We start from the raw sequence: 65,416 nt of genomic DNA, 5'->3' as shown, positions 1-65,416 counted from the left end.
TGTAATGACAAGGGCCAAAGTGTGATACCAAGCAGGCGACCGAGAAAAATTCAAACTTATCAAAAGAAGTTTCCAATATAAATGGAGAAAAGCACAAGCGCATATTTCAATGAATTCGTATTTTCGAAAAATCTGATGATTTAAGAAGTATGTTTGTATAGGCTGAACCATGCCACTATTCGAATGAATTAAAACTTGGCATTCAGGTTACGACAGAACTCAGCAGTTAAAAGTTTACGAGCAGTGCCTGCCATCTTTAATCCCGAAGATGGTACAAAAGACACACAAGTGAATAGAATAATAAGATACGACTGTATAGTCAGGTTATATTGACCTACCTTGTCGGGAAGATATACCTCTGAGTTACCACATCCTGCCGGTTTTGTAACACTGTTTAGCAACGAGGATATATCGATAAGACTGGCCAGCGTAGAAAGGTCAATGTCATGGTGAGAATTGGAATATTTATCGTAGTAGCAATGTAAATATTGGGACTCTGTTGAATAATTAAGATTGGTTGAGTCGAAAAAGCATTGTATATTTCTGTAGCTGTCACCGAGTACATAAAGAATTGGTTTGAACACACGATTATCACACGTCGTTTTGTTAACTTGTGACAAAGTGTGTCGTAGATCATATTTGAAATCACGAAAGCAATATCGTGGGTTGGTATGTTGTGGTGGAACAAAGCGGAAACCACAATGTTTGATATTGATTCTGTGATTGATAACTTCAGTCAATGAAACTGTCTGGTACTCAGAGGGCATGTATGTCGAAATTCTACAAAATACTTCAATGTTCCAAAGAATCCAATTTCTTATCCCATTACACTCTGCACAGTGTCTATTTTTGTAGATGATATTTGTTTTATTGTCAATTGCGGGTAAAATGTCTATGACATCAGTACTGGAAACATTGTTTACACATTTATCATTTTCAGGGTCAAAAGTCGTAGATTCGGGACAAGATGAAACCATGAATGCTCCCTGATCAAAGCCGTTACCTACCGTTTTTTTAGTCACAGAACCTTCACAAGAGGTCATATTGAGAACCCTCCTATGCTCTTTTTCATGCTCGGATCGCTTTTGGTTTTTATCTGCATCAAAACAACAGTCATCATAGAATTCGCACAGAGCATCACAATGACAATAAATGTTCTTATCGCCACTTGAACATGAATGATATTCGTCGTGACATCGCTGACGATGGTAATAATAAATATCGCTGCTCTTTGAATATGAAGATAGTACTGGCAAAAAGCAAAACGGAATAAAATAATCAGCTGCTCTCATACTTAGAATGTCACCGTATTGACCTCTAAAGAGCTGCACGTATAATGTGATAATATATTACAATATGTGTAAGAAACACGGTTCAGTTTGACTTCAAACATACATTGTCTACATCACACCAAAGGCAATGTACGTGAACAGATATTTATACCATGTATGATCATTGACGAAATACGAGTATTTACCTTCAAATAAATGGCCAAATTATTGATCATCAATTAAGTGTAGAAATATGCTTAATGATTGGGCGTATACACCAGCTGAGCTCTCCTTTTATTGTGCGATAGAAGACATAATCCCATTTTTATGATAATACTAATGCTTGATAGGAAATTTTATCAGTCAGTTTCTCCAAAGAAATGAAGATGTTAATAAGGACTAATTGTAAAGTATGATAGATTGAAAACAAATACGTCTTTAATTTAGCTCACGATTTCTTTTCTTAAAGACAGTTACACTTACCAGGACATCACGACCACGACGATACCAATATATGAGATACATCAAAAAATTATTGTAGATTTATAAGAAATCACAACGCACAACGGCTGGCGTGACATTACGTGACGTCAATGACAGGTAATTCGTGTCATTCCCAGTAATTCAAAATTATTGGATGATTCGACCCGTCCCATTCCAGAATTCAAACATACATTCTCTACATGACACAAAAGGCAATGTACTAGAACGTAACGGCTATCTATACAGTTCGATGATATGAAATACGTGTATATATTTACATAAGCTATCGAATTAAAAGCCCATAAGTCAAATGTAGAAACAAAAGGAATGCCTTGGCATGTACACAATACCAGCTGCGCTCCCATTTTAATGCATCATCAACATCATTATTCCATGTTTATAAGGACAATACGCTTCGAGGGGATGTACACCAAAGGAAACCATATACTAACGACGACTGCAGTATATGACGATAATAATACGTTGAAAACCAATAAATGCCTTTACGTTAGCTCATGAGTGGTTTTTCTTTGTGGCAAGTTATACAAAACCAGGACAATAAAAAACGATGAAAAGAAACCACACCGTACACATGTTTAGTTTATCATCTTAATTAGAGTCTCAGCTGGTGACCTAGTTGTTTTATTTATGTTTTCAGTAAACAAACCAATTATGATATATATAACGTTCTTACCTTTCTGACAACAAATTTGTAATGAAACCGTTTTACTACAATCAACAGATTGAAAAAAGATAACAACAAAAGATAAGCTATCGATGTCGTACAGGGCATCACACTCACTCTTTGATATCTTCCGAAGGATTTCCCCCATACAAAAATTTAACTACAATGCAAGTAAGACGTTGTTCTCCTGTGTTATCAAAATATCTTAATGTCATTTTGTACAAAATCTTCCGATGGTCAACGTTTGATAAGTTCCTATTTTAGGGAACATTCGGTCTCCTTCAGCTTTATATTGCTCAACATCTGATCAATAGGTACTGACATTTAATGACAGCCGCCTATGTATTCGACGTGAACGTTTCTACTTCTAGGGGTTGTGATATGACGTAATATGACCGTAGGCCCCGTTCCGATTGTAAACTGAAGTCGGGAACTGACTGTATATTACTACCACATTGAACTATACTGCTTAATACACACAGGACACCAGTTAACCGAAAACACATAAACACACCTCACATTGACCATCCTTACGCCGAATGCTGATGACGAAGAAAGGGGACAACACTCCAATCAGGAATTGTTGATCGACGGACGCACTGCCAGGACAGAACAGTGGATTTAAACCGAATGGAAGAAGTTGTCTGATTTGAAACATACGACTTCTGTTACACTGAGAGTATATCAAGATCAATCGTTTTTAGGAAACTGGAAGTCTTTCATTCTAGCATGATGCTTATTTCCTTATTGGGAAAGAGCGTTTAAAGAGTTTAACATATTCGCCCCTAGAGCATTTGTATCTTAGTTATTGAGAAGTTATTGATGTTGTACGGACAACAGACGCAGGTGAGCTTAATATATGAAAACAAAGCTTAGGTGACAAACTAAACAAATGGTTTATTTTGTTAAATATACGAAACCATACGATGTTATCAAAATTATTTACAAATCAATTAAAATATCTTGAAACAAAATAGAAATAACATTAGTCTTACAGATATCGACAGACTAGACACATTGGTTATGTAACATTGATTTCTCTTTACAGCGTTTTCGGCCTCCATATGGACACATTTCCTTCTTGCATAAGGGGAAAAGACCCCATGTTTATTCTAAAAAATTCCAAGCAGATCAATGCTTCAGACAAAATCTGGACAAAATCGTTTAATGAAGACAAACAAACATAATCATAATCCAAACTCAAATTCAAACAAACTTGGTCAAAAATAAACAAGGGAAAGATGTACACGGAGAATCAAGTATAATGATTAAACTTCATCTGGTTTATCGGCGATTTCCGCCATGTTAATTCTGGTCTTACGAAGTATTGCCACACCTTCTTTTGCGGACACGGTAAACAACAATGGAACCGCCAGGTATAGTAAGGGGCGTCAAACAAGTTTACTTCAAAACGGAGAATAACACCGATGTCTTTCAATAAGACAGTGATCACATCCATAACGCCTCTCAATTTCTATCAAACCGTGTCTGTCAGTTGTCTATATCTTGCAAGAAAATCGTGATATTGGAAAGATATCATTGACTATCAAATCTGACATATCTGATGAGTTAGCTAATATTTTAACATAATTATAGTATTTGTTTGAACAGAGTGGATGTGTGAATCAACTGGTTGGTGTGTCATACACCACGCATGATTGAAAAGGATGATTTCTACATAACATCAAATGCTGATATGGTGGTCAATAACGTTTAATATTACTAGTTTCCATATTTCCTTTGTCACAAATGGCCTCGGGATGAACATTAGGATTTAATAATAAGGGTTTCCGAATAATATGCATGAAATGTATTTGTGATGAACAGAATAAAACTTGCTTAAAATAATTTTCAAAATATTCACAGTAATGTCTTTTTATATCTTGCAATGGAGTTAATTTCATAATTTCTGTTCTTCTTATGTTTAAATATAGAAGATATAGATATAAATATAGATCCAGAAAGTAGAATCGGATGCAATATATATGTTCAAATACACAATTTAAAAAAAAATGAGCTATTATGGGAACTCGTTTCCGCCGAAAGAAATATGAATACAGTTTGGAATACAATAACAATAATATAACAGTTCGATGTCACATCCAACTATTGATGGAAATGTATATTACAACATCATTCTAACTAAAAAGATATTTGTCGTAGACTGTTGAAACTGTGGCTCAAAGATCAGAAGTTCTATATGAAACTCTGCTCTTGTCTTTACTATTTTACACAAAACACTTGTGACGTTATTCTAGACAAAATAAGTTTTCTAATCCTCACAACTAATCTATTGTTCAGCTACATCAAAAGCGACGTGTACTAGAGCAAGTAAGTATAATATGGATATTTCTAACGGGTCAAAGTGAAAGTTATGGTGATGGACATTTTTAGAGAGTATATATACTGTCTGCAGAGTTTGAACAATCTAACGTTATATTGCTATACACGTTATCTGTTTCCGTCGCATGGCCAACATTCTCAATGTTCTGGAGATGACATCAATCGTCTGACAGTTTTCTCATAAACAACGTTGAGCTGCTTTTATACCTCTAGATAAAACAAAAAATGAAAGCTTTACAACGCAGAAAGAATTGTTCTGTTTTCATGATATTTTCTGATATATGATGACAAAGAGAAAATATTGGTAAGATTATATTATTTCCTGCATTAGAAATACATATATTTCTACTACGTTGCAAAAAGGGGAAATTATCTAAGTGTTTTTTTTAGAAATATTGATAAGATTTGTTAGTTGGAAGCAATTTGTATATATCATTAAAATATTAAATGCTGGCTGTAAAACAAGAAGAATACTTATTGTATTCGCCCGTTTGATCTTAATCCCAGAATTAACGAGTGATGGCCTCCTCTTTACATAAAAAATATTTATTAAAATGTCTTCCTTTTTAAACAAATTATATTTGTTAAAATGTCTTCCTTTTTAAACAAATTATATTTGTTAAAATGTCTTCCTTTTTAAACAAATTATATTTGTTAAAATGTCTTCCTTTTTACATAAATTATATTTGTTAAAATGTTTTCTTTTTACATAAAAAATATTTATTAAAATGTCTTCCTGTTTACATAAATTATATTTGTTAAAATGTTTTCTTTTTACATAAATAATATTTATTAAAATGTCTTCCTATTTACATAAATTATATTTGTTAGAATGTTTTCTTTTTACATATATTATATTTATTAAAATGTCTTCCTTTTTAAACAAATTATATTTGTTAAAATGTCTTCCTTTTTAAACAAATTATATTTGTTAAAATTTCTTCCTTTTTACATAAATTGTATTTGTCAAAATGTCTTCTTCTTTAGGATTTGCTATGCAACGTTAAATTATATTTTGTGATTAACCCCACTTAACAGTAGTGTTTAAGAACTTTTGAGAAGATTTTGGCAGATCGATTTTTAATAAGTTAAATCAATATCTCGATTTGATGGCCAATGAAATTCTTCATTTGTTATTTATGTTTTTTCGTTGCTTTGTTAAAAACCATATTAGCACTACATCATCCTTTACTATGTTTAAGCACAATATTCATAATTTTGAGGTCAAGAATATAATCTGACTCTAATGCTGTTTTAAATATATATTTATGAAATATGATATTTTTTCTCTCTCTTGAAATCAATAAACTTGATAAGTATCGAAGAAATTTTACATATGTGATAGAAGTACCTATCTGAATGATTATTTTTAAAATAAGTAAAGTCTTCTACTAACGAAATACTAATACTCCACCTTTCCCCGCGCATTTATAATGTGTTCCGGAAGTTCATTCCTGGTTCTGTGTGTGTTTTTATTTTACACAATCTGTTCCCATACCTTTTGTGGTAGTTTCAAGTATATTGTTTCAAAACTGTTTTCACTTGTTTATATTCTTACCTTCCAATATGAGAGCGTCTCCATTCCTGGACTATGGACTGATGTTAGTACAGTCGAGTGTAGCGACACCCCATTCACGCGGTTTATCAACGCAATCCACAGTTTCCTTCCTCTCGGGGTCCAATAAACAAGCGTAGGTTACATTGGTATAGAGGGAATCGGGCACGGCATCAGCGTCGGGCACGGAGGGGATGGTTCTGTTTTGGCATGTTGCTGAAAAAACCATAACAAACACACTGAAAGTTAACCCAAGCGAATTGGCTGGTTACATATTTTATAAGTACAGTCCAGTGCCTAATTCAACCTCGTTATGTTAATTTTGTTTTTAATCTCTTATGAGATGTCGGTATTCTGCTGACTGTACAAAGTATAACAATCACTAGACATGATAATCGTCCTTATTAAACTCCAATGCAATGTTTACATATAATTTTAATATTCCAATCACACGAAAAAAGTATTTGACAGCAAATTATATTCAATTAAGCCGCCAAAAGGGTTTTTAACTAACCGTGATCTCTAATGAGTTTTGCACAATTGACAGAAAAACATGCTGAAACAACACCAAGGTAGATAACTCTTCCAAAACATATCGAAGAATATCAAAGAGATCGACTTGATGGTGGTTTTCAGCAAACACAATAACGTCAAGATCAGTTGTATACTATCAAAGTGGGACTGACACTATCTATCGCGACCTCAAACAAACCCATGCATGCATCTCGCTAAAACCGAAAGCAGTTATAACAATTACAGCCTGACACCACTCAGATAGTCCGACAATTCAATTTCTAAGTCGGAGCAGAGAGAGTAAGAACAAACTGGAATGGCTTTAACAAAACAAACTATGAGGTCTGAAATGGCTAGCAGGGCTAATAAACCTGATTCGCTTTGAAATGAGCTCAAGCTATCCGCGTACTTCGATGAAATAATGGTTTATTCGTCGCATTAATGGTGGACGCGTTTCTATTGACAATGAATTATCATTTTCAGAGGCAAAAATAATTGGTCCAGAACTTATATATAGAGACCGTTTTTGAAAGACAAGCGATGTTAATAGGTGTTATATAATATAAAACGAAACTTTATTTGAGGGAAATTAACGTCCTCGCAACAGTCATGGTCACATTAGCACGAGTGTCAAAAGGAACAACACAGAACATGGACAATAAGGCACGGAAAGGGCCGACACAAAACATGGACAATAAGGCACGGAAAGAGCCGACACAAAACATGGACAGTAAGGCACGGAAAGAGCCGACACAAAACATGGACAATAATGCACGGAAAGGGCCGTCACAAAACATGGACAAAAAGGCACAAAAAGGGCCGACACAAAACATGGACAATAAGGCACGGAAAGGGCCGACACAAAACATGGACAATAAGACACGGAAAGAGCCGACACAAAACATGGACAATAAGGCACGGAAAGGGCCGACACAAAACATGGACAGTAAGGCACGGAAAGGGCCGACACAAACATGAACAATAAGGCACGGAAAGGGCCGACACAAAACATGGACAATAAGGCACGGAAAGAGCCGACACAAAACATGGAAAATAAGACACGGAAAGGGCCGACACAAAACATGGAAAATAAGGCACGGAAAGAGCCGACACAAAACATGGACAATAAGGCACGGAAAGAGCCGTCACAAAACATGGACAATAAGGCACGGAAAGAGCCGTCACAAAACATAGACAATAAGGCACGGAAAGGGCCGACACAAAACATGGACAATAAGGCACGGAAAGGGCCGACACAAAACATGGACAATAAGGCACGGAAAGGGCCGACACAAAACATGGACAATAAGGCACGGAAAGAGCCGACACAAAACATGGACAGTAAGGCACGGAAAGGGCCGACACAAAACATGGACAATAAGGCACGGAAAGAGCCGACACAAAACATGGACAATAAGGCACGGAAAGGGCCGACACAAAACATGGACAATAAGGCACGGAAAGAGCCGTCACAAAACATGGACAATAAGGCACGGAAAGAGCCGACACAAAACATGGACAATAAGGCACATGGAAGGCACGGAAAGGGCCGACACAAAACATGGACAATAAGGCACGGAAAGGCCGACACAAAACATGGACAATAAGGCACGGAAAGGGCCACGGAAAGGGCACACAAAACATGGACAATAAGGCACGGAAAGGGCCGACACAAAACATGGAAAATAAGGCACGGAAAGGGCCGACACAAAACATGGACAATAAGGCACGGAAAGGGCCGACACAAAACATGGACAATAAGGCACGGAAAGGGCCGACACAAAACATGGACAATAAGGCACGGAAAGGGCCGACACAAAACATGGACAATAAGGCACGGAAAGAGCCGACACAAAACATGGACAATAAGGCACGGAAAGGACAATAAGCACGAAAGGGCACACAAAACATGGACAATAAGGCACGGAAAGGGCCGACACAAAACATGGACAATAAGGCACGGAAAGGACAATAAGCCGGACACACAAACATGGACAATAAGGCACGGAAAGGGCCGACACAAAACATGGACAATAAGGCACGGAAAGGGCCGACACAAAACATGGACAATAAGGCACGGAAAGGGCCGAAACAAAACATGGACACAAAGGGCCGACACAAAACATGGAAAGAGGCACGGAAAGGGCACACAAAACATGGACAATAAGGCACGGAAAGAGCCGACACAAAACATGGACAATAAGGCACGGAAAGAGCCGACACAAAACATGGACAATAAGGCACGGAAAGAGCCGACACAAAACATGGACAATAAGGCACGGAAAGGGCCGACACAAAACATGGACAATAAGGCACGGAAAGAGCCGACACAAAACATGGACAATAAGGCACGGAAAGGGCCGTCACAAAACATGGACAATAAGGCACGGAAAGGGCCGACACAAAACATGGACAATAAGGCACGGAAAGGGCCGACACAAAACATGGACAATAAGGCACGGAAAGAGCCGTCACAAAACATGGACAATAAGGCACGGAAAGGGCCGACACAAAACATGGACAATAAGGCACGGAAAGGGCCGACACAAAACATGGACAATAAGGCACGGAAAGGGCCGACACAAAACATGGAAAATAAGGCACGGAAAGGGCCGACACAAAACATGGACAATAAGGCACGGAAAGGGCCGACACAAAACATGGACAATAAGGCACGGAAAGAGCCGACACAAAACATGGACAATAAGGCACGGAAATAGCCGACACAAAACATGGACAATAAGGCACGGAAAGGGCCGTCACAAAACATGGACAATAATGCACGGAAAGAGCCGACACAAAACATGGACAGTAAGGCACGGAAAGGGCCGACACAAAACATGGACAGTAAGGCACGGAAAGGGCCGTCACAAAACATGGACAATAAGGCACGGAAAGAGCCGACACAAAACATGGACAATAAGGCACGGAATGGGCCGTAACAAAACATGGACAATAGGGCACGGAAAGGGCCGTAACAAAAGACAATATCAAGAATCCAGATGCTCAATATTCCCAAGGTGCAGTTCTGCAGATATTCCACTTTTAAGGACAGAGATTGTACAAAAGACACACAAGAGACATCAAAAAATATCAACAAGGCAACATAATCATAATTAAAACTCAATTTCCATAAAACCAGGACAATCTATGAACAAGAAATAGAATTTAGAATGAGATACAGTAGAACCCAACAATTAATTCAATTGCATCACACAGCTGTTTCGTCCTTCTAAGACTCGTCAGTGATGCTACATCATACAGCTGTTTCGTCCTTCTAGGACTCGTCAGTGATGTTACAACATACAGCTGTTTCGTCCTTCTAGGACTCGTCAGTGATGCTACATCATACAGCTGTCTCGTCCTTCTAGGACTCGTCAGTGATACTACATCATACAGCTGTTTCGTCCTTTCATAATTCGTCAGTGATGCTACATCATACAGCTGTTTCGTCCTTCTAGGACTCGTCAGTGATGTTACATTATACAGCTGTTTCGTCCTTCTAGGAATCGTCAGTGATGTTACATCATACCGCTGTTTCGTCCTTCTAGGACTCGTCAGTGATGTTACATTATACAGCTGTTTCGTCCTTCTAGGACTCGTCAGTGATGCTACATCATACAGCTGTTTCGTCCTTTCATAATTCGTCAGTGATGCTACATCATACAGCTGTTTCGTCCTTTCATAATTCGTCAGTGATGCTACATCATAGAGTTGTTTCGTCCTTCTAGGACTCGTCAGTGATGCTACATCATACAGCTATTTCGTCCTTTCATAATTCGTCAGTGATGCTACATCATACAGCTGTTTCGTCCTTTCATAATTCGTCAGTGATGCTACATCATACAGCTGTTTCGTCCTTTCATAATTCGTCAGTGATGCTACATCATAGAGTTGTTTCGTCCTTCTAGGACTCGTCAGTGATGCTACAACATACAGCTGTTTCGTCCTTCTAGGACTCGTCAGTGATGCTACATCATACAGCTGTTTCGTCCTTCTAGGACTCGTCAGTGATGCTACATCATACAGCTGTTTCGTCCTTTCATAATTCGTCAGTGATGCTACATCATACAGCTGTTTCGTCCTTTCATAATTCGTCAGTGATGCTACATCATAGAGTTGTTTCGTCCTTCTAGGACTCGTCAGTGATGCTACAACATACAGCTGTTTCGTCCTTCTAGGACTCGTCAGTGATGCTACATCATACAGCTGTTTCGTCCTTCTAGGACTCGTCAGTGATGCTACAACATACAGCTATTTCGTCCTTTCATAATTCGTCAGTGATGCTACATCATAGAGTTGTTTCGTCCTTCTAGGACTCGTCAGTGATACTACATCATACAGCTGTTTCGTCCTTCTAGGACTCGTCAGTGATGCTACAACATACAGCTGTTTCGTCCTTCTAGGACTCGTCAGTGATGCTACATCATACAGCTGTTTCGTCCTTCTAGGACTCGTCAGTGATGCTACATCATACAGCTATTTCGTCCTTTCATAATTCGTCAGTGATGCTACATCATAGAGTTGTTTCGTCCTTCTAGGACTCGTCAGTGATACTACATCATACAGCTGTTTCGTCCTTCTAGGACTCGTAGGTGATGCTACATCATACAACTGTTTCGTCCTTCAAGGACTCGTCAGTGATGTTACATCATACCACTGTTTCGTCCTTCTAGGACTCGTCAGTGATCTTACATCATACAGCTGTTTCGGACTCGTCAGTGATACTACATCATACTACTGTTTCGTCCTTCAAGGACTCGTCAATGATGCAAAAGTCCTTTATTTTGAAGCCCAGAAAGCAAATGAGGGAAATTCATAGTGATCTAAAGAAAGTCTAGACGGGAAGGAGCAACAGTCCTTATAACTTATAACATTTTGATTTTATGATACAATATAATTTGTACCTTTACATTCAATGGTTGGCGAGTTCCATTTTTTTGTCGACCCTGCAGTTCCATCTGCAACGACATCACGGCACAATACTTTGCTCGATCCTGAAGTTTGTACATACGAATCCTTGCATGTATACGTGGCCTTTGTTCTACCAATGTTCACTGTAAACTCTGCTTGCGGCAGTGTTGTTGGATTGAAACCGACTGGACATGCCACTGGCGGTAAAAGAAATAATCGATTGATTCAATAACTATTGAGTCAAAATGTTGTAGTTGGATTTTATAAACAGAATGGCATACAGGAGTGTATAGCGTGTTACTGTGTTTTTAAAATACTATGCAATCTAGTAGGAATGAACTTGCTTTACGTCCTTACCAATAACCACTTGTCATAAACGACTGGATTAACTTAATAAATTTGGTTAGAAGTATTTTTTCTTCTTTGGGAATGACTGGATCCTGTTCCAATTTCGTGACAAGCACTATTGGGTGAAGGTGAGTCAATTTTAAAGAAACGGTGGGTCTCAGGAGTAGCAGTGGCGGGTCTCAGGAGTTGGAGGGGCGGGACCAAAACGCTTCTTCCGTGGGATTGGTAAGACTATGTTCAAATTTGATCTGAAGAATAATTTGATGAAGGGGAATAAATATTTTGGTTGACCTCCTGGAAACAGTGGGGATGGGGCCCAATGAGGAAATTGATATAATATTTTTTTGAATTCCTGCTCATTTAGTTTGATTGAAACAATTTCAGAGAGTCAATATTAATCAGATAAAAACATAACGCACAAAATGATAACGTCATGCATGTTAGCCGGAATGGGGAGAGTTGCATCTGTAAGTTACAATAAATAAAGGCGAATGGCGGAGAAAAAAATATCCAAATGTCTGACTCGAATGCGCCCTTTTCCATTGAATCGTTGTAGATACGCTTTATCGTTCCACGTGTTTTGTAGCCGAATCACCATTAATGAGCTGAAGCAGTGTTTTCTTACCATTCTGAAACAAAAGTAAGAAAAACCGGTAAATTGAAATCAACATTTCATTAATGATTTTAGGAATACAAACTTTTAAAGTGTTATGTAGACCTTGTTACATACTTGATATAAAATTGACATATCAATACTTCAGTCATGCATATTTTCAGCATCATTGATTCCTTTTCTTGTTTTGTCATGCCTTCAATACACAGAATAGTGATTTAACGAAAATTCTCATTAGTATGCTTCAAATGTGTTATATTTGCGATAGGGCAACATTTTCAAATATTCAGGCACATCGTCTAAATTCTCACCAATAGAAACAAAATTCTAAAGACTGATTCTCCAAATAATTGAATACAATATTCTGTATATAGATCAATCATTTAATGTAAGAGTTCTCTGTGATGTCACTAGTCAGCTTAAAGTTATGTTAACCAATATCGAAAGGTTCTTTGTAATATAGATGAACAAATCAATGACAGAGGGTTATTTGTGATGTCATCGTCCTTTATTTAAATCAATGATAGAATGTTCTTTGTTATGTCAATGTTGTTTATATTAAATTAAAAAAATGAGTATCTGAAGGTTTCTTTATATAGAATAGTAAAATAATGTTAAAGGATTGCTTTGATGTCATTGTTCCTTATATATGTAACTTAATCATTGTCGAAAGGTAATTTGTGATGTTATTGTCCTTTCTCCAGATATATAACTCGTAACCACTGCAGGTGTGTTATTTACAATAGTTAGGGTGTTACTTATGTCTTGTTTATATTATTTAAAGCCCGGATGTTACTTATCAGTGCCTAGTTGTTTCTCACCATTACCTGGTTGTTACTGACTATTACCTGGTTGTTACTGACTATTACCTGGTTGTTACTTACTATTACCTGGTTGTTACTGACTATTACCTGGTTGTTACTACTTTTACCTGGTTGTTACTTACTATTACCTGGTTGTTACTACTTTTACCTGGTTGTTACTACTATTACCTGGTTGTTACTACTTTTACCTGGTTGTTACTACTTTTACCTGGTTGTTACTTACTATTACCTGGTTGTTACTACTATTACCTGGTTGTTACTTACTATTACCTGGTTGTTACTTACTATTACATGGTTGTTACTACTTTTACCTGGTTGTTACTTACTATTACCTGGTTGTTACTTACTATTACCTGGTTGTTACTTACTATTACATGGTTGTTACTACTTTTACCTGGTTGTTAATCACTATTACCTGGTTGTTAATCACTATTACCTGGTTGTTACTTACTATTACATGGTTGTTACTTACTATTACCTGGTTGTTACTTACTTTTACCTGGTTGTTACTTACTATTACCTGGTTGTTACTGACTATTACCTGGTTGTTACTACTTTTACCTGGTTGTTAATCACTATTACCTGGTTGTTACTACTATTACCTGGTTGTTACTACTTTTACCTGGTTGTTAATCACTATTACCTGGTTGTTACTACTATTACCTGGTTGTTACTTACTATTACCTTATTGTTACTTACTATTACCTGGTTGTTACTTACTATTACCTGGTTGTTACTACTTTTACCTGGTTGTTAATCACTATTACCTGGTTGTTACTACTATTACCTGGTTGTTACTTACTATTGCCTTATTGTTACTTACTATTACCTGGTTGTTACTTACTATTACCTGGTTGTTACTTACTATTACCTGGTTGTTACTACTTTTACCTGGTTGTTACTGACTATTACCTGGTTGTTACTTACTATTACCTGGTTGTTACTGACTATTACCTGGTTGTTACTGACTATTACCTAGTTGTTACTACTATTACCTGGTTGTTACTACTTTTACCTGGTTGTTACTGACTATTACCTGGTTGTTACTTACTATTACCTGGTTGTTACTTACTATTACCTGGTTGTTACTACTATTACCTGGTTGTTACTGACTATTACCTGGTTGTTACTTACTATTACCTGGTTGTTACTTACTATTACCTTATTGTTACTTACTATTACATGGTTGTTACTTACTATTACCTGGTTGTTACTGACTATTACCTGGTTGTTACTGACTATTACCTAGTTGTTACTACTATTACCTGGTTGTTACTACTTTTACCTGGTTGTTACTGACTATTACCTGGTTGTTACTTACTATTACCTGGTTGTTACTTACTATTACCTGGTTGTTACTACTTTTACCTGGTTGTTACTTACTATTACCTGGTTGTTACTACTATTACCTGGTTGTTACTTACTACTACCTTATTGTTACTACTATTACCTGGTTGTTACTTACTATTACCTGGTTGTTACTTACTATTACCTGGTTGTTACTTACTTTTACCTGGTTGTTACTTACTATTACCTGGTTGTTAATCACTATTACCTGGTTGTTACTCACTATTACCTGGTTGTTACTCACTATTACCTGGTTGTTACTCACTATTACCTGGTTGTTACTTACTATTACCTGGTTGTTACTACTTTTACCTGGTTGTTACTACTTTTACTTGGTTGTTAATCACTATTACCTGGTTGTTACTACTATTACCTGGTTGTTACTACTTTTACCTGGTTGTTACTTACTATTGTCTGGTTGTACTTACTATTGTCTGGTTGTTTTCTATTATTACTTGATTGTTACTTACTGTTACCAATTGGTATTACCGCCTTGTTTGTTAAGAATCAATTATATTCCAAATATCGTTTAAGTTCTCACACGAGAGATTTTTTAGAGGTTTTAAAGTAATAAAAGGACCTAAAGAATGAAGTGAAGAAAATATATCTTATAAGCTGTACCTTTGTGATTGCTGCGACTCCAACGAAAGTGAACTTGCTATTGGGATAGACGGACACTTCTTCGCCTTGTAACAGCTCGCATAGCTTAGTTTTTTCTTTGTAGTTATTGGCTGTGCACAATTCTGTTCGTAAGCACTCTCGGCTACACCCGAGTATGGAAGTAGTGTGTGTTTTTTGTAAGACATTCTTGCCTCGATACCCCTCTCTAACTTGACGTTTTGCCAGGCAGTGGGCAGATGATGCACTGATGCCAAAGCACAACAGTAATATTAACGGGCGAAATGTTGGTAGCATCATATCTTTAAATGCCCTGAATTGGAAAACAAGATAAGTAGAATAAAAACATTTGCAGATTAAACATTTCTTTTATAGATTTTTAATTTACCTTGCTAATATATATAATATATAAGGGGACAGCACAATTTTGTAATTTTTCTATTGATACGGTCTAAATCTCGCCTTCATGGTGAGCGTTAGCGTGAAGTTAATAATGCTATGAATCTTTGCCAATAAATCATACAATTTCAGAGAATGACATACATACGTGAATCTTTGCCAATAAATCATACAATTGTAGAGAATGACACACACACGTGAATCTTTGCCAATAAATCATACAATTGTAGAGAATGACACACACACGTGAATCTTTGCCAATAAATCATACAATTGTAGAGAGTGACACACACACGTGAATCTTTGCCAATAAATCATACAATTGTAGAGAGTGACACACACACGTGAATCTTTGCCAATAAATCATACAATTGTAGAGAGTGACACACACACGTGAATCTTTGCCAATAAATCATACAATTGTAGAGAGTGACACACACACGTGAATGACATTTTTAATACAAATGTAGAACTAGATACATCAATGAGCCAACAGAGGAATTGCACTACACAGCTGTTTCTTTCTTCTAAGACATTTTAGTCTAAATTGTTGAAAAGATGGTAATTCTAAGAGGAACTTGTGCTCTATTTCACAAAATTTAGATAAATTCACCGTCTCGTGTTTTTCCATAAACTAAAACACAGAAGAAACCACACCAAGAATCAATATGAAAAGTAAAATTGATTCAATGACTTTTTTACCACATACGAGATTCTAACGAATCAATGACAGTTATAACATTAACATTAATATTTCAAGACCGGCTACAGTTGAGTGCAAACCAATCTTTACACCATAGTTAAAATTAAGTGCTCGAGGAAAAGTCTTCTAGTTCACCAGAAACAGAAGTAAACTGGGGTCCACAAAGGTAATGTGAAAAAGATCCTGACTGTATAATAGGTAGAACCCAGGGCCTCCTGATGTTTCAGCCCAGATACTATACAACCCAAGGTTACTGTAGATATACATGTACGGCTATAAGATGCCTTACATTACAGTACTACCTATTTGGTACCACAGCATTAAATATATTACAAAAATAAAAATAATGTATAATTATTAAAATTGAATATAAAACATTCAAATCTTAAATATCTTATGTAGGGTACTTGCTGTTGATGCAGAACCTTATTTTGCATTTTTAAAAAATGGTTTGCTACAAGATTGAAGTTTTCCCAGCTTTTTAATCTTGTTCACGCCTGGAAACGTGACATGTCTTACTTGGAATGGTGCCTCTTTTTGTTGTGCGGAATATTGTGTATAGAATATCGTTTGAAATGACCAGTAAGTGTTATTGCTTTTATAGTCTTATGGCTTCTTACGTCTCATTATATCCCTATGTTGGGTGACAGCGCAAATGTAACTTCCCTACTGCAAACTATATATATGTACATGTCGACTACACTGTTTATAGCCGGTTATATACGTTATAACGTACGGTGGTAGGGAGCATCGTTTAGTCATATCAACGAACATGGTCTATAACCCCAAATATAACGCCACCTAGAAGAAGACAGGGCGTCAGCAAAATAGAACAAATGCCAACATGTCGACAGAATCATAATCCAAACTCATATTCAACAAAGCCATTGAAAATATAGAAAATACATAACTAACACTGGCGCCATCTGTCAAAGAAAACATTTCCCACACATAATATAAATATGAAAACATCCAGGTCCCCGAGATATTCAGACGCCACACGACGGAAGGACTGGTCCTACCGTCTTCAAATAAGAAGCACGTTGTATACTTAGTACTACTAAATAGTCTTTATTTATTTTACAACAATTGCGAAGCAAGTTTCTCCAACATAGATTAATCACTCTAGTTGGCCCTGATGGAAGCGCGCGAGGGGTCTTAGTGTGGAAAGAAACCGGAGTACCCGGGGAAAACCCACGTGGTCGGGCAGGTGATCCCATACCATTCCGGGAATCGAACCCCGGACGGCTAGGTGAAAGGCGAAAACGTTACCACTGCACCACCCGACCACTTCAAGTTAAACTATTAACATGTCAGGTTTTTAGTACCAAGGTTAACGTATTATTTATTGTGTCATAGCTTCGAGTTAGAATTGTAATTATGTCCTCGTGTTGATATGTTCTTGTAGGCTTTTAGAACGAGCATAAAATGAAAATTTCTTGAAATATTCTTAATTGAAAGGCTAAATTATTCTCATTTCTCATTTGTTTGCGATTTGAGCTTTGGTGACCTAAAAGACCCGACCAAATTCAGGAAATATCAATATGATATTGATATATGTTTGAAGTGTTGTAGAGGTATTAAAAATCACCAAACAGTAAAGACTATTAAATGGAGATTTGTCCGCAGAAAGTATGGCAAAACATTATAAAATGGAACTGGAGTCCTGCCTTACGAATCTATTATAACAGTGTCATTATGATATTATACAGGTACTACTATAAGTAGGAAATAACATACAACATATTCCTACCAATATCGAGACACCACAAATTAGAATTAAACAGTACACAGTAACAAAGAAGTCCCTGATCGTTGTATACTGCCAAGTCCTCCTTCATCGGTAATCCTTTTTACTGTGAAGCAATGATAAATTCTCACTGGAATTAGAATATGTACGCCACTTCTGGATATGTTTTCTATGTAAAATGTTTGAAAGTCTTCGAATTTAAAAGGCCAGAGCAGAGGTCGACAAAGTTATTAACATTATACAAAATTCTAAGATACAATTAAGTAAATATTTCTTAAAAAAAGTGAGAAAAACCCCTATTGACCAATGGCAAGACTAAATCCTTTTCATGGTGAGATTATCATGAGAACATCGAAAAGACAAGTTTACAAATAAAGGTAAACGTCACAATCTACTTACGTGGAAAATCACTGGTTTGGTCTGTGTGTTACAGAGTGTCCACAAGATGGAATTTTCGTCTTGTCTTGAGATGACTGTCTTCCAAGACAAACCTATATAAGCTTATCTATTATTTATTGGTTTAAAGACACAAAACAACTCTGCGGAAAATCGGTGCAAATATCATCATCAGTTTAGCGTGACTGTCGCGTTAGTGTTAGTTAATTAATACTGTCTTGTGTTCTGCATTCTGATACACCGGTAGAATTTGCTGTAGTGATGTCCTTATTAGGAATTGACTTAAGTTTGTCACAGACAACAAAATATAATTGGAAATCTACTTATTTTGAATTTATAAGAAGTGAAATAATTGTATATTAAATTCATGACATTACATGAGCGTTATTTCGAGATATCCATGTTTACTCGAGATACCAAATCTAGTTAGTCAACATCCCATCGTGTGATACAGACGATGTACTCACACTGTATTAAGTTCAGAGGTCATATCACTGACTTTCTTGTAAAATATGAAGGTGCATGCTTATTTCCGACCTCCTGCTTCTGACGTTTTTCCTCATCTACAAGACATCAACTTTTGTGAATTCACATTGTTTGTTATTTTTCTTCCAACCGGAATCAGAACCTCATTGTCTTTAGCTCTGTATAAAAAAAACACACACAACAGAAAGGCCGATAAGCAGTCATACTAGAATTTGCAAGTTAAACTTATTGCTCTCTTGAGAAATACTTTACGGATTTCTCTATGACAAATATATGCGATATTCTCAATCCTTTGATTTACAAAAACTGTGTGTACTGCTTGGAATAAGGAAATAGCGCAGTAGGTGCTATAATTAATGATTTACAGCTGTAATTTATTAACGCTATTTCTTTGGCAAAACTAGATGGATCATTTACTAACTTCATGTGGTATAGGTTCTTCTTTGTCCTAATTCATGTGTTGTCACTTTTTTCGTTTTTTGACTTTTTTGTTTGTTTTTACATTGTCCATCATGGGCTCATGGGCTGTCCACAATATGCAGCCATCTTGAATTTTGCAGTGATCAATTTCAATTGTTAATCTTCAGACCTTATGGATGGATAACTTTAAAGCTTTATATGTTGATTCTCTTAGACTCTATTTATGCATTAAGGGATTGATATGAATAGGCCATCTTTGAATTTAACAATTGTAAAATTGTTTACCGCTGTGTCTTGAAGAAGTCTGGATTAATCACTCTCAGATTTGACATGTCAGTTCCTCTTTGTACGTATCTGTACATCTTTGCTTGTTTGAGGAACGGAAAAGATATAAATAAAAGGGGGAAAATACCCCTCTGTTAAGGAACCGATAAAGATGTGGGACACCAACATCCTTCCAGTCAATGTTTGTTGTTGTATATCTGCCCCAACGTTAAAGATTGATGCTTTTGTATTCTAATCGAGATAAATCAAATCTCTGACCTCGTACATACGGCTTTCAGTTTGTGTGATGGAATCAACTTTATTTGTTTTTGGCATTGTAAATGATCACAGACCTCAACAGAGGGTGAAAAACTGCAAAATACAGAATAATACAATGTGTCAAAAATTTAGGAGTAAATATAAAATTTGCAGCTTGGAATTTAACATTTTATACTAATCACACTAATCACATCTATTAACTTGGAGTGGTTTCATATACATGCATTTAAATATACTATGTAACCCCGTTACCGTAATCGGGGGGCAAATAAATTTAGCATCTATGTCAAACTAATCTAAATTGTTAAACTAAATCCATTATTTGGAATTACACTTTGTTGAAAGAAACGAAATTATGATTAATTTTTCCAAGCATGTTATAAACAATAAATGAGCAGTGTATGACGGACATACCGAATGGATTTGACCTGAAGATCTATTTTTAAATCTAGGTATCAATTATCACATTACAGTGTATTACTAATAAATTGAATTAAACTGGAATCAAATATTTGAGTATAAACTGATATCTGATAGGAATGATACAATAAACTTACACGATAGTTGCCTTAAGATGTTTTGATTATCATGAAGCATGCACGGTGCAACTATTTAACAAAAGAGTGGTAAAAAGGGAGATAACACTTAATACAAACTGAAAGGGAAGGTAGCAAGACAGCACAGTTTGAATTTCATTTAAAATTTTAAACTATGCCAGGGAATTGGCGAAACGAGAAGATGCTGCGTTGGATTTACTTTCTGATTCGGTTAACTCCATCGTTCGTAAAATGATTTGCAGCTTGAAATCGAAAATGAAAACAAAACACAGGTCAGCTGTCCTCGATCCTGATGTTAAATCCACACTTCAAGATTAACATGACAGATATGTTATTATGTCTGCAGATAAGGCGTCCAATAACTTGATCCTTGTCTGCAAATATTATTTCAGCCCTGTATACAAAAAAATGGACTTGCTTGATAACAATTTAGGATTTATATAAGAGGTCGCTCTGACCGTCTGATTTTGGATTTATATAAAACAACCACTTTGTAGCCCTTGGCATTTCCTTGCCTTTGGTCTTGCCGAAACATACCGTACCAAGACGGGGTCGATAAAATGGTTGTTTCTATTTTGTTCTTGGCCATGGCATGCTGGGATTTCTTTGGCAGTATAGTTCTATGTAGTAATGCACCTCCATACTATAACAACAATTTTATATTCGCTGTTTCTTACATATTGCAGCGTCCCAAATTCGCTTGATATGCACTACAAAAGCTTCCGTGAGGATTTCAACATGCCACCGTTTCAATATCCATATGGAGAATTCCGACCTTGCCATATCACCCAGTATTTTCTTGTGTTTTATGTCTGGATTCGACTTAGTGTTATATTGGTAAAGGGGTATATATGACATATGTCCATATTATAACTAAAGGTAATCTTATATTTATAAGTATATAACATACAAATCGTAGATCTGTCAATCTGAGAAAGGTGCGACTTGGGGAATACAACTTTTCGAAGGTTGACAAAAGGTTGACAAATCCTGGAATAAATCTGAAAAAATCCACAGCTATTTAAGACGTCATTTAAGATGTCCATATTACAAAAAAAATTTTTTTGATGATTATAAATAAGTTTATTTTTAGTCTTGGTCATCGGTATCCCATTATAACATCTCGTGCAGATTTATGATATACTTTAGTTGGCTATGGTTTCATTCTATACTTGTGTGTGATTGCACTTTAGCATTGACGGCCTCGGCTCTACTTGATCACAAAGAAGCTGTCAGCACAGGTAACCACCACAAAAACATAGAGCTGCAGTTTTTGAATGACGATCAAACAAACACACCAATCGGATATTTAAAGGTTTTTTAATCTTATTTCTACAGACACGTCATCACTAAGAAAGCCATCCAACGTAGTCATATTTCATTACAAGGGACTAGCATTCTGTATTGTTTATATCAAGTGCAGAACAGCAATTTTATAAGACATAAATCTAATTCTGTAAATATTTGCAGCTTTGATTGACCTGGCAATATCTCTGTCCAAGTTAATCACTTCAGTGTGACTGCACTATAAAACATGGACTTTTTCAAGGACAAGAAACCATATGACATTGCAGTTATGAAAATGCGTTTACAATCGTGTTTCATTGTACCTTCAAACGTAAATTAGAATATCGTAAAAGGGTTTATTGACATTTCACATTGGTAACTTGAAAATCTCTACCAACAGGATCTTTATTCATCACATGTTGTCTCTCGCATAAACATAAAACATAATGGTGTCGGTAATGCATGAATGATTTTAAACATATTGAATAGTATTTCTTTCATTTCCAAGGTTGTCTCGTTGATTTTTTTAACTTGTGATTTTAATATTATCATATTATATCTGCCCTATGCCTACTGCAATGTTTTCAAATTTCGTACTTTTTGAAGTTAGTATTTTATTTAATAAAGTTATTTTAGACAGAAAAATGTTATGTAAAGATAGAAACATCAAATGTCATACGATATAAATATATAACAATATAACACGTGTGTTTAGTTCATGCTGCACACGTCCAATGTAATCGTGTAGTATTACCCTCTGGAGTGACTGACAGAGAAGTATTCGTCCGTGGCTGGTTGGGTGACAGATTCACTGACCATGATGGGAGTCACAGACCTCGGAGTCGGCCCCTCCCAGGTCACACGGAGAACATCTAGTTGTCTCACCACTCAGGTAACAGAATCCAGGATGAGTCACTCTTCACTCCCGTCACATATCTTTTACAGACGCACTGTCTAGAATCTTCATCACTGCCGTAGTTGCCAATGGCCCTAAGGTGTTACATATACGGGTATCACAAATAGCATTCTGAAAATGACCTTCACTGTAACCTGCGTGCCACGTTATAATTGTTTGAATACATAAGCTTAGCGGTACGGTTAGGAATATACACGTGTGATTAGCGCTGTTCTTAAATAATTTAATACATGAACATTGCAAAATTCATATACTGACGGACTATTGCCAGATTTTGACTTTTACTTCAATCAGTTTGTAGTTTCCTCAGTCGCCTCCTAGGCTTCAAATTATAGGTTCTCAACATCACTGACGAGTCGTAGAAAGATAAAACGGCAATATGATGCAGTTTAATTCATTGTTTGGTTCTACCGTACCTAAATATGAATTGTTAAATGATGTTACCACTTGCGTGTTCTTTGTATGATCTTGATGTAAATGAAATTTTATCAGTGACTTTGTACAGTTCATATAAAACTAGATACGAATTTATCTAACAGATGTATTAAACAGTGCAGATGTATTTTGATGTATTGCCTAATCATTTCCAGATGTACTCCACAATATCCGTTTACATTCACGCGGTAGTTTCCATCGTCAGTACTCCGCATTCATTGTTTACAGTAGCACAGACTCGCTGATATACTGAGTACAGGCACAGATCGGCTTAGTGTTAACCCGTATTATGTGACTTCTCACATAGGCTGTGTTTCTCTATTCTCTCCCACATTTAACACGACGTTTAAATACCACAACCTGACACACAAAGCCACCGGGTAGGTAGGGCATGTCGCATCAGTGTTATACATACCCCAGTGGGGTATTTACCAGACCTCAAGGCGATTTTGAAACAACCCAACTTTTTTGATATTTACAAAACAGGTATATATAGGTATATGCGCGGACAGTGAAAGCTGTTTTATACCCATAAGACTTAACACTGAACAGTTCCGGCTACATACTGGCGTTAGGATTGATGTATATTTACAAAACGGGTAGATTCATACCCACGTGACTCCACACTGGACAGTTCTGGGCTAAATACTAGTATAAGGATTTAAGGATGGGAGGTAGGCAATCCTTCCCTGTGGTTCCCTTCCCACGGGAGCGTGTGGTCATCATTACAGGAGGAAACAAAGGTAAGTCTTCCTGAATTATTTTATACAATGAATGAAACATAAAATTTCTAACGTATTTGATATGAACTCCAGCTTCCCTCTCGTCTTTCTCAAGTCACTTCTTACGTTTCAGTATCGTATTCTATATTTGTATTTAATGCATTTGTTCGCTTATGTCTTTTGTATAATCTTTGTATCCAAAATAGTTCAGTGTTTAGTGCTGTAAAGTAACACTTAAGTTGTAACACATTAGTCCCTCTTATCTCTCTTATTCCATCCTCCATATTGGTTTGTGATTCTAAGAACGTTGAGAAATGTACCAGGTTGTGCTTACGTTTTGTCTTGGGACGAGACACTTATTGCTCTGAATTGCATGCGACGTGCCTCCAGTTTGTTGTTCAGTGACGTAACCACATTTCTGAATGATCCCGGCTCTTCACGGGGCCATGCACTCAACTATACATACAAACAAGCCATCTATCTAATAGGATGAATCTCGTTATCACGAAATATTTTAACTCTCCGTATAATTAGAAATATTTCGTTGGTCCGGACAAAACTTCACAAAAAGCATTCTAACTCACTTAAAGCGGCTATTACCTTATATTTCAACATCGGGGAACTGAGAATTCGGCTTATGAATAATAAAATATTTCAATAATAAAGCGATATATGCGCCTATAACGTCAAATTTGTTGTTGTTTAACATATTTTCGGCGTCGGAACTTTGTTTATCTTGACTATTGTTTATAAACATGTTCACGCTCGGTTTACGAAGAAAACCGAGTGGGTCACATGGCTTGTCACATGACGAAGTCATTTATTTCCGCCACAAAGTAAAAAAGGATTATGAGGTAAACAAACGCACATGTCTTATGTATGATACTTGCTTTTGCGCCTTTCTGCTAATTCTTGTTTGCAGTAAACGATTCTATAGTGTTATAATATATAATTATTAACAATCAATCTTAGTAATTCGTTTTGTTTTGGCTTTGTTCTGCGAGAGTTATATATGTCAATCCGCAGGCACTAAACTAGTGGGGCCCCAAAGGGGGTTATTACAATCGGAAAAGAAAAAAAACTTATTGTGCAGAAATGCACAGGAATTGATACTTTGTCTGTACACATTAATAGATATTGCATTGTTTATTATGAAGGCTATGTTTATCATCACGGTTGTTATTCTTACAGTAACACCAGTACCGTCATATTTTTACACTTAGAACGAATACCCCCAATTGGGCCCCACCTTGCAGTCAACAACAAACACATGTTGTTGATAGTAAATTCAAGCGAATAATACAACTATTTTCATTCAACATTTATCAGATAACACTTTTAACATTCACGCGTCAAACACTGGATATTGGATTATAATCAATGACAGGCGGATACATTATAATTATAGGGCTGACGTTAAGCTAACCAGTCAAGCACCAGCTTCGCAAATTCCGAATCCGTATTCAGTCCAAGATCCTCCTTCATCTTTCGCCATCTATCGATCTTCTGTCTAATATAAATTCTTGCTTGTCCTCTTTTCTGGTCTGACTCCTTCCTCTTACGCTTTCTAGGCCTTTTTTGGGATGACCACAGTTTGATTTTGGGTAGGTTTGTTTGGAATATGATCTAAGTTTTTTTACGTAAGGTAAGTGCAGTATGGGTTCGGAAGACCGCGGTAGGTGCGTGTTCAATTTCCCGTGAATGAGTAGCACTCGAAATATACTGTAGACGTAATTAATAACGTTTAAAGCAAAATCGAAATATCGTAATATCGAAAGGTAGTAAGTCTAGTGTTTGACGAAAAATATTTTTTTTAATTTTTTCCGTATGGTTAGTGTACAACAACAACTGGATTAGATATAAAACTAGAAGAAATTTGTGTCCACCTTCCCTGTGACACGCACATGTAACATAAAACGATGATTCATTCCTAACCTGTCGTATTGTATCCGATAACATAGCCTGATAACATACTTATATTCACGCTTCATGAGTTCGTTAGAACGTGCCATACACAAGGGCATATGATGTTTTAATATATAATTATTCATATCCTTTTTATGAAATCATGACATTGATGTGAAACTTGTTCGTAGCTTCCGCATTATCTGTACAATGAAAATGCCTTTTAAAATCAGTTTATTCTCTCTCGTAGATATCTACAAAGACATAAAACATCCGAGCTATTCACTTACACAGTAACATTTTATGTCATTCATAGAATACAAAAAACGAAATCAGATTAGAATATAAATTGTTTGTAACAAACTGTAACTTTTTCAAATCGGTGTTCAGAGAAATTATATTTATAACCCAAACTTCCGGTTTTGGTGTTTTGTTGAGTCATATAAAAATGTTTTCATAAAACTTCCCGAAATGTATCGGTTGTTTTCTGGTATTCTAGTTTCATTACCTTGAAACCGAAGCCTTAGATCTCTAGATAATAATTTGACGGCTGACCACACCTGCACAGGTGTTAAAGAACAATGCAGTCTTCCATTTTTTTCTTGATATCTTAAATTTCATTCACGAACAAGAAAGATGACTTTCTAGTCTCGTTAATATATCTAACAAACAATGTCATCGCCAGGTGTCGAGCACGTTGTTTAACTTATTTTATCACTCTGGGATTTTACATTAGGAGCTAATTTCATGAAAGTAGCCGCAATATAGCACTCGGCTAGAGAGAACTTCTCAGTAGCTCGATTGGTTGAGCGTCGGGTTAGTACTGTTACAGTTGGTTCCGTTGTCGTGACATTACTTCTTTGACTTAACTAAAATATTCATAACGAGTGTCGTCAATAAATCAGAAGACGCTAACTCTTCCAGAACACCTGGATTTCATCTCCATATACTTTGACCCCTCTCTAATCACAATACTAATGGTCGAGTTGGCGATTTCATCAGCTGAAGTCATTTCGACACAATTGTAAATCAGTCTTATCAAAATTAAAAAATTTTCCTTCCATTATCCTCCGCATAAGAGTGAAGAAAATGATAAGCATTTTAATCAGAGTTTAGATATGGTCGAGCCTAGTTCAGTTTGTGTAAAAAGCAAATGTGATACATAACAACAACAAAAAAAAAAAAATCCGACAAATCTTATTGTAAAAAGCTAATGCAAATTATAAACAAAAGAGTAATTTACAAGGAGAGTCTTTCAAAAGTACATGCGGAGTAAAACCAGGTGTTCTGGAGGGTAATCACCTACCACGCCAACCGACAAGCCTTGATCTAACGATATATATATAGTGAAGTGATAAATCAGATGGGAGGTATTACTGCTGAAGGCAGATTCATTAGCGAACGTCGGGAAGGCGATATAGAAATGCTTTCCGGTATGTAACACACTTGTCCTTGTCTGCGCTTATTCCGTCAGCAGTTTTGATCAAAGGACATACACTAGTCGTGGAACTTTATGTGTTTTGAATTTTCAGTTTTCTAGGATGAAATCAATTCATTCCTGAACAGATTTTAAACAAGTTTTACTAACACACTTTGCTACAAGATAGAACCGAAATAAAAACAAATTCATAAATGAACTACTGAGACAAATCGGTTGTTGAATAACGAGACAGATATTAAGTAACAAGGTTTAACCTCCATGCTCAAATGTTAACCTATTGATAAACTACACATTAGACATACTCCGATTGGTAATGTTATGTAATTGATGTCGTAGTTTTGAATCCGTAACATCTATCACAAAGGACACAATTATCACTTACCTAGACTCAGTGCAAGTCTTAGCAATTACTTTTGTTTCTTCGTTTTTTTTTTTTTTTTTTTTTTTATTTTTTATTTTTTTTGTATTTCTCCCGTTTTCAAAAGGAATATTATAATTTGCATTAAATGAGAATGAATTTGACTACAGTAAGTTCAGATGTTTAATTTTCTACACCCGGTATGATGACTTCATATACAATTTAACTCGAACGGTACTAAATAGTCCCTCTCTAAGGATTACTTTAGCTGAAATAAGTAAGAGAACGGCTTTTCTAAGTCAGAAATAAACGGACGAAATACCAGTTTGTCCTATAGACCGCTAGCATCTGTGGATGCACAAACTATGAATAAACTGTATATGCCATATTCATAAAATATCTACATAATTGGTTTACAAACGGTAATTACCATTTAATGATACAATGACACTTACGCACACGTAAACCTAGTGCTTGAAACTATGCGATCTCGGCGGCGTAAAGTTCAAAGATCAAAGGTCAAAATGACAACACTGCTGTGAAAAGGAAAAATTAATGTACCAGAAAACTGAGTTCATTCAGAAGTAAAATTACAAATATCAGCTGTTAAGTTTTCGCCATGAATGATCTTTATTTAGACCCCGAAGTTTCATCATCTATATGTGTTATCATAAGAGCGAATTCAATGTATTTGAATCAGGTCCGATCTCTCGAGAGGTTTAAAATCCAACCGTCCCGTCCATACAAAGTCTTCTCTATTTCGTTTTAGTATCCCAAGTAGAACTATGCTAAAACATCCGATCTTATTCTCCTTGTACTTTGCCAATCTTTCTTTTGTTCCTGATGTGTCCTAGTTTATTGAATTGGACTTTGAATTATGATTATGATGTCATGTTGGTATTTTCATGTTCTTTTTTCCTGGAAATCTTGTGTGCCGAAAGGTGCAACTGATTTATAAAGATCTTTTGTCCGTCGTCCGTTATGTTGTACGTCGTTCGTCCGTAAACAATTAAAAAATACGACTTCTTATAAACCCCTGAACTAATTTTAAGGAACTATTACAGAAATCTTTAATGGACAAGGATGAAGCAAACCCGTAAATTATATGGTCCTCATTCCACAAAGACCAAAGTTTCTGGGTCAATGGACGCCAATTTCAAGCGTTCATAAGATCCCGATGTGGTAAAATCAAATACCTTTCAATAATGAAAGAATTTTAAGTTACTTTACTATAATTTTTTAATGACCCCAGAGTCTCAGATTTCCCCCTGGGGAGGGGACACATGTTTTGTTAGTTCATGTATAAAAACACATTTTTGAGCATATCTCAACTTCCATGGAAATAATTCAAAAGTGGTAAGAATCTTTAGTATGGAATGACAATTTAATGATATGCATACATGAACGCTAGCTGACCACCGGGGAAAGATTGGCCTTGGTGAAAGGTCATGAGGTCAATGATTTGAAAACGTCGATAAAAATGAAGAATTAGCCGTATTATACTTTACATGCTGTGAAGGTGAGATATTCTGTCTCCTTTACGTGGAAGAATTGATAATGTTCGTACAATTGATCATGACATCTAGCCTCATATCTATCTATATAAAGACAAAGGAAATACTTCTAAAATTTATTTTCACGAAGTCGTATCTAAGGCGACCATCACTCTCCCCTTTTCTTGTATTTTGCAGGTATCGGCTACCAGACGGCAAAGTGGATCGCTATGATGGGGGCAACTGTCATTCTCGCTTGTCGTTCCGAGAACAAAGCTTTTCAGGTCTGTAAGTGTTTGGATACAAGAACGAATTCCCTTAAACATTACTTTCTCTCATTTGAAGTTTTGTATACTTATTATAATGAGATTAATACAAGGTACACCAGCAGCTAAAAACAAGAGAAGCATATAAACATTATACCGTATGAACAAAGATTTACACGGAGACATCAGCAAAAATTCATGGAAAATAAGACCAGGTGTTATGGAAGAGTGAGCGACTACCGCTTTATCGACAACACCCGCCATGTAAACCTTGGTCAAGCCAAATAAGTAATGTCACGTTCTCAAATATGGAACAAGGTATATAACAACAGAACCAACAGAAACACTACGTAAACCTTGGTCAATCCAAGTAAGTAATGTCACGTTCTCAAATATGGAACAAGGTATACAGCAACGGAACCAACAGGCAAATCATGTAAACCTTGGTCAATCAAAGTAAGTAATGTCACGTTCTCAAATATGAAACAAGGTATATAACAACAGAACCAACAGAAACACTACGTAAACCTTGGTCAAGCCAAATAAGTAATGTCACGTTCTCAAATATGGAACAAGGTATATAACAACAGAACCAACAGAAACACTACGTAAACCTTGGTCAATCCAAGTAAGTAATGTCACGTTCTCAAATATGGAACAAGGTATACAGCAACGGAACCAACAGGCAAATCATATAAACCTTGGTCAATCAAAGTAAGTAATGTCACTTTCTCAAATATGAAACAAGGTATATAACAACAGAACCAACAGAAACACTACGTAAACCTTGGTCAATCCAAGTAAGTAATGTCACGTTCTCAAATATGGAACAAGGTATACAGCAACGGAACCAACCGGCAAATCATGTAAACCTTGGTCAATCAAAGCAAGTAATGTCACGTTCTCAAATATGAAACAAGTTATAAAACAACATAATCATTACCCAAACGTTGAATGGTAATAGCAAGATTGCATCATTCGTACACAAAGCGTGCTGTTTATTTCAAATTATTTTTTCAAAGTTATTATTTGCTAAGTTTGTGGAGCATACACTGCTCACGAAATCTAGATTTGTCTAGATTGAATAAAGATAAGAAATGACATTAAGGATATACCGCTGAAGGCCTCTTTCATGACAATAGTTGTGTTATGTTTTACTTGCGTTTTAGGCTATCGAGGATATGAATCGGGAGTTTCTGGAAGAAAAACAGAAAGGGACGCTTGGTTTAGCCCAGTATGACGAGCTGAGTGTTGAGTTCATGAAGCTTGATTGCGCTTCCCTCAAATCTGTACGAGAATTTATCGACGAATTCAAAGCGACTGGCAGAAAGCTCCATGTGCTTATTTGCAATGCAGGGATCAACACCGTTGAAAAGAGTAGGTTTGGTCATTTCTGGGGAACACACTAGGCATGGGTGTTAATGACTCACTGCATCCACAATCAGTGAAAGAGGTCATGTCCGAAACTACTGCTATTTATCATCTGTCGTTAGTTCCCTTGACACGTGTTTATTAAAGGCTGCATACACTTCATAACACAGTTATCGGTCCTTCAAATGGGGCCATGTGACATCAGAATCGGAGCAGCGAATGTTACAACTTCATCAATATATCACTGCCGATTATATTACACTAGTTTATATACACATTTTCGGGGTAATGCTTTCAGTTCTGTCACGGGGCCACAGTAACTCGATTTGTTAGAGCGCTAGCCGTTGTGAGTTCAGGTGAAGATCCGAGGTACATGGTTCGAAACTCCTTACCCGTGGTGGTTTATGTTTCTTGGTGAAGATCCGAGGTACATGGTTCGACTCTCCTTACCCGTGCTGGTTTATGTTCCTTGGTGAAGATCCGAGGTACATGGTTCGAAACTCCTTACCCGTGGTGGTTTATGTTTCTTGGTGAAGATCCGAGGTACATGGTTCGAAACTCCTTACCCGTGGTGGTTTATGTTTCTTGGTGAAGATCCGAGGTACATGGTTCGAAACTCCTTACCCGTGGTGGTTTATGTTTCTTGGTGAAGATCCGAGGTACATGGTTCGAAACTCCTTACCCGTGGTGGTTTATGTTTCTTGGTGAAGATCCGAGGTACATGGTTCGAAACTTCTTACCCGTGGTGGTTTATGTTTTTTGGTGAAGATCCGAGGTACATGGTTCGAAACTCCTTACCCGTGGTGGTTTATGTTTCTTGGTGAAGATCCGAGGTACATGGTTCGAAACTCCTTACCCATGAAACTCCTTACCCGTGGTGGTTTATATTTCTTGGTGAAGATCCGAGGTACATGGTTCGAAACTCCTTACCCATGGTGGTTTATGTTTCTTGGTGAAGATCCGAGGTACATGGTTGGTTTATGTTTCGAAACTCCTTACCCGTGGTGGTTTATGTTTCTTGGTGAAGATCCGAGGTACATGGTTCGAAACTCCTTACCCGTGGTGGTTTATGTTTCTTGGTGAAGATCCGAGGTACATGGTTCGAAACTCCTTACCCGTGGTGGTTTATGTTTCTTGGTGAAGATCCGAGGTACATGGTTCGAAACTCCTTACCCGTGGTGGTTTATGTTTCTTGGTGAAGATCCGAGGTACATGGTTCGAAACTCCTTACCCGTGGTGGTTTATGTTTCTTGGTGAAGATCCGAGGTACATGGTTCGAAACTCCTTACCCGTGGTGGTTTATGTTTCTTGGTGAAGATCCGAGGTACATGGTTCGAAACTCCTTACCCGTGGTGGTTTATGTTTCTTGGTGTAAATCCGAGGTACATGGTTCGAAACTCCTTACCCGTGGTGGTTTATGTTTCTTGGTGAAGATCCGAGGTACATGGTTCGAAACTCCTTACCCGTGGTGGTTTATGTTTCTTGGTGTAAATCCGAGGTACATGGTTCGAAACTCCTTACCCGTGGTGGTTTATGTTTCTTGGTGAAGATCCGAGGTACATGGTTCGAAACTCCTTACCCGTGGTGGTTTATGTTTCTTGGTGTAAATCCGAGGTACATGGTTCGAAACTCCTTACCTGTGTTGGTTTATGTTTCTTGGTGAAGATCCGAGGTACATGGTTCGAAACTCCTTACCCGTGGTGGTTTATGTTTCTTGGTGAAGATCCGAGGTACATGGTTCGAAACTCCTTACCCGTGGTGGTTTATGTTTCTTGGTGAAGATCCGAGGTACATGGTTCGACTCTCCTTACAAAACAAACAATCTAAAACTCTGACACAATACGTTTGCAACCAAGTTCAGAAACAGCTTCGTAGGGCCATTTCCCCTTTGAACTTCATTCTTAAAATCTTAAATATCCTTTATGTTTCTTTTAGGTAGCAACGCCTTCTTAAAAGTATTATTTTTTCTTTGAATTGCGCATGATCTTTAGTGATTCTTGGAACTTTTTAAAACGGTATTTGATAGTAAAATTCCCTTCATCTTGATCAACAATATAGCGCCGACACGACGTTGGCCATTTTTTTTCCATGTGTCGCTTCGAAAATCTCGTATTGCGCAAGGCAAGTGACCCTCCAAATTTTCTTTAATGATTGTAATCATAAAATATAATGAATGGTAGCATTGAAGAACATGTGAATAGTACCTTTATTTAATTCGTAAAAGTATTGACAGATGATTAATTTAATTACACAATACAGCTGTCTTCTCTGTCCGTGACTCGTCAGTGATACTTCAAGCCATACCTGTAGGACATCGGCGTCTGGACATTGATATTTAAGAACGCCTTAGAAGCTGTTTTTTATATTTTTAAAATGAAATTTATTTCATTCTGTATATTTGAAATAAACAAATAAGATGTTATCATTGAAACAAAGATAAAATATCAATGTAACTTCATGGTTGTCATACACTTTCAACGTCCTTACTTACAAATTATTCATATTTATGCTTAGGGTAATATATTTCCAGCTTTGAAGTAAGTAATTATCCCATACTTGGAAATGTTGGAAATACATTGTATTGTCTAATCGTATTCGTTATTACAGGTAAATATCATCGTTGAGATACACGTGATCATTTACATATATGCTCTCCGTTTTCATTTTCCCTAAGTATGTATACTTACTTTTAACATCATCAACACAAACATGAGACAAATCTGTATTTTTCTATCATAAAGAGAGCACTGTTGGTTTTGTCTTAACATTATCGTTGTTTTGTTGTACTCTGTTTCAGCTTTAACGGAAGACGGCAACGAACTGCTTTTTCAGGTACTCGTCTTTGAATCTCTTTACCTACATGTATTACAAAAAACGAACCAATGTTATGTGTACTTTGGGGAGAAAGTAAAATACAAAAGTTGTTAGCTACCAGAAAGGATCTTCATACGTGTAGCTGGTCCGACAGGTGAAATTCGAACACTTCACAAACATTTTAATGTACATGTACTTAATGGAGTCTTAACACGTTGTAATAAGTTTAATACACTTCACATACAAGATTAAATTTACATCAAAGTGGAAGTCTATGTTTATTGTTAAGGTATATATTTAATGTTGTCTGGCATGTTGACATGTCACTATTTTCTTTGATTTGTTTCAAAAATGCTCCCAACGACACTTCCCACGGAGCGAGGTATCTAAATAAACATGGGCGACCAATTTCGATAACACAACGAAAACTTCGTCAACTTCATGAGACAAATGTGAATGTCAATGTGTCGGTTCTTGTTATTAGATATGAAATAAGTTAGGTAAACTACTTGATGTTTCAACGTTAGGTAAACTATTTGATGTTTCAACGTTAGGTAAACTACTTGATGTTTCAACGTTAGGTAAACTACTTGATGTTTCAACGTTAGGTAAACTATTTGATGTTTCAACGTTAGGTAAACTATTTGATGTCTCATCGTTAGGTAAACTACTTGATGTCTCATTGTTAGGTAAACTATTTGATGTTTCAACGTTAGGTAAACTACTTGATGTCTCATCGTTAGGTAAACTATTTGATGTTTCATCGTTAGGTAAACTACTTGATGTTTCATCGTTAGGTAAACTATTTGATGTCTCATCGTTAGGTAAACTACTTGATGTTTCAACGTTAGGTAAACTACTTGATGTCTCATTGTTAGGTAAACTACTTGATGTCTCATTGTTAGGTAAACTACTTGATGTCTCATCGTTAGGTAAACTACTTGATGTTTCATTAGGTAAACTACTTGATGTTTCATCGTTAGGTAAACTATTTGATGTTTCAACGTTAGGTAAACTATTTGATGTTTCATTGTTAGGTAAACTACTTGATGTTTCAACGTTAGGTAAACTACTTGATGTTTCAACGTTAGGTAAACTATTTGATGTTTCATCGTTAGGTAAACTACTTGATGTCTCATTGTTAGGTAAACTATTTGATGTTTCAACGTTAGGTAAACTACTTGATGTCTCATCGTTAGGTAAACTACTTGATGTCTCATTGTTAGGTAAACTACTTGATGTCTCATTGTTAGGTAAACTACTTGATGTTTCATCGTCAGGTAAACTACTTGATGTTTCAACGTTAGGTAAACTACTTGATGTCTCATCGTTAGGTAAACTACTTGATGTCTCATCGTTAGGTAAACTACTTGATGTCTCATCGTTAGGTAAACTACTTGATGTCTCATTGTTAGGTAAACTACTTGATGTTTCATCGTCAGGTAAACTACTTGATGTTTCAACGTTAGGTAAACTACTTGATGTTTCAACGTTAGGTAAACTACTTGATGTCTCATCGTTAGGTAAACTACTTGATGTCTCATCGTTAGGTAAACTACTTGATGTCTCATTGTTAGGTAAACTACTTGATGTTTCAACGTTAGGTAAACTATTTGATGTTTCATCGTTAGGTAAACTACTTGATGTTTTTAATCGTTAGGTAAACTACTTGATGTCTCATCGTTAGATTAACTATTTGATGTTTCAACGTTAGGTAATCTATTTGATGTTTCAACATTAGGTAAACTATTTGATGTTTCATCGTTAGGTAAACTACTTGATGTTTCATCGTTAGGTAAACTATATGATGTTTCAACGTCAATGTTTCGTTAGGTAAACTATATGATGTTTCAACGTTAGGTAAACTACTTGATGTCTCATCGTTAGGTAAACTACTTGATGTTTCAACGTTAGGTAAACTACTTGATGTCTCATTGTTAGGTAAACTACTTGATGTTTCAACGTTAGGTAAACTACTTGATGTTTCAACGTTAGGTAAACTATTTGATGTTTCAACGTTAGGTAAACTACTTGATGTTTCATCGTTAGGTAAAATACTTGATGTTTCATCGTTAGGTAGACTAATTGATGTTTGATTGTTGGTAATCTACGCGTTTCATCGTTAGGTAAACTACTTGAGTCATTTCCTCATGACAGTTAGTCTGCTTCCTGTGATGAAATCTTCAGGATCGGATTGCCGGATTGTGTTGTTGTCTAGTCTTTGGTGAGTAAGACTTATTTTCTTTAAAAGTTTTTGAAACAATAGCTTACCATCATGTTGATGCGAAGTTGTTACATATATATCACAAAGCAACAAAATTATGTTGGAAAATATTAATCTTAAAACAAAGTTAGAAATATCTCGTTTATAGCACATCACTTAATAATAGTTTTCTATGAGAATGTTTGACATGTGAAGATGAAGAATCAACATCATTTCACTGTAGGTAACAGGATACGTTCATAAATAATCTCCCTGAATCCATATTACCTTGGCATTTATTATAGCATGAATGCATCGATAACATGTTAAGGTGAAACAGTTTAGATGTATCCCGTACAAAATGTACTTTTATCTGCAAATAAATGTGTTTGCTTTTGAATGTGACTTAAAGAAGTTCATAGATCGTGACACAATCAGTCATGTGACACATTATTTAAATTCAGAACTGTTTTTTTAAAATATCTGAACCAATTCCAAGTTATATTCCGTCCCAAAGTAACTCGCAACTCCGATTTATGTTTCTATGAAGCGGAGAGAGAAATGACATGTGATTAGTGCATCAATGGTAGGCAGATAACATATATCAAAGTATTGAAAGTACTGAGGACTGATAATGATACACCAGCATCATTAAAAGAACAGTTGAAATACTAACATTTCAATACAATCATAATCCAAACTCAAATTCAAAAACACTACGACAAAATAACAACTAAAGACAAAATACAATGAGACTCCCGAAAACGTTCAAGGAGAATAAAGAGCAGATGTTCCGAAAGAGTAATGCGTCTTCTGCTTCATAAAGGGCACCTGCTTTGTAAATCCCGGTCGGTCCAATTAAATTGAGTACAAGGTATACAACAACGGAACCAACTAAACAAGCGAGCAACAAACACGTTTAGCTTTATATCGTACAAAGAAACAGACTATTTCTGACGACCTTAACACTTAATTGGTTAACTAAAAGTTGGGATGTGTAAACAAATACATTTCTATTCTGTTTTTTTATAGGTACAAGTCTGGAAGATTTGAATTAAACAAGATAAATGCAGAAGATGAAACTATGGCCACGTATGATAGTGACCACTATTACCAGAAGAGTAAATTATATATGGTAACAAGCTGCTATACATGAGCATATGCCATAGATATTTTCTTCGAAAATGCGACAAACTTATGAATTATGTAAATGCGGTTGGGAAATCTCCTTCACAAATTTCTAATTTTGTTTGATATTTTTGTCATTCGTTCTAACACCAAAGTAAACACAATTTGCATTAACCACTACAGCCTCTAGTTGATGAAAATTTTCCCCTTTCGGCAGATCATAAACAATTTATTTAGGTCATAGATTACAGAGGTGATTCGCTACCAGTGACATTGAAAGCTTAATTACCACGATATATGTTGACTTGTGTCACTTGACCTTGTCACGGAAACCCGTAATGATCGACAAGTCGCGGGTCATTCCAGCGATAACACTTCCAGAGTTATTTCCCTTTGTGTATTGCGTATTGGGAGGCGGAGTGAAGACTATTATATAAATAGTTGTTGACGGACTGTTATAAGATATCAGTCTGCCGTATATTAAACAACTGATATAAATCACAGCCACAGATAACAGTTATCCCGAAAAATAAAATCGTTGGAAATTGTGCACATTGTCATTATTCACAGAGAATAGATATCACGGTACAAAATCGTTATAACGAAATACGAGTTAAACATCATGGTGGTCGATGAATATATATCAAAGCAGCTCATTACCTATCTCAAATTATCCGATATATGAAAATTACGGTTGAATTTTCGATTTTCTCAGTCACTTCCTGGGCTTGTGCATCATCGACGAGTCTTAGAAGGACGACACGTGTGCGGTGCATTTTAATTCATTGCGTGACTCTGCTGTAACGAACTCTAATTTAGGGTTGATAGGACTAGTCACTTATTTGTCTGTTGCACAATCTTGTAAAAGGGACATTACACACGCCAATGGTTGAAATTGTGTTTACTGATAATTTACCTTGATGATTATTACATTGATTTTTACAGGTAACACGAAATATGAAATAGTTAAACGTCAGATTAGGACAGCGCACATATTCACGATCAAAACGAAGCATATTTTTCGTAATGATAATTATTTTTATTTCTTAATATAATTATTTATTATAGCAGTAGTATCACCTCTTACTGATGATTCCGTCATCTTTTGATTTACAGATAATGATGATGTATAAGATGAACAGGATTCTGCTACAGTCAGATATAACAGTCACGTGTGTTCATCCTGGCATCGTACGAACTAATATGATGGATGAGTTTCAGGAAAAGGCATCATGTATGTACAGGGGAGCCGTAGGCTGTATAAATTGTCTAGGTATGTAACTGAAAATTTTAAATTATTTTTGAAGAAAAACATTGTATGACTAGATATTAATGACTTTCATTGCAACACTATTCCACCTAGCTGACACATGACTTGTCATTTGTGTTTGAAAATGAGGAGTATCCTACAAACGTGATGGTGCTACGCCTGTCTGGAAGGTACAATGACCTACCAATTTATTATATAAGAATTGTTTCATTTGATGTACTAATTAGAAAACAATCAAGAAAATACCACCATCATTATCCAAACTGTAATTCCATAAAACAAGGGGAAAATATGAACAAATAAAAATACGTGAAAACTCCTGAAAAGTACCAGAAGAATAAGACCAGGGTTCTAGAAGAGTTAGCGTTTTCTGCTCCATCACGACGTCCGCCATGTAAATATTGGTCAATCCAAGTAAGTAATGTCACGTTATCAAACGAGAATATGGTATACAACAATGGAACCAACAGACAAACTAACGACTATCAAACACGTCCAGTTTCATATCACACAACGAAATAGAATATCGCTCAAAAAGATCACTATGGCAACCATAAGTCTTTGATGTCTTTGATTTCCACTTCTGGTAGGGGTATAAGATGGACATAATCATGAAATTTTATTTTACGACAAGACGTCATCAATAGATCTGAAGGTAAAGGCTTACTGTTTTGATATGCTCATAACTAATAGTTGTGATCAGCTGTTGTTAAGATGTGGTCGATTTCATTTTTTGGGAAACATCACCTGCATTTGCCTGGTATACGTGGTTGGCATCATGAATGACACAGTCGCTTATATTTACTTATTTGTGTTTGATTGGTTGGTTATGTTTAAACGTCCCCACAACAGTTAAAGTCATAGCAAGATGATGTGTACGGAGTATAGAATCCCTCTAGGGAACATTTATAGTGCTGCCACGCCGAAATGTCATGGCCAGGACGCGATAGCTTGACATCAACTCGGCCATGTTATAATGACGCTTGTCTGATCAGTTCATCTCAATCTATACAAGAAAGCATAGACTACTCAACTCGGGCAGGTGTCAAGACAGACAATGGGATATAGATGTAAATTCTTTAGAACAGAACGAAAACCAAATATCAATATTAATGATCAGTGGGGACAGCAGGAACCATTCTGATGCTTTAAATGCAACAGATATACATTCTTTGATAAATCTCTCGTTTTATTGACATTGAGGAAAACTCACGATGTCGTTTTGATGTCGGATTCTCGAGGATATAACACGCAACCTCTGACTTGACTTTGTTTTGTACGGCGAGTGTCTTCGTCGAGACTACAGAATGGAGGCAATGTTATTTACCTGTACGTTACAAGAATGTCCTCTTGCACACATCTATCAACCGTGTATTATCTTCATCTAAGGCTTTGGCGCTCTGTAGTTTGCCAGTGTGATTTACCTTGTTCTCATATTGCGATTGTTAATATTTGTTAAGGTTCATCGAAATTGCTTTTAGATAAGTTCTCTGTTGGCACATGTTTTCACTTTGGTATTGCGTTTGTTTGTATTTTGTCAAGGTTTCATAGAATTTTCTTGTAATCAGTTGTCTATTGGCATGTGAGTATTTTTGTCTTTGTTTTAGATAGTACGACACTTTATGTTGTTATAGGATTATCAAAGTCTGTAGAGCAGGGATCATGGACTTCAGTCAATGCAGTAGTAAATCCAGAATTGACCGGAGTCCGAGATGTTTATTTCAACAATTCAAAGCCAGAGACCATCAAACCGCATGCCAAGTATGTATTCTATACGCAGTCAATAATGTTATATATTTGTAAGGGTGTGATGTGATCAAAATCCAATTCAAATACATTACATTGTATCTCCATATCATCATGTTATGAATCTGTTTTTTTTTTTTTTTTTTTTGTCAAAATTGAGTTTTACGTGATTTTTGGTATGATCTTGCTTTGGTTTGTGCGTTTCCCCATCACAACAGCTAAAGTAATTTGAGAGGGTTCCAATGATTTTGTAATTTGTTAACGTCCTGTCAATATATATAGCCATTAAAGGACATCTGTGTATGTGAGATGATGTATGTGTTAAATACCTGTGTTTTTGAGAGGATATGGTATCATTTTGTAAACTTTGTAACAAGGCGGAACTGATGTATTCTTCATCGCGGCATCAAAGTGTCTCTATCTTGTCAACACGGGAATAGTACCAGAACGTTTGATTTTGCATATGATCAGGAAAAAATGGTCTTCCCTCCTCTTGCTGCCTGATGTAAGAGTATTCGTAATTTGTTTTGGGAGATTGGTAGCAAATCTAGGCAACATTTCGGTATATATACAAGAAATATTTTTAGAAGTCGAATATGTTTTTCACTATGGAACGGTTCTCAGTTCTAATATGAGAAAATTATAAATATTAGACATTCTGATTTCTATAATTACATATCTATGAATGCTAATATGGTATATATTTCTAATATGTTACAAATTCATGTGCAATTTGAAATACAATTGATTGCAGGGTCAAGATATTAAAGAATGTTCATGGATATCGTACCATTTTATGTATGGCATCGATATGCTAGCTGCAATAAAATATATTTTCATTGAACAAGTCAATTATTTATATCCAACTTTCTGTGTAAAGTTACATAAAGTTATATTCGTACGCATCCACTGTTAAAACAGTTAACAATATATCACGTTTCTGTGCATTGACTTGCATGTCGCCCTATATTTTGTTCAATACAAAACAAACCTAGAAATATTATCATTGCTTTGGAGCTTAGTTTAAAACGAATTAAGAATAAAACTGAATTATAGAACACAGGATCAGTAAACAAACAAAGAGCCTTCTCTATTTATGCATTTATCAAATCTGTCTACAGTACAGATCTAAAGAATGACGATCGATGAATTTCCTCAGTAAAATCGAAAACACCAGGACATCGTTTATGCTGCGTTCGATCACCGTCTCTTCCTTTTTCTCTCCATTCACTAACACTGCTTGCATTTGTTTCTCTGCATAACACTGATGATTAAGTCCAACTACAGCGAAAAATGAAATGTTTTAAATGCAAATTGTTTTGAATTACTATCAGTTAATATAAATTACATAGACTATCAACGGAAATAATTTATAGAGATTTAGTTTAAGCACTGATTTTTAGACTATGTATTGGTCAGTCAATATGTTCCTCTTTAATAAGTAATACCAGCATGTCGCATGTTCGTGATGGTATGTTTTCTACTTCGACAGAGTTCTGGATGAGCAGGAAACGTTGTGGCAGTTTTCATTGGACCGAGTGAAAAACCACCTTCCAGATGATATCTTGGAGGAGTTAAAAAATACATAATTCAATGAGTGTTTTGTTAACTAACCATTGTCTACCAGTTACCGATAGCAAATATAGAGAGAGAAATGTTGCAAACTTGCGAGATTAACTCGGTGGAATAACACATTACCAAACAAAACTTTAACAAACTGGTCGATATCAAACATTTTAGGAAGATCGGATATTCCGGCTGAGTTCATATGCGGCATCCAACTCAGCCCTCCACCTCTTGGTGTCGCAGATTCGAGGTCTACGTGAGATGGTCGCTGTGTACTGGCGGAAGGTCGATGTTTTCCCGAGGAGCTCTGGCTTTTTCCCACCTCCAAAGTACAACACGTCCTTAGATGTCCCTGGTTGTTATTGGGACGTAATGTAAAGATAAACTAAACTAAATTTTGCAGCGAATACAGGATATCTTAACGATATTGGACAGTAAATCAATCTGTTATGGTTATAGACATGGTTATGTATCTATTGACGTATGTTGATTTACGTTTCAATATTTTTCCTGTTTGTAGAAAACATAGGTCCTGATATTATTTGCACGAAGATGGACGTTACATGGGATACACGAACTACGCCACATTTATACAGACGTTTGTTGTATTGATTTTTATGCATATTAATACAGAGTCATAACAATCGTTAATCGTTATACACAACAATCAATATTTTTTTTATAATAAAAAATATATTTGCTATTTTTAGAAGATAGGGTACATTTTATACTTGTATCAGTGGTTGTCATGATACGCTATGGACCTGCATTTATTGCACAAGAAAATAATAATTAGATATATTGTAGTTAACCTTCCCCGTCCAATCAACATGAACTGTAAGCTCTGCTGCATTGTTAAGACAATATATTAGCTTAAAATACTATTAAAATATTTTTTCAAAATACATAAAAGTGGAAACAATTTTGACCAAAATGTACATGGCGAGTGTCTTTGACGAAGCAGAAGACGCTTTCTCTTCCGGGACCCCTTGTACTTATTCTTTTAATTTTCAGTAGTTTCTATGTAGATGTTTCGTTTGTTCACAATTTAGCCTAGGGTTATAGTTTGCCTTATGAATATGTTGACATGTTGGACATGTCTTTTTTTCAAATACAAACAGATTTGATACAGTAGATTCATGCTATGAATTTGACTGCATAGGACAGCTGTTTCGTATTTCTAGAACGTTTCTTCCGAACTTCTTAAATTAAATGTTTAGTTTTATCAATATTTGAGAGCGTTATATCAGTCTATTGTTACACCGAAATAACATGACAGTAGAAATTTAAAAATTGAAAAAAATCTATTAATTCTTCCTTATGTGAAACCATATCAGAACATGAAATTTTACATTATCAAAGCATCTCATTCAAGAGTTGTACGGGTTCTTTAAGAAAGTAATAGGACAACATGGATAACCGATAAATCTGACATCGGGTATGTTGATATATTAGAACTAATGACGATGTATGTAATCGATAGTCAGGAAACTCGGAGGCGATGTTTATTGCGGTCTGCTTAATCTTGGGTAAAACCTGTGATTAATTAACCAAAATAGCATAATCCGGAACACAGCACGTTTGACTTTTTAAACTATATGCATTATAATAAAAAATCACAGCAGAAATATTTTGTTTTGCATCAGCTTAAAAGACTATCTGTATAAAAGCATAAGGTGTACACAACAGGTTGCTTAAATCCACGGGTCACAGCAGATTACAGGTTACTAGGGGGATTCGAACACGCTGATAAACTGTGATACTAGTATGTAAAACTTAACACAAGTCACTCACTTATGTCTTTGATTGTGTAGTTCTATAGTACTGACAAGGCATTGGAACATAATGTATGGTCATGATAAGTCTCCATAGTGATCTCATAGACAAATATTTAATTTCTTTGTGCGACATGAAGCTTTACGTATTTGATGCTCGCTACGTTGCCTGTTGGTTCCGTTGTTGTATACTTTGTTCTCATTTAAGAACGTGACATTACTAACATGCATTGACCAAGTTTTGCATCACGGTCATCGTCTATGACGCAGAAGACACTTACTCTTCCGGAACACCTGGTCTTATTCTCCTTGTACTTTTTTCAGGAGTCTCCGTGTAAATAGTTCATATTTTGCCCTAGTTATATATTATAATTTGAGTTTGAATTTTGATTATGTTTCCATGTTGGTATTTTCTTGATGTTTTTCGTTCAGTTCCAGTAGTGGACAGTGTTATAAAGAAACCGATTAAGATAAGAACCTCTCTATAGATTACAATTGCCTAGAAACCAGAGGAATTTGCAAATATTTCAGAATGAATTGTTCATAATGAGTATCGAACAATACGTTTATGAAGGACATGATACCGATTCGGATTATCCCTCTTAACACACGTCCTCATATATGATAAAAGCAGGAAACAAAAAGTCATTCAACTACAGGAGACCTTTAATGATAAAACCTCACAACACTCAAGTCACGTAAACAGCTATAGCCATTTGTAAATTTGGCCTGCCCTTAGAACCTGGTCTCTTCCTCTCTGGAAGATGTGTTGAAGGCCCATCGTATACTTTCAAAAAGGATATGGCCCGATATTAGGACGACCTCTGCTCACAGCGTTTTGAGAAAACGAAATCGTCCAAACTAAAGATGACGTCCAGGATAGAAGTCATTCATGATATTAATACACTTAATATTCACAATTTAACATAGTTTGAATGCTTTTGAATTGAACAGATATGTGTTTTGTTAACGGCAAAAAATTGAGGACAGACGTCTATTGAATGAGTATTGTATTAATGTCTTTTCAGTTGCTCAGTTATGATTTAGTGTAATGTGAAATTAATATCTCGTTAATCAAAATAATAAAACTGAATCTCGCATTACTCCAATACCTCTTCAATAATACTCGAGGCAATGGTTATGAAAATACATATGGGTACTAACGTCAAGATATACACACTAGGTCCATCCTCCTTGACAGGGGTTTAACGTCTAACATGACGGTTATCTTCGATTTCGTAATAAGCGGATCAAATAACAACAAACCATGACAATATCGAGATAATTCCTGGAAAGTTCAAATTAAATTCTATTGGGGGTACCTGAAGCCTGGTGTTGCTCAGGAAAGCCAAAATAGTGCATTTAAGGTATACAATAAGCTTTGATACTGTGAAAATAGAAATACTTTATTGGCATCTCATTCTACCCTCTCCCACCACATATTGTATCTCATCTACCAAAGGACCCGAATAAGTTTAAACATGTGTACACAGGGCAGTTGTGGAAATTATATCATTTCGTATTTCTGCATCTATTTCAGTAGTCATAAGGGCGATCACCAAATGTCATAGGTTACTTGTCTTATGGTCACTTACAGTCAGTTGTAATATAAATTGAACTCTGTTAATTAGATGATGTGAAATATATAAAAAGGATAGCTCAGACTACGGCGAACGGAACTTCATGACAAAAAGTCATCCTGACATTTAAGGTCACATAATATAAACAAAAATGCAGGCAGAAATCAAATTTAAAAGTTTATTTTTTTTCTTCATTTTTACAAGATTTAAAAAAAACATCAATGACTGTCGAAAGATGTCATCAAAACCAAATTATTCTGTTGCCTTTCCGTTGTTTTGTGGAACAAAAATGATTGAAATACTCCTTTTTAACCAATGATTAGTATAAATATGGCTTGAACATTTTTCAGCGAACATACATGAACTAGCTTAAATGGGAAATTGAAAAAATAACAGCTCTTGTGAAAATATATACAAAAATACGTAGAATGATATAAAAAACATACTGTAAGCACATATCTATAATTTAAAAAAGGTCAAAGTTCTGATCAGAATATAAATTCGATTACAGATACGTTTTATATGAACTTAAAAGTTTTATTAATAGTAAGGTGAATTTGAAGACAGTTCCCGATCTATAGAGGTAAATTTACTGTTAGCAATCGGTCTTACCTGGGAGGCTTTAAACCTCCAGTAGGATATCTCACCAGGTCACATTATACTGACAAGAGGCCAACACATCTGTACACTACCACACTGAAGTATACTACTGCAGGCCTCCAGTAGGACACCTCACCAGGTCACATTTTACTGACAACGGACAAAACCAGTCGTTACACTACCACACTGAAGTATACTACTGAATGCCAACAGCAGGACACCCCACCCGGTCACATAATACTGACAACGGACAAAACCAGTCGTTACACTACCACACTGAAGTATACTACTGAATGCCTCCTGTAGGACACCCCATCCGGTCACATAATACTGACAACGGGTGAACCAGCCGTTACACTACCACACGGAAGTATACTACTAAAGGCCTCCTGTAGGACACCTCACCCGGTCACATTATACTGACAATGGGTAAAGTAGTTACACTACTACACTGAAGTATACTACTGAAGGCCTCCAGTAGGACACCTCACCCGGTCACATTATACTGACAACGGGTAAACCAGTCGTTACACTACCACGCAGAAGTTTACTACTGAAGGCCTCCTGTAGGACACCCCACCCGGTCACATTATACTGACAAGAGGCCAACACATCTGTACACTACCACACTGAAGTATACTACTGAAGGCCTCCAGTAGGACACCCCACCCGGTCACATTATACTGACAAGAGGCCAACACATCTGTACACTACCACACTGAAGTATACTACTGAAGGCCTCCAGTAGGACACCCCACCCGGTCACATTATACTGACAAGAGGCCAACACATCTTTACACTACCACACTGAAGTATACTACTGAAGGCCTCCAGTAGGACACCCCACCCGGTCACATTATACTGACAACGGACAAAACCAGTCGTTACACTACCACACTGAAGTATACTACTGAATGCCAACAGCAGGATACCTAACCCGGTCACATTATACTGACAAGAGGCCAACACATCTGTACACTACCACACTGAAGTATACTACTGAATGCCAACAGCAGGATACCTTACCCGGTCACATTATACTGACAAGAGGCCAACACATCTGTACACTACCACACTGAAGTATACTACTGAATGCCAACAGCAGGATACCTAACCCGGTCACATTATACTGACAAGAGGCCAACACATCTGTACACTACCACACTGAAGTATACTACTGCAGGCCTCCAGTAGGACACCTCACCAGGTCACATTATACTGACAACGGACAAAACCAGTCGTTACACTACCACACTGAAGTATACTACTGAATGCCAACAGCAGGACACCCCACCCGGTCACATAATACTGACAACGGACAAAACCAGTCGTTACACTACCACACTGAAGTATACTACTGAATGCCTCCTGTAGGACACCCCATCCGGTCACATAATACTGACAACGGGTGAACCAGCCGTTACACTACCACACTGAAGTATACTACTGAAGGCCTCCTGTAGGACACCTCACCCGGTCACATTATACTGACAATGGGTAAAGTAGTTACACTACTACACTGAAGTATACTACTGAAGGCCTCCAGTAGGACACCTCACCCGGTCACATTATACTGACAACGGGTAAACCAGTCGTTACACTACCACGCAGAAGTTTACTACTGAAGGCCTCCTGTAGGACACCCCACCCGGTCACATTATACTGACAAGAGGCCAACACATCTGTACACTACCACACTGAAGTATGATACTGAAGGCCTCCAGTAGGACACCTCACCCGGTCACATTATACTGACAACGGACAAAACCAGTCGTTACACTACCACACTGACGTATACTACTGAATGCCAACAGCAGGACACCCCACCCGGTCACATAATACTGACAACGGACAAAACCAGTCGTTACACTACCACACTGAAGTATACTACTGAATGCCTCCTGTAGGACACCCCATCCGGTCACATTATACTGACAACGGGTGAACCAGTCGTTACACTTCCACACCGAAGTATACTACTAAAGGCCTCCTGTAGGACACCCCACCCGGTCACATAATACTGACAACGGGTGAACCAGTCGTTACACTACCACACTGAAGTATACTACTGAAGGCCTCCTGTAGAACACCTCACCCGGTCACATTATACTGACAACGGGTAAACCAGTCGTTACACTACCACGCAGAAGTTTACTACTGAAGGCCTCCTGTAGGACACTACACCCGGTCACATTATACTGACAATGGATAAACCAGCAGGAAGTAGTAAGACTATATTTTACTGGTATATCTTGGCCAGAAGTAATAGCCAGCCTTCCTAACAGCTCCTGTCAGGGTAAAGACGAACCTTCCTGTTTCAGTTGCAACAGAATTATAAATTATATATCGCACGAGTGTAAATGACTCTTGCGATTTCCAAATTTGACCTTTTGTAATCTTTGCTTTCAGGTAAAACACTATGTAAAAATAGATGATACAACTCAAGACACCATGTAGATAGTGATTATTGCGAAAATGCGATAAAATTTGTATTTTGTTGTACAAAAAATCCTTTCCTCACTTAGAATTATCTAATGCCTTTATTCGTTGGACTACGCCCTTCTGAGTAGGGTTATTGGCTCTGTACATAAGTTAAGGTAAATTTGCCGTGAAACTAGACACTGGAAACACCCACCACTCCCAAGAACCAATGAGATGGACCGTATAATAATATGTAAATATTATGTTTCAGTGAAGAAATACTACAAAATGAGAATTTATCATCAAAAATACCTAAATGTGTATAAGGTTAAAAACAAACAACACTATCTTCTACACTTAATGCTGCCACAAGGATCTATACGAGCTATGAAATGTGCTGGGAGAAGAAGTATTCTAATACAGGGACATGTAGAAGTTATGAAGGTCCATACCACATAAATAATGACAGTCCTAAGATATATCAACATCACATAGTATCTCATATCCAGACTTTCCCTAACACTGGTCCTCGTATGGCCGCGAATGTTGCGAGGACATTAAACAAAGTCAAAAATAAACATTATATCATCATAAGCATTGAAGTTAGACACGAACTTGAAATCAGGGATTTTGAAATGGTGAAATATCGGTAATTTTAAATCACCGCGTTTACGATAAACATGCGTATGCTGTTAATGTCGAAGACTAGTTTTTATCATAAAAACACTTTTTCGTTTTAGTTTGAAATTGAATGGTCTAGCATGTTTACTTACATATTCATCTGTAAAATCTCCAATTAGCACAACCATGAATTTTAACACCTAATTGCAGAAATAATATTAGAAAAAATAACACGTGTTTTTCTTTAACATTAACCAACGCAAACGCAGCTATTTCGTTCTTGATTTAGTCACCACGTAGCATCCAATGTTCATTCACCAAGGCAGCTTGCTAAAAAATGCAAAAAAGGAAAATTATCTCCCTTACCTCAGCAAGTTATCAATATGATAAAGTACACGTTACGGTGTTCTAAAAATAGGCAAGTGACACAGACGTGGAAGTCTAAGATTGTAAAAATAGTAATCTTGGATACTCATTTCAAATTAGATACAGAGCCAAATTAAAACTCGAGCTGTGCCTCTAGGACATTTCACTGATCAAAATGGCCTTAATTTTGAAACCTCGATGGATTGGGACTGAGTAAAATTCAACGTGGTATGAGGAAATGTCAAAATTTAGACGGCAAGCATCACTAGCCCAAGTCTTACATAAATTTCGTAATCTTCCAGGATGTGTCTTTATCATCAAAACAGTGCACAACACCAGAAGCCCGTTAAAACTAAATCCGCCCCTACTCTCATGTCCACAATTCACATCTACATGTTCCATTATTGCACTGTAATACCGGTATACAAGTGTGAATCCGCATGTTAATAACAAAATGAAGAAAACGAACACTTACTCCATTTCGCAGACAAAGTGCATCAGGTCTGAACAGGTAGCACTTGACCAAGTTCCATCTGCTTTTGCCATGGTAAGGCATTTTTTGTTGGATGTATCTGCTGGTTGACCATATGCCATGTTCAGGTAGGTAAATTCTGGCCTGCCGACATTCCACAGGAACCGTCCATCGGCATTAGCCTCAGCGTCCATCCACAAGGTAGCAGTTGTCGTTCCTGTAGACATACATACCAAACTGTTACCTATATAACTCACCAATATCCTGGACATTTCAGAAGTACGCCAGGAATCCATACGTTTGATTTAAGTTTGGTTTCATATGATTTTACGTCCTCTTAACAACATTGGTCATATGATGATTCCTCCAAATAAGTGTTAAAGTTAGAGCAGAAGTCGTATATATTTATATAAGAAATAAGATGAGGTAGATTAAATTTCGCAAATTTTAGGTAGGATCAGGGAATCGATTGTAAGACAAATCAGTAGTAAGACATTAAATTGTTGAAAACTTGGAAACGATTAAGGAAAGTTGCTGTTTATTGATCTATATGTTAAAAAATAGACAAAAAAGAGAAGTTGCAACAACTCTACAATTCAATAAATATTTCATATTGAATTCGTCTAGTACTTTTTTTACTTGTATATATTCTGAAACGTGCCTTAGGTAGACTAAATTAAGACGTTGCATACAGGTTACGAAAAAGTCCACCAACAACATCAACCTCCTCCACCAATTTCGGAAATTGTACACAAGACAAACAAGTAGATAACACTTTTTAAGGCGAATGAGGTAGTAACATATCAGACACTCCACGTATCGCACGAGGCCAGACAAATGCTGTACTTTTAATGTAACTTTAACGAATGAACACTTTACAAGTCTCACAACAGTTCAGCAAAGAACTCTTATTTACTTAAAACATTATATATTTTAAACTATAGATTGTTAATTTTTCTATGAATAAACCAAACTTTGCTATATTCACCATCGAATGCAGCATTAGCGTTCAGGAATGCTTGCTCTTGAACATTGTTGATTTTCAATAGATGTCCAAATATTCCATCCTGTTCGCAATAAGCCTATAAATAGAACATTTCAAATAATTAAAAGTACAAATTTAATATCGTAACATGATTTACCGCAGTAAATGTTTCTTTATCAATCGAACGTTAATTAAACGTTTATTGTAATGACACCATTTTTTATTATTATACATTTCATTAAGAACACAAGGAAAAACTCTCCACTGTCTAGGTAGCTCACATTTGCATCGGCGCGGTTGAGATTCTCTTTGACAATCAGGTAGAACGACTCTGTGGACTCCAAGTCTCGTCCTAGCTGAGGTTCTGTATAGAATAAAAAATAACATTTGCTTAAAAAATTTGATTTAGTTTAGTTATGTATTGCTTATTGTCCTATCAACGGCTGTTTTGCCTTTTACTGTATACTTAAAGAGTGGATGTGTTGAATGCGCCTTTCTAGAAGATTGCGATATCCCTTTCCTTTGCGAGTCCCATTGTGATAATCCAATCGTTTCATTCTATAGTTGCATAAAAAAAACCCCAAAAAAACAAAAACAAAAAACAAAACAAAACAACAGAAAAAATCTGTGTATGAAAGGTGAAATGTGAGAGTGTTACAACTGCTCATGCGCTACCACGACACCATTCACTAGTTATAGAATTTGAACATATAACTTACAAAACATCTATGATATTGGAATCCTTCAAATGTCAAAGCATCACTAATATACTCCTAGTACAGAGCCTTATCAAGAGATGAATTCATCTAAAAAAATGGGCTTTGATTGTCAATTAATTTTATTAAGGCTACAGTAGTTCTGGATTTGGACAAACTAAAGGAAAAATTTTGACCTTTTTTACAATCTCTGAACTAAATTTGCATACCTACGAATGATGGGTGTATAAAATTTCACTCGTTAAATCGTCTTTATTTTTTTCCAACACACCATGGATTTAGTGATTGAGAGATAAGTCAATTTTGTCAATTAGTGTTGTTCATATCCTGAAAGCGAGGGGAGTAGTGTTGGACATACCGGTTTTTACAAGTCGGATGTTAATATTGCAATAGGAAAAACACTTTTCAAATACAATTTAAGTTGAATAGATTGAATTATAACTGCATAATGAACTTAAACAGCATTATGCAGCTATATGAGAAAATTAACTTGTCATTACACGGTGCGTCATAAAAATATATTAATTCCTAGCAGAAGACATTACTAAATCGCTTCTCTTCTCTCAGGTACGTTTATTCAACCAAAAATATATCAAAAATGTATCTTACTCATAGAATGATATTTCCTCAATACTTTTGCATACTATACATAGTAGTGAATATTAACGATTTTAATGAGGTCAACGAAGACTTGACATTTTTTGTTGTTGTGTAAATCCATTGTTGTCCATTATTGACATTACCGCAGCTACATGTTCACAACATTACAGAACCATTGACTAAGCACAGTTCGCTATTGAGTATAGTGATGGTAAATAGTCCCACATTCAAATGTCTATTTACTAACGATACAGAACATTTAAGTGTAAAATATTGAGATGTCACATGCAAATATATATGTAAAGCTTGCATTACTTTGAAGTAGCACAACTAATTGCCTTTTCTGGTCGATACAATTGGCAGCACTTTATAGGAAACGTTTTAATACAATGACATTTTTTATTGTGGGATAAACGAATCCCGGCACGTGCTACCTTTTCATTTTATTGAAAGGCCAAATAGAGTTCTTGCTTGTGACCTTTTATTCCTCAGGCACATAGCAACGACTCTTACTGTTAAGGTTACATTTAGTGTGATGTAGTAGATAGTTCTGACAACGGGTCATCCCATGTTATGATTATAGAAATATATTCCGGTGACTTTCTGGAGTGACGTAGATCTCAATTATTTAGAAATGCATTTCATTAATCTTCTCAAATAAGCAAAGTTTACAGTTTAAAAACAAGCAAATAAGATACCGACATATCATCGAAATCTCCATTTAATAGAACTAGGACCAAGAATAACGAAATATTTACAAGTAGACTACTTGAAAAGGACAATGATAGTAAGACCAGGTATCATGGAAAGGTACGCGTGCTTGACAAATACAGTTTGCTCCCATGTAAACCAAAAAAGAATTTATATCGATTGGTGATTAAAACACTTAAGTGTTTGGCATCCATATTTATACTCTTTACTCCAGTTGCGTGCATACGCGTGTCTCCGTAAGCCTACGATGTGAAACGTCAAAGTGTTCGGTAATCGAAGATAAATGGCGGAAATGGTTCATCATTTGAAGACTTTAAGTATTTAGTGCAACTACTGATCTGATCAGGACAGCAATGGAGACAAACCTTGATCGATTAAAGAACACAGTTATTTGCTTTAATAATCGATATTTTCAAACGTTGTAATAAGGTTTTGTGTTTTGGCGTCCTTCTCCTGTTAACAGAACATGCATGTCTACACATCTGTGTTTCTAGAGCTGGGATTAAGTTGTCTATGGTATTCCGTATGTATAACATAAACAGTCCTTGGTGCCCGGAAATTAAAAGTCATGTCGTTGAACAAATCTAAATCACATTCTAAACTCAAATTCAATGAAACAAGGTCAAAATATCAACTGAAAAAGATTTACATGGTGACTACTGAAAAGTACGTGAATATTAAGACCAGTTCTTCCGGAAGAGTAAGCATTTTATACTTCTTCACGACACTAGGTTAGTCCTAGTAAGTAATGTCACTTTTCAACGGAGTAAAATAATGTAAAAACATCGGAACAACCAGACACACTAACTAGCATCGAACACTTCCAGTTTCATGTTGCTGAAGGCACTACATCCAATGAGATCGTTTTGAAGGCTATAAAACCAACCTCCTGTTAACCTTCGACCTGAATCTTTCTACACCATATACGAGATGTCTGTCAGATGTACGATATCTGGCACATTTGTGCTGGGGACAAACCATGAATAGCAAGTAAATTACAACAGGTAGATGCCATAGAGTGAAGCCAAATAAATGATATTTACAATTATATAATAATAAGCCAAGTCTTTCTATGGGTTTATTAACACTTTATGTAGAGCGAAACGAACGTGTACTACAGCCCTGTAGGCTAAAATAATACTTACGCATCCACACATGGGTATTTGCCAACGGAACTGCATTTTCTGCGGTACCAACAAATGATCGGCAGTCGGCTTGACCTTCTGTAAATGTTAAGTAATGACACCCCGCTGGATCATTACGACAACGATCGACGCAGTCATCAAGATGAGGTATAAACTCTCTGGAGGCAGTTGGGCTGAATACTTTTCCTGCACGCGATGGGTCAGCGACCCATGTCAGACCAGGATAGGCATTCCTTAGTGTCGTCTTTCTGTTATCTACAGGAAAAGATCAGGATTGTTAAAATTAATGTAATTCGTCATTTACAAATATAACTAGAACGGCGAAAGTACATCCAAATGAAACAATACAGTATGTCTTAGCTCAAATAATTTACTCATATACTCGTCATTTACAAATATAACTAGAACGGCGAAAGTACATCCAAATGAAAGAATGGTAAACAGAAATGTAACCAGTAGACAAACGGGACGAAATGAAGCCTTAGTGAATGCTTACGAAACGTGCCTGGACCAGTAATAAAAGTTGAAAACGTGTGGTTTCTTACTGAGGTCCTTCAGTCGAGATTGAACGAAGTTCATGAAACAAGTAGGAGGCTTCAACGCACTCAGTGATTGGTAGTGTTGATGTTGCATCAAATTGAATATATCTACCTCGTAATGTTTAGATTTCATCAGCAGTGAATATGTTATAATATTATATCATCCATTGTCCATTCTTGTGCAGTGAAATTTCAAATACCCCGAACTCTAGTATCGATACTTATATCTAAGCTTTCAGAAGCTCTTATTGATTTATATGAATATAACAATAAGCTGGATGTGGTTTCTCGTTTGGGATTTTTTTAGTTATTACAGGTTCTTTGACTTATAAAGGCATAATAGGGAGTTTCATATTTATGTTCATTTTATTCCTGAAAGTCTTAGATTTCCTAACACAGCAGTTGTCCGTGTTCTATTTTTCCATTTTTGGGCTTAACTGAAAATCGTATTAAGTTATGCATGCTTTACATTAACTTTTCAATGAGTGTTAAGACATTGTAAACTCAAGAAAGGTATCAACATGTTAGCTACAAATGTGAACAGATTTCCTGATTAAAACCTATGTCTTCCAAACAATGCACTTGGCAACGTTCCGCGTGTAGACACGAGACAGTAAACCCATTACCAGTATAACATGACCGTGATGCAGTGAGGTGTCATTCTACTGGACACATGCTGAGACACTTCAGCATGATGTTATCATAATAAGGAATCGACCAACTCTTTCGTCTGCATTATACGCCTATGTGTACTGATACGATCACGTTTACAAAGCACCACAGAACACATCAAATTTCTAAGTTGATGAAATACTTACTTGACCATATTTTTGTGCCCGGTACCGATATGAAAGCTATCGACTGTGTGACGTTTTCGTATCCCCTACACATTTGCCGAGTCTTGTCAAACGTCACGATGTTACACTTTGGTTTTAATTCACAAGACGCCAGACAATCTTCAATATAGAAGTGAGTCTCCTTCAGCAGAGAAGGGATAAATATAAACCCGGCATTCATTATATCCTCCTGGAAATAGTCACTGGCAATGATAGCAACACCTGTAAAAAAAAAAAAAAAAAAAACGTGTGACGTGTTTCATCAAATTGTGGTACGGTTAAGAATATATACAAGTACTTGTCCTCATTCTAATATTATCTAATAGATGGCCATCACTAAACTTTACCTAAGTATGGGGCTAGAGCATTTCCTCATTTAGAATATGACTGTTCTTTCGAACACTGATTTTCCTCAGTCACCTCCTAGGTTTCCAGACCTTAGGAATTAGGTCCTTAGCATCATTGACGAGTCCTAGAAGGAGGAAACAGTGGTATGATGTAGCATTACTGACAAGTCATAGAAGGAGGAAACAGTGGTATGATGTAGCATCATTGACGAGTCCTAGAAGGACGAAACAGCTGTATGATGTAGCATCACTGACGAGTCCTAGAAGGAGGAAACAGTGGTATGATGTAGCATCACTGACGAGTTCTAGAAGGAGGAAACAGTGGTATGATGCAGTTAAAGTCCGTTCTACTGTATCTGATTCTGAATTCGTATTAAAAGGCGGTATTTACTTCTTTTTATATAGGTTGACATGGGTTAGCCTCATCACAACTTATACTGCTTTCCAGTATTTCATGGATGTAAATATACAATTTTTAATTCCCGCCCTATCTTATCGCTTCCTAACATACCAATCTCATACATACCAATAAATACGTATCTCTCCCGATATTATAGTGCTGTTAATACCAACTTAGCGTTATATGACAGGGATGTGGACAACTCTGACATCGAAATCGAATTATAACCTCCAATTAACGTAGATATACTGAGCCCCAAAAGAAACGCAAGTCTGACTTAAGATAGTTTTTTAAAGACATAACAAAAAGAAACTGAATGTTTTCTAATAGATTAAATAAGTTATTAAAATTGCAATTAAACAAAATATGGCTAGATTTCATTTCGTTAAATATACAGTTTCTATTGTCTATTAAATAAAGGTATCCACATGAAAGGAAAATCACAAATCAGTCAATAATGCGTATGTCCGCTTTGTGCAACATCGTCTCATGGAATTGCTGAGAATCTGGAAAAATGCCTGAGGCAAATTGTTCCCTTCCTGGAGGAGCCTCATTTCTAACTGTGCCAATGTTAACAGAGCTTCAGCGGTGCCATTTCCAGTAAAGGAGACAGCAAAGGCAGTGCATTCACATTAGTCTGTGTAAGGAAACTCATAGGTACTCGACGATGTCGTCCTGCTGGTAAAACTGTAGTTATGGTTGTGCAGCAAACAAGGGCCCGACATAGGTTCTGAGAACGTCATTCCTGTACACCACTGAAGTTACACGTTCCCGGAAAACGTGAAGAGATGTACGATGGTGGTAACTGAAGGCACCATCACACTGCCGCCATCTCATCTGTTAGCCTGCAGGACATAATAATCGGCATAACGTTTGCTTTACACGCAATCGGTCATCAGCATGGAAAAGATGGGATCGAGATTCGTCAGAAAAGAAAACTCATCGCCAGTCAACAAGACGCTATCATTGATGATGCCTTTTCCATTTAAGACGTTGATGGCGTTTGTTCTGAGTGAGAATATCCCTACGTAAGTACGTCAGCAGTTAATGCCATGTTTACGTAAGCGACGCCGGATAGTATTGGAAGCTGCTGTTCTGGTTGCAGGCTGGGTTACGATGATCAGTCACCCGGATGTATCGATCTTGGGCCTGAGTTGTTACCCTTGGTCTCCCCGCCCGGGAACGATCAGAAACAGAACCGTATGTTGGTACCGTTCAGCAAGCCTGGTGATAATGCTAACATGACATCTCAAGCGCCTAGCTACAATAGTGCTCGTCTGCAAACTTCCAAGAACCATTTCTCTTTGCAATTCTGTTAATCGGAGCATCGTGTTTCATGAGCATTATTCGCGCTACCTTCACTGAATGAATATTTTTAGGACGGACGACCACTTTATAAAGGACACGTCTCAGTGAAAACTAACCTATATTGCCCACACCCGTAATTGCGCGTGTAGAATTCACGATTTTACGCATTGCGCATGCGTCGGCGTGAACAGTGTCGTGAACAAAAGAACGCCATTTCATCATTTGCATTCACAACTTTATATTATTGATATTAACAGTAGTATACAAAATGTAACACCTAAACATTTTCACGTGAATGTGCACTATTTTGTTGGGTTAAGTATATGACATCTAATTCACATTCCAAGCCAATAAAGAATACTGTTGATTTGAAAAGTTGTCATGATTTGATTTTAAAAGTAAAATAAAACCAAGTGAATAGGCGAGGTAATGTTTTCCAAATTTTCCATTAAAAGAACAAAGGTAAAAGCTGAAATGTAGATTGTTGGATTCACTCAGTCTATTAATGAGACAAAACACAGTTTGTGAATCCAAACAATCAATGTCGAGTTCTCAAATGAGAACGAACAAAATATACAACAACGGAACCAACATATAAGCTAACAGGAATCACACAAATTCAGCTTCATGTCGCACAATTTTGACCAACCTTCATCTTTTGAAACTCTGTGTTACGAGTTTGTCCGTAAGTTGACGACTTCGTGCAATAACACAGTGGTAATGACATATCAACACCATAAGTTGGGAATGCATGCATTTTACTACCCAGAAATGGACATTTCACAGTCGGAAAAATGAAATTACAATGCTTATTATATAACTCTGTGGAAAGATGTTTATGTTGGTTTCGTTGTAGGTTAAAACCGAGAAAATTGTCTGATGTAGAAGAGTCGGTGGTGTCTTTGATTTCCAATTCTGATGGGTATATACTTTACCTGTGTTGTTGTGAATTCAATTAGTGTTTATCATCAAATGCAATATGGAATTCTAACAGCAAGAAGCATCTTCTTGATGTAGTCTTCTTGATGTGTAACTCACTCACTCGACCTTAATGCAACCAATAATAAGATGGACAAAATGAATTTCCTATTTCGGCAAATTCGGATAGCTAATCTCAAAGAGCTATATTGAAATGCCAATTATCAACGAAAAATATACTGGATATGTGTCGCGTGTTACTTTTCTCCGGATCTTCAAAGTTGCTATCAACAACAATATGCACTACAACATCCCTATCTTCCAATACAATTTTGGCCGACATGTGTTTCGACTTCAAGGCCTATGATCCAAGTTCAATGTGATAACATATATTTCCTCACCTCTACAGTTAGTGCAAGCGTGCGCTAAAACCAAAAATTTGAACAAAAATCAAATTAGACCAAAACCGTTTAGTGTTTATGCTTTCAATAATGAATTTTCGATTGAAATGTAAATTTCATTATCAATGTCTGTAAGTACATGCTCAACACATTATTCCTACGCAAAATTGTCATTGGGTGGAACGTTCGCCCTCAGTTGTTACTGACATAATTATTTGATTCTTGATTTATTTCAACAGAATTCATACATAAAATAACTGTGGCGAGTGTACATTGATAGAATTACTCATATACATTGGACAATAACAGTTCAAAACTTATTATTACCTCAGAATGAATTCAGCCGATGAGTTACATGTAGTACTAGTACATAGAGTCCTACTCGATAGTGCTGGGGACATGGTAGGTATTCATGATTATGAAAGGACACACATTAAGCACCATTCCCGTCACTGTTGCCATTAGAGATGTATTTTAGGTCGACTGAGGTTGTTAACTGAAATAGGTGTACAGTCTTGGTAATGCGCCATAGGTCTTTTCCTCTTGGTAGATGTCTGTGGGGTTAAGAAACCCTACCTGGACATGTTTAAGATTCATATGCAACTTAGTGGAATCGGGTAGAATAGGTTGAACAGAATCAGGATAGGTCGAAAATGAAAGGTCAGCGTAATGATTCATATCCTGTCATGTCATCAACAACACCGGTACATTTACACTAAAATCAATATAATCAATATGATAATTGGTTTATTATGACCATATACGGACTTAAAGCATGAAATATATCTTTTATTAATCAAATCAATTACATCACTGTGGGTCACCAAATCAACGTACCGTCGTAATTCTGACATTCAATCAGCTAATTGAATCCTACCTGACATTAAATTTTTCAAGTCTTATTATTTCTCATAGGAATATTTTATTTGCCCTGTGTAAACTAAACAATGTTTTCAATAAGTGTGCTCACCAAGCATATCTATTTTCAGCTCATGCATGATAAAGAAAAAAAAATTCTCGTTATTATTTAATAAGGGCGGCTAATACAATATCTGGTAAATATATCAGTTTTTCACTTGAAACAATCGATGGCTGTCTCGGGTAAGTTGATAAATAATTAATCTGTCATATCAATGTATTCGTTAGGCAGAATCCGTTCGATAAATAAAAAAGGATGTAAATAAATCATGATGAAGATATATAAGCCGTCCAATCAATACCTAGATCCACCCGATAGTCGGTTCTCATTATAGTGACATATCAACTTTTGTTCCGGAATGTTGTATTGTAGATACTAATTCGGCTTTCACATATGTCAATAACAGCAAAGGAAATAAGTTTCGATTTTTTTTATAGATCATGATAAAAAATGAGTTATATTTCAATTGTTTGTCAGGATCAAAACATTTTACAATAGTTTTTATTGTCAGTCAATATATGTGTACCAAATTATACAGAACACACAGATAATTAAATAGGAAATCAGGAATCAGTTTCGCGTGAAAACAAATGTGATATTTCAGAAACTACAGTGATTATCGAGGCAGAGTAAAATCTCTTCCCCATTCTTTGTATTACATATAAAAATGTAAACACGTAACGATAGAAGTAGGGTCACCCTCTCAGGGGCGAACGCCCAAATAAAGGTCAGCAATGAAGCTTTGTTAGTGAATACAATGTGCATCAGGAAGAGAGAAAACTTTCAGATATCATACTGAAATAAATACCAGCATGTAAACGATTTCAAATTCAAAAGAAATGTTAACAGAGAGACCTTTAAAATAAAAAATAACAACAGTCGATCCAGAAGGGATAGTATATTCAATCACCATGTAATCGTAGTCGATCCAGAAGGGATAGTATATTCAATCACCATGTAATCGTAGTCGATCCAGAAGGGATAGTATATTCAATCACCATGTAATCGTAGTCGATCAAAGTAAGTTATATTGCGTTTCCAAATAAGTATATGATAAATTGCGAATTGTAAATACCATAGGTAAGAGAAGCAGGAGGGTGGCTACCTAAAAATGGAAAATTGATAACTCGCGAACTCCCCAAGTTGCATTTTCTGACCTTATTTTAAGCTAGCAGGTATAATTCTTACATCAGGCCAGTGACGTCTGTGTCTGTTCGCTGTTCACCATATCATATACGTCAAACGAAACAAATCAACCATGTTTATAATGCCATCCATATATAACTTCCCATATTATATCTTAAGTGGCAGGGGTGACATATTTCAATGATTAACACGCTGAACTAAAATATGTGTATCAACGCAAACCATCCGAGACTATCTGTTTTTTGTCTATGGCACTTGCACACGTATTATGATTCATAGTTTAAAGGCACACTAGGGTCGGGGCAATAATGTCGGGACGGAAGTAATTATTTATTAGTATTCTCGATATCATGGGTAAAATGGAAGTTTTTAACTGAACACACAAGGCCTTTTTATCATTCGATAGATACACCTGTCGCAGGAAGACACGTACTTTTAGATCCATTAAATGTTAAAATTTTAAACTTGGTCTCGGAAAATGCTAATGGTTCCCTCAATCCCTGGTTGTACATTGCCTATCCTTTCACCATGCCCTATTCAAAACGCCATAGTTTTTTTTTTTATTACGAGAGCTTTATTTTTCTTTGAAAAGTGAACGGCGGTACAATCATATGGTTGGGAACATACCTGAAGTGTATTCGTAAAAACATACGTCCAATTCAAAGAAGAAATATACGGGGACGAAATCACAAAAATGATCGAGTTTCTAGTTGTCAACATTTTCGTTGAGTTTGGTGGTAAGATCTTCCAACAGACTATTGGTATACCTATGGGAACTAACGGACCCTCTGTTGACTGAATTGATTTTGGTTCCATACGAGACGAGGCTGAAATTATCAAAGAGCTTATCAAAAACGTCATAAAGACTTTGCACTTTCAGACACATTGATGACGTCTTGTATTTAAATTACCAGATATTTATTGACCACGTCCATCGTATACACCTGCATAATTGGATATCAAGGACACGGCAATCATTTCTACATCAGCCTCCTATCTCAATCTTTTTCTACAATGAAACCAACATGAACACCATTCTGCAAAGCTTTGTGATGATTTCAATTTCCCTTTGGTAGTTTTTCCTTTTCTGCATAGCGACCTTCCTGCATCCTAAATATATGCCTTGGTTCGGTATTCAAGAGCTTGTTCCCATAATCACGATATTTATACAACGAGTCGTCATTGGACGCAGGGTTTCAAACGATAAAGGTTGATTAAAATTATGGAGAAGTTTTCTAAAATTCCCAAAATAGCACTTCTTCATGCGATATAAATCTCGACGTGTTTGATGTTCGTTAGCCTGATGGTTTCTTTGCTGTATACCTTATAACTTTGAGACCACATGGCTGGTGACGTCGATGACTCAACGACGCTGACCTTTCGCTCTTATTCTCCTCGCACCCTTTCAGGTGTCAAAGTGTAAATCTTTCCTTTGATCATAATTTGTACTAGTTCGCTTGAATCTGAGTGTATATTTTGATTTTGTTGACAAGGTTAATATTTCTTTCTTGCTTTATGAACATGCATTAGGACAGAATATCCAAATTGCCGACGGTTAGCCAATCTAGATCTTGAAAACAATAGTTTATCACTATTTCATGACAAGCCCTGCATGGATGATTCTCAGATCTAATGCACAAATCACCCTTGGTACCTAATTATCCATGGTCGATTTTTAGTTTGATTTGGCAATATAATGGGTAACAGGCGGCTACCATAGATATATTTTACCTGTTATAGTTCATAATTGTTATTTCCTCAGAAGTTCAATGAGGTTCATGTAGTTACCTACGCGAACGTTGATATAGATAAAATGACTGACGGACGGCAATCTTTGATTTCGGCATTTACATTATGTTATAGCATTTTCTTGAAAAAAAAAACTAGATTGTTCGCTATTGACCTTTTTGAGCGTTGCTTTTTTTGGTACTGACTGATTTTCTATTTTGTCAATAGAATTTGTTGGTGTATGGAAGATTACATAGTGGTGGGCTCGAATATTCCTTTATCACATTATTTGAGTAGACTAAGGATAAAAACAAATGAATAAAGAGTGACATGATATGCCATCATTCGTTCGTTTACCAGTCAGTTTCTCTGTATGCTTACATGAATTCCACGATAAGGCAAACTTTATTCATATTCATTTATTCCATTTAAACACAAGGCGATACATGTATCAATAATATATTTATTTTTGTCATTCTTTTGCGGAAACCCTGCCGTTTTCTTAACATTACAATTATTTATTTCATTTTTGTTCATTTGCGTATCAACACCGTTGGTAGCCTAGCTAAAATATCTTTCTCCCCATTTGTCATTTCATCTTACGATTTCAGTTTTTATTAACATTAAAATCGTAGATATAGACAATAATATGCACCTTCCTAAAATAAAAGAACATTACATAGTTCATTACAGTAACTTTCAACAAAATCCAAGGAAAGTTATTCATGGACTTTTCCAGGATGATTTGGACAAGTTATTCATGAAATGTCTATGGACCCCATCCTTGAAATGTCCTGCCTTTTTCCATGGAAAAAGTTGTCCAAATTATCAATGAAGTGTCCTGGACATCGTCCATGACCGATGTCCATGAAATGTCCTGCCTTTTTATGGAACATGTGTCCAAATTGTTAAAAAATAAATGTCATTTACAAGTTTAATTATTACTTACATTGAAGCAGCAACAGCAGTTTCCAAAACATGATGAATTCGTACTTAATTTCGGACGTTGAGGTTCGTGTATATCTAAAGAATAAATTAATGTCGGTTCATATACCACATTACCGTCCTAGCTGAATGCTTCCACCCGTGTATGTGGTGTAAACATGATCTATATGTATAGCGTATCTGGGACTGTGTAATACACATCCCGCCAATCCCAGATCGACTCGTCTCTGGGTACAAATGCTATGGAGAACCCCACTTGCAATAGGACGTACATTGTATTCGTACCGTTTTCAACAGTTAATTGTCATCAATGTCCAAATATGACCAGAAAAAGAAAATAGAAAAATGTTTGCTAGCATAAAAATGCACCTTCCGTATAAACATACAATTTCGTATTTGATATTAAATATATAAACACATATATAACCTCGCACGTAAGTATAAAAGAAAAAGTAAATACCAGATATGCATTCTATTTTACTTCAACAATTTCATTTTTGTTTCCGCTGTAAATGTTGACATCTATCTTTTGTTTTGTGTTATGTATTTTTTTTTTTGTCATTTTTGTCGATATAACAATTTGTTGGTCCTCGGGTCATTTTTGGCTGGTTAAAGGGCTGTTGATGATAGCAATATATAGACCAAACTGTTAGATGGTTTTGAGGAATGTGGTAGGTAGAATTGGAGAAAACAGGAATATGATGCACGGATAAAAAACAAAATCAAATCATCTCTGATAACCATAAATGGCCTCTTCGGCAGGGTTGTATGCAATCGATGTATACATAAAGCATTTAAAAAGTTTGGAACAGTTAGGTGGTGTTAATCAACATCCATAACTTCTCTATTAGATTAAGTGTATCGTTTTGAACACGAAATATTTACCCATACCCTAGCATTGCTATTTGATATTTTGCATCACTCTACCTTGAAAATTTAAACATCATCGTTACACACAGAAATATTGATCACTGGTTTATCACAACTATATACGGATGCCTGGTCCTGCCTAAGAGAACCATTTGTTTCATTTGACATGAATCGTGAAAGAATTAACTAAGTTACCAATTAATTAACCAATGTCCACGGTCTTTTGATCGAATTTGGGTATTAAAACAACGAAATATTTCAGTATGTCTCAAAACGTAGAGCAGAGTCTAAGGTTTTGCTCAAAGGGATGTTGTGCATAAGCTGGCAAATTTCTGTTTTGGTTTGTACCTTTTAAAAACTCCTCCCAATGACTTATAACAATTACCAGTATCAACATATTGTTCATAATGTCAGTTAGGACAGTCAAAAACGGTGGAATTACGACCTTACGATATTCGATTAGACTGTCTTAATACAGTACATTGGAGAATCCAGAAGCCATTCAGTGGCTGGATCTTTGATCTTATAGAGGTACCGAATAAATATACTTGTCTATACGTTGTTGAGTCCAAATGTCTGCTGAAAATGGAATTCCGTTGCTTTTCTTAGCTTATTTCAAATCAATTATGAGATATTTCACACTGTTCGACAAATAATAATCAAACCTATGGCTCAGTCATAGTTTGAGCTAAGGTTTGTAAATCGATCTAGCTAGACTCAGTTTGGGATCTGATCTTTTTCTTTACTTTCTAATCAACACTTTTTCTTATGTATTCCCTGATAATGCCTGATTTCTATATTTTGTTTGAACGTTTGTGGGTAAAGCATCCCGCTGCATCCATTTTATGCGACTTTATGACTGTCCGTTTGGGTTTCTTTAGCAGAGTACTTCAGCACTGTAATGTCGGCATCTGTTCCAAAACAGCACAGAGAGGCTTCGAAACTCTCAACACGCATACAATACGATACAAGCCATACCGGTTTCTTGTTTTATATCCACGCATTATCTCTGAAACCCAGGAAAGGTCACGTGTATTGCATCTGGACGTACTATGGTAGTGAAATGAGAAAGACAAAATATTATAATCTAGTAGTATTGAAGGTTCTGAGTTGAGAAAGCATGGTAAACGTCATTATCTCTTCGATGATTTTTTTCTGACAGGTTTAGAGTTTCATTTTGTACATGAATTATTTCTCTTTGAACCTATATCCAAACATCAGATACAAAACATTTACATTATTTATTATTAAAACGTTCATGCTACACGCTTAAATATCGATTTCCGGCTGATTCTAGAAACTAATTCATATGGAACACAGCTCTAGACATAGCTTGTCGGCGTATTCCTAAAACTCGCAAATAGAAAACACCAGCAGA

The 65,416-nt window shown here is 36.4% G+C and overlaps 2 protein-coding genes across 2 annotated transcripts; one reads left to right on the top strand and one right to left on the bottom strand.

Annotated features, from left to right (window-relative positions):
• The first annotated feature begins 24,073 nt into the window (after positions 1-24,073).
• On the top strand, positions 24,074-41,712 carry LOC132559267 (dehydrogenase/reductase SDR family member on chromosome X-like). The gene is made up of 9 exons (XM_060223885.1): positions 24,074-24,149; positions 29,524-29,609; positions 30,761-30,968; positions 33,760-33,794; positions 35,903-36,000; positions 37,012-37,114; positions 38,224-38,380; positions 40,012-40,138; positions 41,616-41,712. The coding sequence occupies exons 1-9, from the start codon at positions 24,074-24,076 to the stop codon at positions 41,710-41,712; spliced, it is 987 nt and encodes a 328-aa protein (XP_060079868.1).
• Positions 41,713-49,523: 7,811 nt separating this feature from the next.
• LOC132559266 (uncharacterized) lies at positions 49,524-58,372 on the bottom strand. Its single transcript, XM_060223884.1, has 6 exons — positions 58,291-58,372; positions 55,039-55,278; positions 53,682-53,936; positions 50,791-50,873; positions 50,513-50,606; positions 49,524-49,741 (listed from the first exon to the last, which is right to left on the bottom strand). Exons 1-6 carry the CDS (start codon positions 58,370-58,372, stop codon positions 49,524-49,526), a joined length of 972 nt encoding a protein of 323 aa, XP_060079867.1.
• Positions 58,373-65,416: the final 7,044 nt, after the last annotated feature.

The sequence above is a fragment of the Ylistrum balloti genome, unplaced genomic scaffold (assembly GCF_031769215.1).
Source record: "Ylistrum balloti isolate Yb309-2 unplaced genomic scaffold, AGI_CSIRO_Ybal_v1 Utg370882, whole genome shotgun sequence".
Lineage (NCBI taxonomy): Eukaryota > Metazoa > Mollusca > Bivalvia > Pectinida > Pectinidae > Ylistrum > Ylistrum balloti.
Note: the sequence above shows the minus strand (reverse complement) of the source record. Positions and strands in the feature narration are given on the sequence as shown.

Bases quoted from the DNA above. Each gene is read 5' to 3' on its own strand.
- LOC132559267 (XM_060223885.1), top strand. From the start codon at position 24,074: ATGGGAGGTAGGCAATCCTTCCCTGTGGTTCCCTTCCCACGGGAGCGT. The intron at 33,795-35,902 runs GTACTCGTCTTT...TTTCATCGTTAG, and splicing joins GCAACGAACTGCTTTTTCAG to GTAAACTACTTGAGTCATTT. The intron at 38,381-40,011 runs GTATGTAACTGA...ATGTTGTTATAG, and splicing joins AGGCTGTATAAATTGTCTAG to GATTATCAAAGTCTGTAGAG.
- LOC132559266 (XM_060223884.1), bottom strand. From the start codon at position 58,372: ATGTCGGCCAAAATTGTATTGGAAGATAGGGATGTTGTAGTGCATATT. The intron at 55,279-58,290 runs GTAACACGCGAC...TTTTTTTTACAG, and splicing joins CTTTGAAGATCCGGAGAAAA to GTGTTGCTATCATTGCCAGT. The intron at 49,742-50,512 runs GTGAATATAGCA...GTATGTCTACAG, and splicing joins CGCTAATGCTGCATTCGATG to GAACGACAACTGCTACCTTG.